The sequence below is a fragment of the Lolium rigidum genome, chromosome 1 (assembly GCF_022539505.1).
Source record: "Lolium rigidum isolate FL_2022 chromosome 1, APGP_CSIRO_Lrig_0.1, whole genome shotgun sequence".
In the NCBI taxonomy this organism is placed as follows: domain Eukaryota; kingdom Viridiplantae; phylum Streptophyta; class Magnoliopsida; order Poales; family Poaceae; genus Lolium; species Lolium rigidum.
Window position 1 is genome coordinate 204,440,049 of NC_061508.1, and position 72,089 is coordinate 204,512,137.

At 43.8% G+C, this 72,089-nt stretch overlaps 2 protein-coding genes across 2 annotated transcripts; both read right to left on the reverse strand.

Annotated features, from left to right (window-relative positions):
* Positions 1-652: 652 nt before the first annotated feature.
* LOC124688359 (S-adenosyl-L-methionine-dependent tRNA 4-demethylwyosine synthase-like) lies at positions 653-5,169 on the reverse strand. The gene is made up of 8 exons (XM_047222050.1): positions 4,264-5,169; positions 3,500-3,615; positions 3,156-3,331; positions 2,562-2,752; positions 2,376-2,462; positions 2,120-2,277; positions 1,810-2,020; positions 653-1,086 (listed from the first exon to the last, which is right to left on the reverse strand). The coding sequence occupies exons 1-8, from the start codon at positions 5,167-5,169 to the stop codon at positions 937-939; spliced, it is 1,995 nt and encodes a 664-aa protein (XP_047078006.1). The 3' UTR covers positions 653-936.
* A 3,985-nt stretch (positions 5,170-9,154) lies between these two features.
* Positions 9,155-18,369, reverse strand: LOC124688370 (probable methyltransferase PMT28). Its single transcript, XM_047222060.1, has 9 exons — positions 17,545-18,369; positions 17,310-17,459; positions 16,435-16,705; positions 16,294-16,339; positions 10,836-10,882; positions 10,510-10,684; positions 10,151-10,396; positions 9,886-10,080; positions 9,155-9,789 (listed from the first exon to the last, which is right to left on the reverse strand). The coding sequence occupies exons 1-9, from the start codon at positions 18,019-18,021 to the stop codon at positions 9,591-9,593; spliced, it is 1,806 nt and encodes a 601-aa protein (XP_047078016.1). The 5' UTR covers positions 18,022-18,369; the 3' UTR covers positions 9,155-9,590.
* Between the last annotated feature and the right edge of the window lie 53,720 nt (positions 18,370-72,089).

Genomic DNA, 72,089 nt, shown 5'->3' on the forward strand with positions numbered 1-72,089 from the left:
CAGGAAAGGAAAATCTATGTCCAGCCATCTAAAACCTTTAGCTAGGAGGACTTGGATGGGATTAATCCCCCTCAATCCACTTCAATCCCTAACAAACCGAACAAGTCGTACCAAGAAAAATCAGGGGTCAAAAGAACGTTGTAAACACTGTACGTATTGTCGTATTGAGACAAACTGATGGCACAGGACTACAGGAGCCCACTCTCTCACTATTCTTGATTCCAAAAAAATTGGCTCCTGCAATGTGGTAGGTAGTTAGTCCCTGAAAGCAGCTGTCCCGTGGCTCACAGATAAGATTGGTAAAGGTTAGCCTTTGAGTGCTGGCTCCTTTCCTCTTGAAGCGAGCTTGATCAGGATCAAAGCCACCTTCGTCAGCGCCATAGACTGCCCAAGAAGGTGTCATAGCCATGTAATCTCTGCTCTTGAAAGGCTTTCCAGACATCACCTACGTTGGTGACTAAATTGTCAATTTATATGTTTTTTTTTTTCGAAATGGGGAATACCCTGGCAGCCTGGCCTCTGCATCAATAGATGAATACAGCCATTTATTAAAAAGTATTAAAAATTCATAATCTACTTTAAAGCTGATTATAAATAATGATACACGACAGAGCAAACCATGTGTGCATGTCAGTTATACTGGACACCAAAATTCTCAAAATTCTGATTGACTTGATAGGAATTATCACTGATACAAAGTATACATTCGCCGCACTGGATAGGATAATGAAAACATCACTATACCAGATAGTTTTCAGGGGTCAAAAGAACAGAGGTACATGTTGCATACACTCTAGGTACTGAGACAAACAAATAGCACACGAGCCCCACTCTCTCACAATTCTTGATTCCGGAATTTTCACTCCTGGAATGTGGTGCATATGTTAGTCTGTGAAAGCAGCAGTCCCACGGTTTGGTGACAAGATTGGTCAAAGATTAGCCTTTGAGTGCTGCAGCTCCATGGCGCCTTTCCTTCTTGAAGCGAGCTTGATCTGGGTCGAAGCCGCCCTCCTCTGCGCCGTAGACAGCCCATGAAGGTGTCATAGCCATGTAATCGCTGCTCTTAAAAGGCTTTCCAGACATCACCTACATTGGTGAATAAATTGTCAATCTAGATGTGCAAACTATCTTCTTATCTGTGTGACTGACATCTTAGTCTCCATCTACTAGTTAAGCCTTGGTATAAACAATGATCTATGGGAGTGCCTTGTAATCACAGTTTCTCCCTCCCTTCCAACGGCCGCAAATGTATATAGTAAAGGACGACAATGCACAATGCACAAATATGGAACCCAAAACAGTATCATTTTGAACATCGGTTCATAACTTCATATGCACCTACTGCTAGTTTGAGTACTTGTGCAACATTAAATTTCCCAAAGCAACATAGTACTAACATGTTAGAAACTTAGGATATGTACACACACAAAAGTTTGTGCAAAAATATGGTCATATTTGTGCACACATTTTGCATGTTTGAAAAGTGCCCAACAGTATTTTTTTTGCACAATTTGTTATGTACACATATTCTATAATCTAGTGCTGTAATTTTGTATTTTTTTACTGCATTAGTGCATTGTATAAATATAAATAAACTTGCATGTGAACATAGGCTCATATATACAAGACGATTTCATGTGGCAGCCTGCCAATGGATGTAGAATATTACTACCTGTGCTCCATAATATAAGCCGTTTTAGTAAACTATTTTAGTTTGCTAGAACAGTTTATATTATGTAACAGAGTGATACTTCTTTACCAAAGCAAATACTCAGCCCCAGTATTAATTATTGCTAAAAGAAAGCTCACCAGTTCATTGAATCGGTCATAATCTATCCAGGTATGCCATTTTCCATTGATCTTAAACTTATCCACCTTTGCAAGTAGCACACAGCATGAATGCACATGCTCACAGGCTAATTCATATACGCCACCACTTTTGGTTGCCAACACCTCAGAGAATTCTTTTACATCAGCATGCCAGGGGACATTTTCCATTGTCAACTTTGAAGTTGCTGACCTGTATGCATTACCAGAAAATATCAAATGGGAAACTCATCAACCTGAAAAGCTAAGACAGAATCATCAGGTGACCGTTCTTTTCTTCAAATTCACTTACGAGCCACAGTATGTTACACCCTTGATTTCAATGAAATCAGGTTGCCCAAGTTCTAGTAAGTTTGCGTACGCATCTATCTCTTCCACATTCCAGCCTTTGACCAATGTCAGTCTGTACACTGTCCTTTGATCTTTGTCATGCAGGGACTTGAGAGAATCCTAATGCAGTATCAAAGTAAATAAAATAAACCGATATAGTTAGTATTTGTAAACCATAATTTCATGATGTGCATCTGTAAATATTTTTGCAAACCTACCAGAAAACGCTCCCAGAAGTCCGAGAAGAGTGGCCTGTCAACAGCCTTCAGGCTTTCTTTTGTAGCTGCATCCACACTGACATATAGCTGCAACCATAGAGGCATTATAATCATCTGTATAATGTGTTGTTTGGGCATCAAAATGCCACGGTCTGGGTCTTAATTTGAATCTATTACGAATATGACCTGGGTGATTGGTTTCAGCGCCTTGATCTTATCAGGAAATTGAGCATTTGTAACCAGAAACGTAGAAATGTGTCTGCGATGTAGGTCATCAACGAGAGCATTTATCTCTGGGTACATAATAGGTTCACCAACAAGAGATAATGCACAATGTCTAGGAGATAGGCCCTCTGCTAGTCGTTCTGGTTTTACTCCTGAAAGAAAGAGAGCATGAAACAGCATAATTAAAGATGGCAGTGTACTGCTTGATGATACACATATTATGGTACTAACAAATATTCCAGAAACTCTCTATTATGTAATCAACAGCTTTACAGGGTATTTTATGAGGTTCCATTAATCATGTAGAGCCTAGGTTCTTAGCACTGCAAGCCGAACACATCAAGTAAACAGATTAAAAGTTCACATTTGGACCCTGGCATATTTTAATGGAACACTAACACTTCCACCATGGTTACTGCTGGTGTATGCATGGAGACCTTCTAAATGCTGCATCCATTTAGGTAAGTTACAGGTGTTTTGTCATGGATCTACCTTTTGCTTGGCCACTAAAACATGCAGTACGACTTTAATAGGACTTAGTAGAATAATGGATACCTGGCACGCCTTTCATTTGCTTAACCATCTTCCTGTGTTCATCAATTGCAGTATTAACAATGTCAAGAGGATCGTCCATCTTCCACTTCCAACTCTTGCCAACAGGATTCGTGTGATGCCTCCAACAGAACACACACTTATTTGCACAAGCCAAACTAGGAGTTGCCTCCATACATCTACCAAATTGAGCATATAATCAGGAAAACAAACACTCAAGGAAGCAAACCACATAACAACATGTTCTACGGGGCTATGCCATGAGACAGATCCGTGTCATAGAACATTTATGAACTAAGTCCAGCATCCCATATACTACCATGTTACACTGGCAGAAGAAAAATCACCTGTGGCTTTCTATGCCATAAAATGAGTGCTTGTAACACCCTCCACGACCTCGGAGCTGTGACTTTGTCCATCTACAGATCTTCACTCCACTATGAGAACCAACAATTTTGTATCCCTGAAAAAACACAAGGATTGGTTTATAGGGCACTATATAACAATATGTAGAATTAAAATAGACACGGACAAAACACGTACACTACAGACAAGAACTATAAGTTGCTAACCCCATCTATACAGATAATGTGTCTACCTCACAGGCAAGGACCACAGAGATCTGGGTACAAAATACACAGCCCTAGTGTTAACCAACATCAGTTTGGCACTAGTAAATATTGTCTTAGATCCTAATTAGAAGTTTCACAAACATGCTTGGTTGATTACTTGGCACTTGCTTCAACGATCTCACTCTATCATAGCAAATCGCCAAGCTAAGTATTCTACATGAAGCATTAGTTCCACTAGCACGGCATACATTAGTTTCAACAAATTTATTGAAGGAAACTACTTAATTGCTGCCTAGCTAATAAATGGTCTCCGCCCACACAAATCTTCAAGTTTTGCTCTAATTCCCTATCACTGATGTTATGTAATGTACGGACAGATCAAAGATAACAGAATGTGAAATACTCTATTTTAACTATGCATAAGCCAACTTGCTATCATCATCTGACTATTCAAAGATATAGGTTGATGTGCTTTTATATAACCAATCAAGAGCATCATCATGCATAATAAAATGTAACGAGAAGAACTTGATGCTCACTTGCTTCTCCAAGCTGGCCCTGATGATCGGCGTGACCATCGCCCTGGCACCATTCTGCCCTCCATTCGTCAAGCCACCACCCACCTTCCCATTCTGCTTCTTTGCTGTTGCCTTGCCCGCAATGTCTTCCATGTCAACCTCCCCAGCAGCCACCTCCTCCTCCTCCTCCTCCTCGTCATCCTCATCATCATAATCGGACTCCACACCATCTAACTCTTCAAATCCATTGGCCTCCCCATTGACCCCATCTTCATCCTCCTCATCCTCCCCTTTCACCACCCTCAGCACCCTCCCGCACCACTCCTCGAACACACCGTCGAGGTCCCCGCCATCGACGTCGCCCTCCCCGACGGGCACCACCTCGACGGCTCCCAGCGCGCGCAGCCACCGCGAGAAGCTCCTGGCGGCGGCGTTGAAGGTCTCGCCGTAGGCCCTGGACCCGACGCCGAAGACGGCGAAGCGGAGGTCGGAGAGGAGCAGCGCCCCGGCGCGGAAGTCGGCGGTGGTCTCCGCGAGCCAGCGCGCGAGGAAGGCGGCGCCGGGCGGGGCCGCCCCGCCGTCGTGCGTGGGGAGGACGAGGAGCAGGAGCGGGACGGAGGGGAGGTCGTCCGGGTCGAAGGCCGCGGCGTCGGTGGGCCGCGCGGGTGCCCCGGCGTCCGTGAGGCGGAGGGAGAGCCGCGCCGCCAGGTCCTTGGAGGTGCCGGTGACCGAGGCGTAGAGGAGGGTCGGGGTGGGGGTGGCGGCGGGGGTGGGGGTGGGGGAAGGGGTGGAGGAGGGGATGCGGCGGAGGCGGCGGCGGAGGGTGATGGACTTGTAGAGGAAGAAGAGGGAGGAGGAGGAGAGGACGACGAGGAGGGCGAGGTGGGTGGTGGCGGAGGCGGCGGTGGTCGCCGGGGAGGGAGGCATCGCGGCGGCGCGCGTGAGGGGGGCGTGAACTGGGGTTTGGGGGAGGTTGCCGGTTTTGGCCCCCTTGGGTTTTGTTTGTGCGCCCTTGACACGGGGTTTTTGCTGTTCTTTGCTGAAACTGAAAACGCCGTGCACGCCAAACTTCAGAAACGGAAATTGTTCTTCAGTTCTTTCTATGTACTTCCTCCGGTTCCATTTTGTAAATGGATACATTCAAATCTGCGATAAGAATTATGGAACGGAGGGAGTAAAAGGCAACAACAAAAAAAAGCGTCACAACTTTCAGGTTTGTTCAGGACAAAAGTTTGTTCGCAATCCAAGAACACTTGAGGGCTTGTTCGGCAGGCCAGGTTTCAAGAGTTTTTATAGGCGTAGGGTGAGGCACCAGCGAAATTAACACGACGAAACGCTTCTGCACCGTTCGGTAGTCCGGTTTTTGATGGAGGAAACCTCGTCAATCCCTTGCTGTACATTTAAAATCTCGTCAGTTCCACGGGGATTATAAACACGGCACCTACCTCGCGTTTTTATTTTGGCACGATTAAAGCCTACTCCGCTATGTAACACACTCGAATTCGTGGATGGGCGGGGATAGCTGTTCAGATCCGCTCCCCCGTTTCTATGTTGTCAGCAATCCTTACCAGACTTGTATCTCATCTCATCTCAACTACTAATAAAAGAGCGAACAAGAACTTTCCTAGGTACACCCCGCTAATTGTCCACAAACCAAACAACACCGCATGATTAGGCCCACAAGTCTCGATCTAATAGACAGAGGAAAACTTCACCCGTGTGCACTTAGTAAATTGCAATGACTGACCATGCTTCACCAGCAGAGGAAAACTGATCGCACGCGCAGCAGCCCGCGTCCTACTCCCACGTCCTCATCCCGCTAATCACGCAAGTATCAGCGCAAAAACTGATTGTGAAACTGATTAGCGGATCTCCTCGACCCCATCCCAAACACCGACGAGTGCTGCCTTGCCGTCTTCTCCCTCAACGGCGACCGCGCACGCCTACACAACCCCTTCTTCTCCCTAAATGGCGACCTCGCAGGCCTGCACAGCCCCTTCTTCTCCATACACGGCGACCACACAGACCTGCACCACTCCGTCGACTCCCTACACAGCGAACACGCCGCCCTGCACCGCATGTCGACTGGGTAGCCGCCGCTCCTTCATCTACCCACTGACAACAAATTGGATTGGACCGTCGACGCCCCCACCACGGAATCAGCGCCACGCGCTGAAAAGTCTCTGCCATGGCGCCGAAAATCCGCTCCATGCTGACGCCGCCTCCTGGATTGATGCCACCGTGGCTGCAACTCGACGCCGCCCCGCCTGACTCCTGGCCCGATGCCAGAAACGAGGGACGCCGGGCGCCCTGAATCTCCTCTCAAGATCGCCCCGATTCCGATCCCCACGACAACGTCACGTCTGCCACGCCACCGCCACTTGCACGCGCAGCTGTGAGATCGTGATCGTCCGGGCCCCAAATGCGACGTTTGTTTGATCGATCAGATGGGGCTACTCGTGTAGGTAATTTGAGTCATGTTCGTGTGGCGCATATACATGCAAAGGAGAGGCGGAGCTGCCGCCGGCGAGGCCAACCCGATGGCGGGCGGCATGGTCCTCTTCTATGCGGAGACGCCGACCTCCAAGGTAGGGTGGCGGCGCTCCACAGGCCGCCCGCAGAGGAGAGGCAGAGAAGGGTGGAGCTGCGCCCGGCGCCCCTGATTGATTCAATGTCCGTCCCGTTTGTGAGAAGTGAGAGGAGGAGCAGGTACATGCAGAGGTGGGCAGATGCGGTGTCGGCCACACTCAAAAAATTTCAGGGTTGCAGCAGCTTGGACGAATTAGAGTCTGCATCCATATATATGCAGTGCAATGCAAAAGGTATTTACATTGCAGGAACCTGAACTGCTTCTTCCGTTATTCAGGCTAAAGCTCAAGCTTTGGAGCTACGTGATTTTTAGTTCCTTACAACTGGTTTTGTTCGTGGTTTTTTAACAGGAAAAAGCCTCTTGGAGATATCTCATTTCTTTATGCAAGTGCAGAAAGATTTCAGGTTGTGTTCTCTCCTTTGTTTGAATGATCAGGCTGTGTTCTCTTGTAATGGAAGATTACCAAAAATGGCAGCTCTTATATTTATTACTGTAGAAATAGCCGGACCAGGAAGTAAATTAGCTGTACTTGCGCGTCGACCCTCCTAGCAGCGTATAAATGTTGGGGATGAATCCAACTTCATCGAAACGGAATAGCACAACTACAAGGTGAACTTAACAGACATGATGGTATGACCTTTTTCAATATAAACTTGCCCATAGCTTAGTAGCAATTATTATTTATGTTCCTTTTTTGTGTTGATGATTTTAGTTTTAATCAGTGGATTTTATTAAGGATTACAATAATTTAGTCGTCCCAGGTTTAACTTCCTGGAGTTTGGATCTGTGTGTTCAATATTTCCAACAGACCTTCATCGAATGAATACGAGTTCTCAATTCTTCTTCGACTCAGTCATATATGTCGTCTGTTATTTGCATAAGACCTCATGGAATAGATATGAGTTCTTAACTCTTCTTCCACTCGATCATATATTTCATCTACATGCAATCTGCTGCACAATATCGTTGTTATGAGATGGGTTTATGTCATGATATCATTTGTCCTATTAGATATAGTTTTCATGATGTTTTATCAGAAAATCCAAGCTACCATAATTAAACGTATGCCTTGTGTTAAAGCACATAATATTACAGTTGTAGGTGCATTTTTGTTCTTACATTATTGATCCATTTGATATGAACAGGCAGTGTTCAAGAATTCGGCCGAATCACCGATTAAATGACCAGTTAATCGCTGCTCGGTGGGTCATTGAGTAGCCGATAAATACCGATTACCCCATTAATCAGCTGATTAACTGGCAAATTTGCCGATTAATCGCTATTCAGTGGCCGAGCGAACCGTTACCAGTTAACAAATTCCTGGACAATGTGAACAGGCTTCCATCTTGTAATGTCAAGAAATAATAGTTTTACCAGCTACTACTTCATTCGTTCATGATGAGCATGAAAGATAAGCAGACCAAGTATGCATCCGGGTTTGGGTTAATTTCTGTTCAGAGTGTTCTATACATCTATATACGTTGGAAAACATTTCAGATATCTGGCCAGAAAGAGTTAACTTTTATATTGTAGATAAGTATTCTTCTTCGAGTATGGAATATTTCCTTCATAACTGTTATAACATGGGCTTATATCATGGTATCATGTGTCCTTTTAGATAGATTTTCATGCTTTATTCTATGTTTGGCGTGCTTGCTTCAGTGACAAGTTGAAACTTATACTTTCAATGACTCACTAAATATATTATCATTATATTTAATTTATTGCTTGTGGTGGTCGTTGGCTTTTTTAAGTTTATAGTTTCCAAAGGAATCTTGGTTTAATTAGTTCCTGTGTATATACTTTGGTCATACATGTCATTACCCATAGATTATGCCAAATTTGTACGATTTGGATTTGAATTCTCGCATTGAACAAAGGGAAATAGGTGGTGATGAAAAATTGGGAATGAAGAGGCTAGCCGGGCTTCATGTCATATGCGACCACCGGAAATTTTTGTAATAGAAGATTGTTAAATTTGGGAATTCCTCCAGTGTTGTGCAGCATAATTTAATATTAAATTTACACTCATTTTTCATATTCCTTTTACATTTTTTATCTATAACTATTGCTGCATTTTCTTTTTATGATTGATTATGTGCTGCTGTTTCTATATTTCCTAATTGGAAAGCACAAATCTGTTTTTAATATTTACTATGATTTATTTTGTAGTTTACAGATTTTCATAATTGCAATTTGTATTAGTTGAGACGTGCGTTGCACGTGCAGACTTACTAGTGTACGGAAACAATTCAATCACCCCAAAACACGCTAATCCACCTCCCAGTCACCCAAAACACTACATATAAAACTCTAGAACACACGCCTGCCGAACGAGGCCTGACAGGTATCCAAATACTCAATCTTTACATGTTGTTACATCTTTCAGAAACACCAGACAATTGCTTACATCCTGCATACATTGGTAGTACAATGTTACATCATTTACACATGCCCTAGACTCTACATCCTTTACACGTCTTTACAATGTTCTGAGACAACAAAGTACACCCCTCAGCCCTGTTTACACAGTCCAATACTCAGGTTCTAGGGAGCTCTTTGTCTGAACATAGAACTGGATGCTGCTGAAGACGAACTGGCAGGTGGAACACCAAAAGCCACCTGCCAACAGTCGTGTGCTCAAACTCAGGCAGTAGATGGTCGTGTGAGGCAACGAATGAACAAATCACGTGTCCTTTATCCCATATCAACAACTGTACCACTTCAAAAATTCGTGTGTGTGACCCGACAGATCAGCTCATGGCCGCCACGTTGTTTTCTTCACAGACATGATGCCCTCCTTATCCTTTCTGAAGGTCATCACGATTTCCCAATGCAGCGATTTCAAAATTGCCTCCAGTGGGTCAAGAATCTCGAGCTTTTCCCGGATGATGGCCCAGCCTCCGGGTCTCAGAATCCGGTCCATCTCGACCAAAATCGTGACTGGTTCCTTACATCTACATTGAACAATAACATACCAAATACTATAAGCACACCAAATGTTATTTGAAGTAAAAAAAAATCAAGTAAGGATAATCCACTCAACAACATACCTGTTCTTCAAGCGTGAGAACAAATGGTCAGCGTGGAGAAGATCGTAGGACCGTGGATATGTGCTAAATGGCTCGCACCAATCGTGGTAAACACCAATGAGCCCGCGCTCAAAGATGACAGGTAGGGTGTCTGGAGCATGCACAGGAACGACATTCATGACCCAGACTTTTTCAGATGACAAAGCCGCAGCAAATCTGCAAGGAAACAATCACAGTTAATTCAGATTATATAGTGGGAAATGGAAATTAAGAAAGGAGACTTTACCCTCCGTATACGGCTTTCATATCCAGTACGTTTCGGATATTTGTCCAATTAATACCCAAACCATCCAGATACGATTTCTCAACAACGGCCTTCCAATGGCTATGATCAGCAGCCACCCTTGTTTGCAAGTCCCCAAGCCAATCGGGAAAAGTCTCAAGCCTCTTGGGCCACTCTTCAGGCCAGTCACTACCTCTTTCTTCAATACCAGCAGGAGCTTTGTGCAGGCAATGCTTGATTGGAGTATACCTACGAAAGGAGAGAAAAAAAACAAAGTTTATGTTTTACAAGCCAAACAAACTCTAGTGCACATAATAGAATTAAGGAAACACCGTAGTGATTAGTCCAAGTGTCCTGCGTACCATGCAGTAGCTTTGTTTTGAGCTTCCTTGCAGAACGGTGGATCTTTTTTTGCTCTCAGATCATACTCCTCGTTTGAGGCTGGTCGCTGAAATATCTTTACTCCAAGCTCGCTGACATCATCACTACTGTAAGCTATTGTGTTCCAACATACCGCAGTCATTGAAGCCGATATTCCTGTAAAGTTTGTCAAGATATTGGAAACACAAAGAAAGAAATTTAAATCGTTTGGGTGAAAGATGTGCTATTGTACATGCTTGACCGTTTATAATGGCATTGGCATTTTAGCAATTCCAGCCTTTGCTCCATACATAGTAATGTGGCATACCTTCTTCACTCTCGAGGTCACCATGTCTGCTCGATATAATGAAGTATCTGTTGTTTTAATCATGTTGCTAGTAGAGTAGCAGTAGCAAGTTGCTTAGCCACAAATAAGGCATGCACCTGTACGTGCATCTACTAGTAGTAGTAGTTTGCTTTGTGTGAACAGAATCCTTGTATGACAACTAGGATCAGCAAGTAGGGCAAGTGGGCAAGAGGCAAATCAGAATCTGCAAGGTGATAACCTGCAAGGGATAACTGGCGAAGCTGCAGATGATAAGTTGCAGGAGATAAACCTGCAACTTCCAGGGATAAGTCAGCTGGACTTCTTGTTCAGTGTTCACACATTGGAGAGAAGTAGAGGAGCTCGTCCATGCAGCTCACTAGTAGTATAAATAAGCATCCATTGTATCACTTCAAGACTAAGCAGTAACCAAGTAGTAGAGAGAAAACGCAACAACTTTGAGCTGCTCCAAAATACTTGTGTCATCCAGTTCTATCTTTGAGTTCAGTGTGTGTCCACTATACGTGTGTGAGAAGCACCAGCTCTAAGTAGTAGAGCTGTCAATTGGTATCAGAGCAACCTGGGAGATGTCGGCACCACCACCTCTCCAGCAGCGGCGTGCGTCCGCAACCCCTCCTCCGGCAAACGAGCGACGGCGATCGCCAAGTCGGGGACGGAGCAGGGTGCGACACGGCGGGGGCGAGGTCGTGGTACAGCGGGAGGTGATCCGCGAGATGACTAGCGGCGGAGGCGGCGGTACGAGCCTCGTCTTCCCGATGCTCAAGCGCGGAGACTACACCAACTGGGCCATGGTGATGGAGGTGAACCCGCAAGCGGCATCGCTCCGGGACGCGATCGAGGACGCCGCAGTCTCTCGGCGAGAGGACAAGCAGGCCTTGGCGGCACTGCTCCGCTCCACTCCACCCGAGATGCATCCAATGCTGATCGGAAAGGGAGCGCCAAGGCGGCGTGGGAGGCAATCAAGGTGCAGCACCAGGGCAACGATCGTGTCCGCGATTCACGCATGCGGCGGCTCCGTACTGAATTCGAGACGATCGCCTTCAAGGATGGCGAGCGCATCGACGAGTTCGGATTGCGCATCACGAACCTCGCCGCCACCATGCGCTCCCTCGGGGATACCTGCGATGATGAGAAGATAGTAAGGAAATTCCTCTCTGTCGTCCCTAATCAGTTCGTGCAGATCGCTTTCTCGATGGAGACGATGATGAACCCGGCCACACTCACCGTGGAGGAGGTTGTCGGACACCTTCGGGCCGTCGAGGATCGCCTGAATCCTGAGCAGGGCACCACTGCCTCCGGCAGCAACTTGTTGCTGACAGAGAAGCAGTGGGAGGACAGAAGGAGGAAGCAGCGGGGCGGCGACTCTGGCGGGAACGGTGGCGGTGGACAAAAGGGTGGCAAGCAGCCGCCCAAGTCCTCGCTATCGCAAGGCTCCAGCGGCAACGCTGACCGCGTAAACTGCCACTATTGTGGCAAGAAGGGGCACCGGAAGCGTGATCGCCGCAAGAAGCAGCGGGACGAAGCTGCTGCGGCGGCGCACCCGATCCAGGACGAGAATGGCGGAAAAGCGAGACCCGGAGCTGCACATGGCCACCATCGTCGAAGCTCGCATCTCCCGCACCGCTGGTGCAGCCTCCTCGACATCGACCGATCCACCCGCACCGCCTACGGGGGAGCAGGTGTATCTCAATGAGGAGCGCGCCCGCGTCGTGTTCGGGCGCACGTCGCACGACACCGACGCAGCATGGTACCTCGACACGGGAGCGTCGAACCACATGACCGGCGACGACAGACGTCTTCGCCGAGCCGGACAGGACTCGTCTCCCGCAAGGTGCGCTTCGGCGACGGATCGGTTGTCGACATCCGTGGCCGCGGAACCGTCCTCTTCGTCATCAACAACGAGCGACATCACGAGCTGGCCAGCGTATACTCGGATCCCACGGCTCAAGTCGAACATCGTCGGCATTGGGCAGCTAGACGAGCTCGGGTACCCCACCCATGTCGAGCATGGCTACATGGAGGTCCGCGATCGTGCCAAGGTCCTTATCGCCAAGGTGCCAAGGACGACGAACAGACTCTATGTGGCGCAGCTCCAAATCGTGCAGCCAGTGTGTCTGGCGGCGCACGCCAACGACGACGCGTGGCGCTGGCACTCACGCTTCGTCCATCAGAGCTTCGATAGCCTCGAGAAGATGTCGAGGAAGGGAGTGGTGCGCGGTCTCCCCACCATCAGCCACGCCGAGCAGCTTTGCGAAGCCCGCATCGCGGGAAGCACCGGCGCTCCCCATTTCCCGCAGCAACCAAGTACCGCGCCACGAAGCCTCTTGAGCTTGTGCACGGTGACCTCGCGGTCCAATCTCGCCAGCTACACCGGGAGGGAAGAAGTACTTCCTCTTGCTCGTCGACGACAATAGCCGGTACATGTGGTTGTACCTGCTCAGGTCAAAGGATGAGGCAGCTGCGGCAATTCGGCGTTTCCAGGCTGAGACGGAGAAGGAGACGCAGCGTCCTCTGCGCGTGCTCCGCACTGATCGGGGCGGCGAGTTCACGGCGAACGAGTTCGCCGATTGGTGCGCAGAGCATGGCGTCCAACGTCACCTCACTGCCCCCTATTCTCCACAACAGAATGGGGTAGTGGAACGGCGGAACCAGACGATCATCGGCGCCGTCCGTAGCATGCTCAAGGCGAAATCCGTCCCAGCTAAGTTCTGGGGAGAAGCGGCGGCAACAGCAGTGTTCGTCCTGAACAGATCCTTGACACGGAGCCTGGAAGGGAAGACACCATTTGAAGCCTGGTATGGCGTGAAAACCTAGCGTTCACTTTCTTCGTGTGTTCGGCTGCAAGGCATACGCGAAGGAGACGAAACCAGGCTTGAAGAAGCTCGATGACCGCAGCCGCCCGATGGTGATGCTTGGGTATGAGGAAGGAAGCAAGGCGTATCGCCCGTATGACCCGGAGAAGAAGTGCCTCCATGTCTCCCGTGACGTCATCTTCGACGAGGCCGCGAGCCGGGATTGTGGAGAGCACAATGACGACGCCGCCACTCTCGCTGTGGAGAGTTGGACGATGTCGCAACCAACGGCAAAGCACCGCCGGAGAAACCAGCTGAAGCGGCACCCGCATCAAGCTCTCCTTCGCCGTCACCACAGGCAGCATCGACTCCGACCGGGCCGCCAATGGTGGGTCGGCCCATCTCTCGCGCCATCGGCCGAGCCCGTGCGTTTCGTCTCTCCACCGGGCAGATGGAGGCATCGAGAATCTGGATGCCGGCGTTGACCCAAGCCTCGCTCGCTACCGCAGCATTCGAGACTTCCTCAACCCAGATGAGGAGAATCCAGGGCGAGCGGAGCGCCTCCTCCTCACTCCCACAGGCGAGCCAGCGACGCTCGCCGAGGCCGAAGGAGACGAAGATTGGCGGCTCGCCATGGTCGATGAGCTGCAGTCAATCGAGGAGAACAAGACATGGTCGCTTGCTGATCTGCCGCCAGGTCACAAGCCCATCGGATTGAAGTGGATCTTCAAGCTCAAGCGTGACGCCGATGGTCACGTCCTCAAGCACAAGGCCGGGCTCGTCGCGAAGGGATACGTCCGGCCGGCCAGGGATTGACTTTGATGAAGTCTTTGCCCTCGTTGCGCGACCGGACTCTGTCGAGCTCCCGATCGCCGTCGCTACCCAATTCAAGTGGGAGGTCCACCACATGGACGTGAAGACTGCATTCCTCAACGGTGATTTGGGGGAGGAAGTGTATGTGACTCAGCCGCCAGGATTCGTCGACGGCAACAACTCGAGCAAGGTGATGCGTCTCCACAAGGCACTCTACGGTCTCCGTCAGGCCCGCGCGCATGGAACACCAAGCTCCATGCCGTGCCGGTGTCACTCGGTTTCGTGCGGAGTGCTCGGAGCATGCCGTGTACACCCGTGGAGAGGGTGACTCACGACTTCGCTTGGAGTCTATGTCGACGATCTCGTCGTCACAGGAGGGAGCACCACCGCAATCTCAAGCTTCAAGCGCAGATGTGCAGCCGGCTCAAGATGAGTGACCTGGGCTTGCTCACTCTATACCCGGGCATCGAGGTATGTCGGGCTCCCGGCCACATCACGCTTAGCGCAGCGCCTTCGCAGCGAAGGTGCTCGAAAAGGCGGGCATGGCTGACCGCAACGCAGCTCATGTGCCGATGGAGCCAAGGCTGAAGCTCTCGAAGAGGAGCACGAATCCTCCGGCCGACGTCACGCCGTACCGCGGCATTGTCGGCAGTCTCGCGTTACCTCGTGCACACGAGGCCGGACATCAGCTTCGCTGTTGGCATGGTGAGCCGCTTCATGGAAGCGCCCACCACGGAGCACCTGAGTGCTGTGAAGCACCTGCTCCGCTACATTGCGGGGACGATCAACACCGGCTGTTCGTTCTCCTCCGCGCCAGGAGGTGCACACCTGATCGGCTACAGCGATGCAGATTACGCTGGGGATATCGATGACAGGAAGAGTACCACAGGTACACTCTTCTTCTTCGGAAATTGCCCAGTGTCATGGCAGAGCCAGAAGCAAAGGGTGGTGGCATTGTCATCCTGCGAGTCTGAGTACATCGCAGCTGCGACGACGGCGTGTCAAGGTGTTTGGCTCGGCCGTTTGCTCGGCGACTTGCTGGGATCTGCTCCTCTCGTCGCTAATCTGCTCGTGGACAATAAGTCTGCGATCCAATTGTGCAAGAATCCAGTGTACCATGACCGTAGCAAGCACATCGACACGCGGTACCACTACATCAGGGACTGCATTGAGGATGAAACTGTCACGGTTGAGTACATCGGCACAGAAGACCAACTCGCAGATATTCTGACCAAGGCACTTGGTCGCATTCAGTTTCAGAATCTGCGGGAAAGAATTGGCGTCATCAACCTCTACAGCAACTAGATTAGGGGGAGAATTGTTGTTTTAATCATGTTGCTAGTAGAGTAGCAGTAGCAAGTTGCTTAGCCACAAATAAGGCATGCACCTGTACGTGCATCTACTAGTAGTAGTAGTTTGCTTTGTGTGAACAGAATCCTTGTATGACAACTAGGATCAGCAAGTAGGGCAAGTGGGCAAGAGGCAAATCAGAATCTGCAAGGTGATAACCTGCAAGGGATAACTGGCGAAGCTGCAGATGATAAGTTGCAGGAGATAAACCTGCAACTTCCAGGGATAAGTCAGCTGGACTTCTTGTTCAGTGTTCACACATTGGAGAGAAGTAGAGGAGCTCGTCCATGCAGCTCACTAGTAGTATAAATAAGCATCCATTGTATCACTTCAAGACTAAGCAGTAACCAAGTAGTAGAGAGAAAACGCAACAACTTTGAGCTGCTCCAAAATACTTGTGTCATCCAGTTCTATCTTTGAGTTCAGTGTGTGTCCACTATACGTGTGTGAGAAGCACCAGCTCTAAGTAGTAGAGCTGTCAGTATCCTCCTGGGCGAAGGATCCTATTCATCTCTAGGAGAAGCTTTCCACCTAATACATACAATACATAGTGTTGTTCAAGATGTGAGTACGCAGGATGGTGGAATACTGGGTCTACAGAGAGGAAAGAAGAAGCAGATACATACCATTAGAATGCCACGGTATGTTGCATTCACTGCAGTGGATAACATCAAATGCACCACTAGGAAAGGGTAATCTTCTTGATCCCAGACTACCAATTGTTGCAGGAATGCCACGTTCAAGGGCAACTTGTGCAAGGTCTGTTTGGTCACTTGTAAGGCCTAATGATAGCGTAATCACATCCTTCTCGAGAAGAGCTACTCCAAATCCAGCACTTTTGCATCCAATGTCCAATGCTATGCGAATATTTTTACCCCAGTCAATATCAGGTACCATCTACGTGGCAAACAAAGTATGGTGTAGATTGTGTTAAGCACTAAGTAATAAGAATACATAAAATTTTGTATTTGTATTTCCATTTAAAACTGTTAACAGTGGTCCATCTTAAATTTTAGTCAAAGCCAGATCATTTGTTCCATTCTGTATTGTTGTGTAAGAATTAATTATCCTACCAGGACAATGAGTGCATACTTATGGTAACTGACTTCGCAGTTGATGGAAACATCTAGAAATGACCTTCCAGAAATTAGGAAAAACCCTATTGGTGCATTAAATGAGAGAGAAAATTTAAACCAAAGAGAAGAATTGCAGTTTCAATATATCCACCAACTATGGAGAAAATCATCCGGACAGATCACTAAGATATTAATCGTCTTCCAGCAAAATGTTCAATACTAACAAGTACAGCTGAGTCCATAGATTTCCCAAATATCGGTTCCATATTCAAGTTTTATAATCTCACAATCCCGCTCAAGGATTCATTCAGAATACTTGCTTATAATGCAAGCTAGTGGGTAATGTGCAGAAATTGGTTTGAAAGCATTTCTGCATACAACTGCCTTGCATCAAAAGCAAATGTGAAATACCGATCATTTGTTACCTCGTCGATTGTTTCGATATAATGTTTCGCGCCACCTTTGAACTCCGATTCCTCGGCCGGGAACACCAGGTGTTCACCGGTCCGATTGAGCCAACTGTTGTCCTTAACAAAACTTGACAGCCTAGGATGTCCAACATTCCCATACCAAATCTGCAAGTGTAAGCTCATAACAACATCAGCCACAGTAACAAAAACATCACAAATTCATAATTAACATCTATGCTCAATTCCTCACCTTCTCCTTCCTCTCCGGCCATGGAGCCGGCAGCTTATACTCCTTGGGCAGTGACACCAGGCATGTCACGGGGGACCTCGGGCAGCTCCGCTCGTGGTGCCGCTGGCTCCCATCCCCATCGAAATCGACGCAAGGGGTATAGTGGTGGCCGCTCTTGGCGCTGCAGAGCTTCCAGTGATAATGCGCGGCCGAGCTGAACAGAGGCGGCAGCTTCTTCTTCTTCTTCCTCGAATCCTTGCTCTTGGTCGTCTCCGCGAAATCATCCTCGTCGCCGTCTAGCTCGCTCGAATCGTCGCCCAATTCCAGCTCCGGCGCCTTCCCGTCCTCCTCCTCCTTAGGCGCCTTCCCGTTGCTCTCCACGTTCTCCTCTGGCACGGCAAACTCCGGCTCCTGCTCCTGCTCCTGTTCCTCCCCCGGCTCTGTCTCCCACTCCGACCCCGGCTCTCGCTCCTTCTCATTGGACTCTTGCTCGGGCATCGAATCCGGCTCCGTGCGATTGGCCTTCGCCGCGGCGGCGTCCGGCGAGGGGGTGGCATTGGGGCGGTGGGATCTGGCTGGAGCATGGCGCTTCTTGTGGCCGCGGGGGCCGGGCTTCTTCCTGTGGCCGCCGCTGGTGCTGGTGGCGTTGCGGGAGGTGGGCGGCGGGTCGGCGATGTCGGCGGCGAAGTAGGTGCGCTCGGTGGAGATCTGCTGGGAGGAGGAGGTTGGGGAGAGCGTGGTCCATGTGATGACGAAGGAGAGGCCGAGCGCGATGGCGATCGAGACCTTGGCGGCGAAGCCCAGCGGCGGGCGCCTCCTCCACCAGCTCACGAGGGCGGAGGGGCGCCCGGGAGGGCCCCGGAACACCGTCATTTGGCGGCGGCGCGGCTGTCGGCGGAGTGGAGCTGAGCGGTTGGTGGCGTGGACTGTGGACAGGGAGGGAGAGGAAGAAGATCGAGGAAGAACAAGTTAGTTGGAGCTGTTTCAGTTTTTTTGGTGAGGCATTTTGCTACTTTTTTTTTTGCTTGAACTTGTTCTTAGGCGAGGTTAGTCGGCGGTCAATTTTAATGAGAACTTACCTCAAGCTATCAGCCTCCAATAATGAGTGAGTGAGTGAGTTTAGCAATGCAATCCACTGTTAAAAAATTAATTAAAAATCATGGCACGAAGGGGCACATGTTCTTGCACGAGGAATGTAATTAGTGCCAGAAACAAAATGGGACGATATTTTTGTTTTTGAATGAGTAATTACGAAGTGAAGCAGAGGAGGTGATATGAGACTGCTCATAGTGGGAGTAACATAGGTAGTAACATCACACATCTCAATGCATTTTGGTGACATGGCATACTAATAAATGAAGAAAGAGAGTGAGGTGGTAACTAGCTATGTTATCATAACATCACACATTTCAAGGCAATATGAGTCTACAACATAATTAATGACACATTGCATGACACCACATCTAAGTTACTATACCCACTATGAAGGTAGTAACTTAGACTAGTAACATAACATATGTTACTAATCTAAGTTACTCTCCACTATGAGTAGCCTGATATCTCTCATGTGGTGCACCCGCTGTGTGAGTGAGCTGGACATGTCACCAGCAGGTTGATGAGCGGTCCCTTTGAGGAAGAGTGTTGAGCGAGTAAGTTGACATCAGGCGTTCTTCGGATTGTAGAAATTCCATGTCATAAATGTTTTTAGATTTTTTTCTACAGTGTTGCATGTGGATTCTTTTCGGGGGAAAATGGCCCGTGGATTAGATTCATATGGCTCAATTTTATATGAAGATAGAAAAAAACTTATGAAATTTATATGCCTGTGGACAAAACTTAATGCCGATGGTGCATTCTTGGCGAAGGACGGTTCGGGTGGGTGCGGCGTGGTCATGCGTGATCATGATGGCAGGTTCCTGGCGGGAGCGAGCCATTTTTTCCACCTTGTCTCGGACCCGGAGAGAGCCGAGCTCCTGGCATGCAAGCAAACGCTGGTGATGGCGAGGGCAAAGGGTTTGTTGAAGGTGATCTTGGAGACTGATTGCCTTAGTGATGTGGCAAAGATTGGAGGCAACGACATAGACAGGTCCATCCACGAACCATTAGTCGAGAAAATAAAGTCGATGTTGAAGGATTTCGCCGATCACTCTATTAGGCATGTGCGTCGTACTGGTAACAAAGTCGCGCATCTTTTAGCTCGGTTTGGCTGCGAGAATAAGTGTTGTGAGGTATGGGAGATTGATCCCCCAGACTTTCTTGTAACTGTATTACCACCTGAGTGTGTCGTTTAATATATCGCAGCAGTTTTATCTATTCTACTGTAAACTCATTCTAATACAGTTACGTAGGATCTAGACATGTTTTTAGTATTTCTTAATATTCACCTAAATTACTATTCATATATTTTCCTGTCTTTTCTAAAAAAAAAACCATGGATTGACATGTTAGGTTATTGTATATTTCCTATATATTATTTATCTGTCCAAATATGCCTTTAATCCGCAACATCCAAGAGAAAAAGTGAGAAAAATTAAAAAATAAATGGGACATGAAATATGGGGGAACAGCAAAGCATGTTTAATATTCATGTCTTACACAATCTAAATCTCCACGCTAACAACTGGCCATATACCGAACCGGTATAAGACTTAAATAGATGAGAACACTAAGCATTACAGACGGCTAGGGTTTCCACCCCCTTCTCCGACGACATTGCCAGTCTACCTCGTGCGCCAAGCCTTGGAGGTGGAGCGAACACGTGCCTCTCGTATACGGGAGGGTTATTGTTACTTGTTTTAGTTAATTTATGTGTCTTCGTCGGGTAGTGAGGCGGTGGTGACATTCCGATGTTAGAATAAGGTCATGCCCACCCTATCCCCAATTTGGTGGTGTGCCTAGTGACGATGAAGAACGTGTAGAGTTGTGTGTCCGATGAATCTCTTAGGATTTTAGCGATTTTCGTGTTCGTTGGTGTGTTTTCAGGTCTGGACCACTCCCATATTTGGTGATGGTTGTTGCTCATTGGTCCTCTAGGACCTTACAATGACGATTCAACATATGTCGAACTACAACAAGTTTTGTCAGGCTATGATGAGGAAGGGCGAGGATGACGACATGTCTTCGGCTTGTTTTGGTGCTTGTGTAGTCGTCACTAGGTGGTATAAGAACCTATTTGTGTTTCTATTGTTTTCAGAATCTTCATACTACACTACAAGAAAAGTTGCCATGGCCGACGAAGTTGAAGTCGCGCCGTGGTTGCTGGTGTACCATGGCCGACGATTTTGGGTCTGTCCGTTGTGCATGTCAAAACGTTTTTTTTCTCGTTTTTGAGGCCACCTAGCCCGACGAAAACGGCCAAAACGTTGCGTATGGTGGCCCGGGACGTGGTGTATCTCGAATTCTCGGGTTTGCCTGCCGAGTCAACGCAAATCCGCACCGCCGAGGGATGTAGGGCCCAGATGGCAGCCTCTCTGGCATTGTTTTTTTTGTCGATCGCTCCATCTCGTTCAACGCTCTCCGATCGAGCCGTTTACGATGCAGGATCATGGGTCCCGCATGTCATCCTCTATGAACCAAAATTCTTTCTATTCTTAGATTTTTTTGACCCCCTGATTTCTGGCTACTTCCTTTTTCTTTTGATCCCTTGCCGCCTTGGAAACGTTGAGACCGCTGGCTGCTAATTGGGACCCGCATGTCATCCTCTATGAGCAATCAACTTTCTTTTCTTGGAGTTTTTTTGGCACCTCAAATTTGGTCACTTGCCTTTTTCTTTCGATCCCCGCCGCCTCTCAAACGGTGATACCGCTCGTTGCTAAATGGGACCCGCATGTCATCCTCTATGTACTATAAAACTTTCTTTTCTTGGATTTTTTTGGCACCTTATATTTGGTCACTTACCTTTTTCTTTCGATCCCCTGCCGTCTCTCAAACGGTGAGACCGCTGCTGCTAAATGGGACCCGCATGTCATCCTCTATGTACTATAAAACTTTCTTTTCTATGATTTTTTTTGGAACCTCATATTTGGTCACTTGCCTTTTTCTTTCGATCCCATGCAGCCTCTCAAACGGTGATACCGCTGCTGCTAAATGGGACCCGCATGTCATCCTCTATGTACAATCAAGTTTCTTTTCTTGAATTATTTTTGGCTCCTATATTTGGTCACTTGCCTTTTTCTTTCGATCTCATGCCACGTTGAGGACCCTGCAGGCTCATGGGACCCGCATGTCATCCTCTATGTACTATAAAACTTTCTTTTCTTGGATTTTTTTTTGCACCTCATATTTGGTCACTTGCCTTTTTCTTTCGATCCCCTGCCGCCTTGGGAACGGTGAGACCGCTGCTGCTAATTGGGACCCGCATGTCATCCTCTATGTACAATCAAGTTTCTTTTCTTGAATTATTTTTGGCTCCTGATATTTGGTCACTTGCCTTTTTCTTTCGATCTCATGCCACGTTGAGGACCCCGTGGCTCATGGGACCCGCATGTCATCCTCTATGTACTATAAAACTTTCTTTTCTTGGATTCTTTTTGGCACCTCATATTTGGTCACTTGCCTTTTTCTTTCGATCCCCCGCCGCTTCTCAAACAGGTGATACCACTGCCGCTAATTGGGACCCGCATGTCATCCTCTATGTACAATCAAGTTTCTTTTCTTGAATTATTTTTGGCTCCTCATATTTGGTCACTTGCCTTTTTCTTTCGATCTCATGCCACGTTTGAAACGTTGAGGACCCTCGCTGGCTCATGGGACCCGCATGTCATCCTCTATGTGCTATAAAAGTTTATTTTCTTGGGTTTTTTTTCACCCTCCGATTTTTGGTTATTTCCTTTTTCTTTTGATCCCTCGTCGCCTTGGAAACATTGAGTAAGCTGCTGACTCATGGGACCCGCATGTCATCCTCTATGTACAATCAACTTTCTTTTTCTTTTGATCTCAAGCCGCATTTGAAACGTTGAGACCGCTGGCTGCTAATTGGGACCCGCATGTCATCCTCTATGTACAATAAAGTTTTTTTCTTGGATTATCTTTGGCTCCCGATATTTTGTCACTTGCCTTTTTCTTTCGATCTCATGCCGCCTTTGAAACGTTGAGTAAGCTGCTGGCTCATGGGTCCCGCATGTCATCCTCTACGAACAATAAAAGTTTCCTTTCTTGGAGTTAGTTTTGACCCCTAATTTCTGGCTATTTATTTGCCTTTTTCTTTTGATCTCCTGCCCCCTTTGAAACGATGAGGACGCTGTTGGCAGGACGGTCCCACATGTCATCCTCTGTGAACAATAAAAGTTTCCTTTGATGGATTTATTTTGAACCCCTAATTAATTTCGGGATATTTCCTTTTTTCTTTGATCCCCTGCCGCCTTGGAATCGTTGAGGATGCTACTGCCTCATGGGTCCCGCATGTCATCCTCTCAGAACGGTAAATGTTTCTTTTCTTGGATTTTGTTGACCAAACGATTTTTGACTTATTTTTTCTTTCGATCTCCTGCAGCCTTTAAAACGTTCAGGGCGCTGCTGGCTCACGGGTCCCACATGTCAACCTCTATGAACAATAAACGCTGAGGATGCTGTTGCCTCATGGGTCCCGCATGTCATCCTCTCAGAACGAAAAATGTTTCTTTTCTTGGATTTTTTACCAACAGATTTTTGGTTTATTTTTTCTTTCCATCCCCTGCCGCCTTTAAAACATTGACGCCGCTGCTGGCTCATGGGTCCCCGATGTCAGCCTCCCCGTACAAGAAACATGTGATATCTTGATTATTTTGCAGACAATAAACATTGTATTTCGCTCTGAGCTATTGCAAACGGATAAATTAAATCTTTATTTTTACATAAACAAACTTATATGTTGAATCTCCTTGTTTTGTGTTTTTGCGAAGCATAGGACTTTCCTGTTTTTTTTAGAAAAATCCGAACTTTCCTGTTTTGGAGTGGGCTGAAATTGTACGAGTCAAAAGGCCCAACAGGATAGTTCGAAGGCCCAGATGTCCAGATGCAGCCCAATTGAAATCTTTCTTTTCTTGGATTTTTTCACCCCCGATTTCCGGCTACTTCATTTTTCTTTTGGTCCCGTGCCGTCTTGGAAATGTTGAGACCGCTGCTCGCAAAATGGGACCCGCATGTCATCCTCTATGTACAATAAAATTTCTTTTCTTGGATTATTTTTGGTTCCCGATATTTGGTCACTTGCCTTTTTCTTTCAATCTCATGCCGACTTTGAAACGTTGAGGAAGCTGCTGGCTCATGGGTCCCGCATGTCATCCTCTATGAACAATAAAAGTTTCCTTTGTTGGATTTTTTTTTACCCCTAATTTCTGGCTATTTGCCTTTTTCTTTTGATCCCCTGCCCCCTGATGTCTACGGGTGCTTCTATTCTTGTAGACAGTGTTGGGCCTCCAAGAGCAGAGGTTTGTAGAACAGCAGCAAGTTTCCCTTAAGTGGATCACCCAAGGTTTATCGAACTCAGGGAGGAAGAGGTCAAAGATATCCCTCTCATGCAACCCCGCAACCACAAAGCAAGAAGTCTCTTGTGTCCCCAACACACCTAATAGGTGCACTAGTTCGGCGAAGAGATAGTGAAATACAGGTGGTATGAATAAGTAGTAGCAACGGCACCGTAGAAAGTGCTTTGCCCGGACGATAGAACAAGCAAGTAGTAACGCAAGCGAGTAGTAACGCAAAGAAACAAGAAACAAGCAGCGATAGCGATATTTAGGAACAAGGCCTATGGATTAGACTTTCACTAGTGGACACTCTCAACTTTGATCACATAACGAATAGATAGATGCATACTCTACACTCTTGTTGGATGATGAACACATTGCGTAGGATTACACGAACCCTCAATGCCGGAGTTAACAAGCTCCACAATTCAATGTTCATATTTAAATAACCTTAGAGTGCAAGAAAGATCAACACGACTAAACCAAGTACTAACATAGCATGCACACCGTCACCTTCACGCCACGTAGGAGGAATAGATCATATCAATACTATCATAGCAATAGTTAACTTCACAATCTACAAGAGATCATGATCATAGCATACGCCAAGTACTAACACGGATGCACACACTCGTCACCATTACACCGTGCAGGAGGAATAAAACTACTTTAATAACACATCACTAGAGTAGCACATAGATAAATTGTGATACAAAACACATTGCAATCATAAAGAGATATAAATAAGCACTTCACTACGCCATTCATAACAGTGAGTAAGTATTCTGTGAAATATAGCCTAAGAGACCCACACGGTGCACACACTGTCACCTTTACACACGTGGGACAAGGAGTCTCCGGAGATCACATAAGTAAAACTCAATTGACTAGCATAGTGACATCTAGATTACAAGCATCATCATATGAATCTCAATCATGTAAGGCAGCTCATGAGATTATTGTATTGAAGTACATAGGAGAGAGATGAACCACATAGCTACCGGTACAGCCCCGAGCCTTGATGGAGAACTACTCCCTCCTCATGGGAGCAACAGCGGTGATGAATATGGCGGTGGAGATGGCAGCGGTGTCGATGGAGAAGCCTTCCGGGGGCACTTCCCCGCCTCCGGCAGGGTGCCGGAACAGAGACTCCTGTCCCCCAGATCTTGGCTTCGCGATGGCGGCGGCTCTGGAAGGTTTTCCGTATCGTGGTTTTTCGCCTCAGGGTTTTCTCGACGGAGGCTTTAAATAGGCGGAAGGGCAGCGTCAGAGGGTCGAAGAGGCGGCGGCACCATAGGCTGGCGCGGCCGTGGCCCGGGCCGCGCCACCCTATCATCTGGGGCCCACAGGGCCCCCCTCTGGCGGCTCTCGGGTGTTCTGGATGCTTCCAGTGAAAATAGGAACCTGGGTCTTGATTTCGTCCGATTCCGAGAATATTTCGTTACTAGGATTTCTGAAACCAAAAACAGCAGAAACATAGAATCGGCACTTCGGCATCTTGTTAATAGGTTAGTTCCGGAAAATGCACGAATATGACATAAAGTGTGCATAAAACATGTAGGTATCATCAATAATATGGCATGGAACATAAGAAATTATCGATACGTCGGAGACGTATCAAGCATCCCCAAGCTTAGTTCTGCTCGTCCCGAGCAGGTAAAACGATAACAAAGATAATTTCTGAAGTGACATGTCATCATAACCTTGATCATACTATTTGTAAACATATGTAGTGGATGCAGCGATCAAAACAATGGTTATGACATGAGTAAACAAGTGAATCATAAAGCAAAGACTTTTCATGAATAGTACTTCAAGACAAGTATTAATAAGTCTTGCATAAGAGTTAACTCATAAAGCAATAAATCAAAGTAAAGGCATTGAAGCAACACAAAGGAAGATTAAGTTTCAGCGGTTGCTTTCAACTTGTAACATGTATATCTCATGGATAATTGTCAACATAGAGTAATATAACAAGTGCAATATGCAAATATGTAGAAATCAATGCACAGTTCACACAAGTGTTTGCTTCTTGAGGTGGAGAGAAATAGGTGAACTGACTCAACATAAAAGTAAAAGAAAGGTCCTTCAAAGAGGAAAGCATCGATTGCTATATTTGTGCTAGAGCTTTGGTTTTGAAAACATAAAGAGAGCATAAAAGTAAAATTTTGAGAGGTGTTTGTTGTTGTCAACGAATGGTAGTGGGCACTCTAACTACCTCATCAACAAGACTTTCAAGAGCGGCTCCCATGAAGGACGTTATCTCTACCAGCAAGGTAGATCATCCCTCTTCTCTTTTGTTTACACATGTACTTTAGTTTAGTTTTTCTTTATTTATGGATGACACTCCTCCCAACCTTTTGCTTACACAAGCCATGGCTAACCTGTAACATCCCAAAATTTTCCTAATTTTTGGAATGTAAAAAAAATATAGATTGGTTGAATCGTTAGTCTTGGTTGAAATTTCACAATGAGTTAAAACTTTTTTTTTCGAATTGGAGTTTTCATAAGTTTTTGAGTTTTAAAGTTTTTCAAACCAAAACTGTAATGATATAAGGTTTTGAAACCATAAAGGTATATATTTGAGAAAACAAAAACATTAAACCTTATTTTGAAAATTATTGCCTAAGTAGCCATATAGGTCAAAGTGCATATTTTTTATTATTACTATGTGTTCAGTTTGGAAATTTAATTGGTTAGTTAATTTCCTAAAGAACTATGATTATTTGCAAAATTTTAGAAAATTATTTGGAGCATTAAATCAAAAGTTAAAAAGAAATCAGAAAAGAGGAAAGAGAAAATAAAATCAAAACGTGAGTAGATCAAAGTGGACCGACCCAACCCAACCGGCCAGCCACATCAGCCCTCTATCTTCCTTTCTTTCCCTGAATTACGTCTTGGGCTATTTTTTTTCCCCAGCCCAACATGTCCGATCCAGCCTACCGAAGTTACGCAAGCCGCTCGACTCATCTTCCTCCTCGTTCACGTACCTAAGCTGGAACGTTACAGACAGTCAACAATGGTGGTATCTATTCCCTCCTCCAATCAATTCTATTGTTCATTTTGCTCAGACTTCAACACGAGTAACGTTCAGAATTTAGTGAGCGTTCCGTTCAGGCTTTTAATATCCCATTTAACGGATTTAATTTCCGAAACCGGCGCCGTGAACTAACTGCCGTCCGTTGGCATACACTCTCTAATCTCCCTGCATAGACAATTACGAGACACACCGAGCGTGGCACTATATGCCCTTTGTCCTCCTCCGTCATCTTGCCTCACAAAATTTCTCCAAAGCAGTCCTGCACAACCCATGCTTATTATGCCAAGAACAGCCTCAAACTCGAGTTCGTCGGTAGATGGCGTCTTGGTCGGTGAACACTTAGGCAATTCCTTGCACCAGAAGACATCTCTCGTCAAGGAAAAACTGTAGGACATGGTGCTGCATCATATCATCGATGTTGGTCGTGTTGCCGTTGATCTGCCGGCCACATTGACGGCGTCATTGTTTCCGTCGGATATAATTAAGGGACTGAGGCCCTAGTTCTTCCTTCTTTGTTTTCTCCAGCCTCGTGTCAACCTCCTGATGCTTTCCTTTTGCTCAATTCACAGCCGTAGGATCCTCCGCGATGTCCGACGACATCCACCGAGGCCTTGTTGTACGATGTCGTAGGCAACCATCATAGTAGTGGACGAACTGGAGTAATCTTTGCCCGCTGCTATGACTAGGAGAATCTCCGTGGCGTTCCTCGCCACTGCACGCTCATGACCTCTCCGTCAAATCCCGTCGGTGAGCGTTTTTCCTCTATTCAGCATTTGTATTTCTTGAACTGAATTTGTACATCACACCTGCCATATCATTGTCACTGGACTCCTATTAGACGTTTCAATAGGAGTACATGTTCTCCGTTGAACTTTTCAAAGAGATGTGAAATCACCTAGCTGAACAAGATACAGTTTGTTTTTGTTTGCACGTAAAGCACGCACGCGAGATAGAGATGCAGAGCCAAAACTCTAAGCTATCACGTCCACGTTAATTCAGGTAACTAAAACCTTCTAAAGAAATACACCACGTCTGTACTAGGTCTAGACGCGTATATGCATAGCAGGATACAACTCTTAATAATTTCCTAATATAAATATGCTAATTGATAGGAATCTGCATGCACGTATATGTAGTTAGCCTATTCTTTAGGTTGCTATCTGTTCCCAGTATAGCTAGGCTGCAATCATCCGATCGATATGCTCGTGTAATACTTCACGTTATAACTTTGAAATTCTACAGCGTTATAAATCTACAACTCTGTTTTAGTTAATTCTCGTTGTGTTGGTTTTGTAGTAAAATTATCTATCTACTGATATTACATTTTCGAATTAATAAATTTTCGAATTTGTATGTTGAAATTTGAATTTAAACCTTATTTTAGTCATGTCTTCTTATATACACATCCTTTTAAAATGAATTCCTTTTTGCAAAAACAAGATACTGTGAAACACACTACCTAATACCACATCTGTTTAAACCATTTGAACTCATCCACTTGGAATGACTTCACATTGGACACCAAAAACTATTTATGCCATAGCACACAATCTATCAACCATTTTTTTTTTGATCAATCCCTTGTCCCTATTAGATTTATCGATCATAGACTTCACATATCCTCCCAGATGCACTATCTTTCACAAATCATCTTGACTCCATATAATTCAAATAAATCAAACCCTCAAGGCCATGTCTTATAAATCTAAACCCCATGACCAATGGTTCATTTTGCATACTAAATCAAGATACATATTTTAACCAAGGATATAATAATATCAAATTATTTAATTGGTTATTGTTTGCTTGCTGATTTACTCTTGAGTGGTGTGTTTATTGTGTGTTACTTTATCGTATAGATCGTACGGAGTGCAACCAGTGTGATTGTGAGAAGTGTATGATCATCAACTACCAAAAAGGCAAGTGTCACTCATGTCCTAATGTTTTCTATGCATGTAGTTTTTTTACTTAGTAGATATTGCATGTGTAGGATGTTTTCAAGAATATATATGCTATGCTATGCTAATCCTATAGTCTTAGGATTCCTCTAGTTTCCCTTTATTTGCCATCGTAAGTAGTTTTGCTTAGCCATGCTACTAGATACGTGGTTGGGACATCATGATGAGATGAGATGAAGAAAAATATATTCTTTGTTATAAATGAAAACAACTTGATGAATGAAACAAGTCGGGCGGATTGGTACGAGTGGAGCGTCCGCACGGTGAAAATTGGTGGGGTCCGCCGCCCAGGAACAAAAGAGATTTGACAGGTTTCATGTTTAGTAGCTTCTTGTACAGCCGCATGTCATATGGGCTCTGTCTTGACTAAGTAGGTTGTAGGGACCTGTCCCGACGTGACCAGCAGATGTAGATGTGTAGGTTGGTACGGGTCCGTCCTGAGGGCTCAGGGCCTTACTTCCGAAAATAGTCTCGTCTTAGTTTTCTCCCAACCATTTGAGCAAAATGAGCATCATGGTGGAAAAGGGGCTGACTAAGTCGTGCGGGTAAAGTGTACAAACCTCTACGAGTGTTAAAAACTAAGTACTTAGCTGTGTCCCCGGTTACGGACAACTTTGAGCAATTGGACCTGGAGCTGTTGGAAGATCTCTCTCATCCCAATTTTCATAATAAAACTTGATGGGTAAACTTGGGTAGTAATGTATGAAGCTGGATCGTCTGGTGTCCATCCCTGGTGAGCCAGTGTGATGAGAACTTGGGTTCATGCTCTTATACAATTTGAAATGTTTAAAGCTGGATCGGCCGTATCCTTCCCTGGTGAGCCAGTGTGATGAGAACGTGGGTTCATGCTATTAGACATTTATATTTTCAAAGACAAATGATGTTTACAAAAGATAGGGAAAATGCCCGCTTTTCTGCAAAGAGCCTAAACTCCACCAGCCAAATATACATGTAGGTATTAGGCGCCATTTGTGTCCACTAAATAGTGACATCTTGCCAATACATTCAAAGTATTGACCAAATGTTTTTGGCTGTAACTTTACCTGTTGCAGATATTCGATAGACAAGTGAGTTGCGATGATTAGGGTTACGAGTCTATCCTCAACATGCTCGCCTGTGGCACATGAAGACGAAGGACTCCATGCTATATGTTTGTTCGTTGAAAAACTCTGATGTAATGCTAGCCTTGTGCTATGAAATTTGTAAGTCATTATGTAATTCGATCATACGATGTAATAAAGACCTTTGTTTCTTGGTATTACATCTTAAACTGTGTGTGCTAGCGATTGATCCAGGGACTAGCACAGTAAAGCACAGGGATCGGCACCCTACCGGGTGAGGTCACTACAGATGGTATCAGAGCATTGTGTTGACCGTAGGTTCGTGACCCTAGGTTTGGATTATAAATAGGAAGACCCTAGGATGAAATTTTTGTCTAATCCTATTTCAAAAAAAAAGTGTGCTTTGTGAACTTCTAGTATTCTCACCTACTCCATCTTCAAAATGTTTTCCTCTTACCTTAGATGGCCTACCTTATAAACCCTCAAGGAAGGACTGGTGATGACCATGCCACACAAGCGTGAAGACTGATGATTCACATGATATTCTTCGACTCCACAAGAAGTGTTGCAAGGAAGACCAGTGAAGAACTTGAATAAATTCTTTCATGAAGATCACACAGCACCCAAAGATGCATTGAAGGAGATGAAGAGAAAACTTGAAGCATCCAATATAGAAATATACTAGACCGCCATTAGTTCTCTTTTATCGGACCAACGATATCGTGATAACACATTGATCATATCAAATTGTGGTATGACCATAATAGTTTGTTTGTGTTTGAACCATGTTGCTTGATGCTTGTTATATGTTGTTTGTATGATGAATTGATTTGATATGCTGTGTTTGGGTAGGAACATTCTTTAGAATCTTTCTATCTATTCTCATCTACGCCCCAAACGAAGAAAGTTTTTTTTTGTTGTTGACAAGTTGCCATGAACACAACAATGTTAACAAATCCAACCATGGTGTTCCCAATCAATATGAAGAAGCGTAGAATGTGAGAGATGCAAACCAATAGCTAGGGATCGATAGAAGTTTTCTTCAAAAAAATGAACGGTGGGAATGAACAATAGTTCAATCTCCATGAAAGTTTTTTTTATCAAACATTGAGGTTGACCAAGAGTTAGAATGCGAGATTCAACAAACCATGTGCAGAGTAATGATCTGGGTGCATGATGGATTGATCACCATTCCTACTACTCTTATTATTCGCTCTTGTATTGTTGGCTTTGCGAATCTATAGAGACATACCTATATGAGCGACGACATTCATAAGTTTGAACCCTAGGAAGATAGTTTGGTATCCTCTATAATAATAGAAAAGTGTTGTCAAACCTAGGAATACGGTGAGGATGACCACCAGCTAAATTTTGAAGTGTAGTGGAAGACTTTCGTAGATGCCATCAAGAAGGGTATAGATGTTCAAGGTAGGTGAACAGAAAGACACCTATAGGAGATTAAGTCAGCAACCATAGAAGGTACAAAATAGGACCCAATGCCAAGTCATACTCCACTTGTGCCTAGTTTGAACCAGTTATAAGAATGCCTGCAAAACTTCTTTTAAGGGTGGTAGCCCACCTAGATATCTCAAACCCAAATTCTTTCTAGCCTTTCTCCGAATCTCGGGGACGAGATTCCTTTTAAGGGTGGTAGTATGTAACATCCCAAAATTTTCCTAATTTTTGGAATGTAAAAAAAATATAGATTGGTTGAATCGTTAGTCTTGGTTGAAATTTCACAATGAGTTAAAACTTTTTTTTTCGAATTGGAGTTTTCATAAGTTTTTGAGTTTTAAAGTTTTTCAAACCAAAACTGTAATGATATAAGGTTTTGAAACCATAAAGGTATATATTTGAGAAAACAAAAACATTAAACCTTATTTTGAAAATTATTGCCTAAGTAGCCATATAGGTCAAAGTGCATATTTTTTTATTATTACTATGTGTTCAGTTTGGAAATTTAATTGGTTAGTTAATTTCCTAAAGAACTATGATTATTTGCAAAATTTTAGAAAATTATTTGGAGCATTAAATCAAAAGTTAAAAAGAAATCAGAAAAGAGGAAAGAGAAAATAAAATCAAAACGTGAGTAGATCAAAGTGGACCGACCCAACCCAACCGGCCAGCCACATCAGCCCTCTATCTTCCTTTCTTTCCCTGAATTACGTCTTGGGCTATTTTTTTTCCCCAGCCCAACATGTCCGATCCAGCCTACCGAAGTTACGCAAGCCGCTCGACTCATCTTCCTCCTCGTTCACGTACCTAAGCTGAGTGAAAGATAGCTTGGGTATTCAAAGTGAGATCCTAAATGATTTTTATTTAGGAATGCCCACTTCCGTGGGAAGGTCTCCAACGGCTACTTTTAACTTTCTTTATGGGATGATCTGGAAACGGATTAATGGAGTTACTGATAGACCTATGTCGAGAGCGGGAAAAGAAACATTCTTGAAGGCAGTGATACAGGCTATCCCTACTTACATTATGAGTTGCTTCCAAATCCCTGTGACCAATTGTGATAAAATTCGAGCAGTCATTGCTAACCAATGGTGGGGTGTGGAAGATGGCAAGAAGAAGGTGCACTGGAGGTCATGGGAGTGGCTTTCGTCTCCCAAGGCCCTAGGTGGTATGGGTTTTCGGGATTTGGCGCTATTTAATCAAGCAATGCTGGGTCGTCAAGGGTGGAGGCTGCTAACTGAACCAACATCCCTATGCGCCCGTGTGCTGAAAGGGAGATATTTTCCTCACTCAGATTTTTGGCATGCTCCGAAACCCAGGTCTTCCTCATACACGTGGAGAAGTATCTTATTTGGCAGGGATCTTCTTCTTCGGGGTGTTTTGTGGGGCATTGGAGACGGCAAGTCTGTGAAGATTATTTCAGATCATTGGATCCCTGACCGGCCTCCTTACATGCTAAGGCCACTCAAGCCAATCCCGGATGTTGCCACTGTGAGCTGCTTGATTGATGATGAGACGGGTACATGGATACCTGAGACTATCAATGCATTCTTCGATCGTGAAACAGCTGAGAAGATTCTGCAAATTCAAGTGGATAAACACGGTGGGCATGATTTTGTGTACTGGCCACATACGAAGCATGGTAGCTATACGGTTCGTTCAGCATACAATTTTGCTCGTGCTTCTGATTTTTGTCTGACAAGGAGCTGCCGAGGTAGGGGCATGACCTCGAGTTTCAGTAAAGATCAGAAGTCATGGAAGGCAATTTGGAAGATTAATGCGCCGAACAAAATGAAGATCCATATTTGGAGATTTGCGCATGATTGTCTTCCGAGCGGAGCTCAGATGCGACGACGTCAAATTCCTGCTAATGATACTTGTGTTTTTTGTGGCAGGGAGGAGAACATTGAGCACTCTCTCCTTTTCTGTCAATTTGCGCAGGAAGTTTGGCGGTCGATTAAAGCTGCTTTCAATATCAAGCTTAACAGACATGGATTTGTGTCGACCAAGGAGTGGTTGTTTGATTTCCTTTCAAAAGCTACAGAATTGGAGGCGACAATACTAGCGGTGGTGCTCTGGCATTTATGGGAAACACGGAATGATGTGCGGAATAATCAATCTCAGCCAGACCCGCGGTGCACTACTGCAAGATGCCTCGCATACATTGACATGATTGTCCAGCATTGTTACAAACCTGCCTCGGATCACAGGCGTGAGGCTTCTGTTCCTCGTAAATGGTCTCCGCCGCCGCCGGGTGTCGTCCTCGTCAATGTTGATGCGGCGCTCTTCGACAATCTCCATCGAATGGCCGCTGGGGTGGTGATGCGTGATCACACCGGACAGTGTCTTCTGGCGGCTAGTGAACCCCTTGTTGGCTATTCTTCTCCTGAACTGGCTGAGACACTGGCCCTAAGGCGAGCTGTGTCGTTGGCCCGTGAGGGAGGCTTTCAAGATGTGATCTTCAGCTCGGACTGTTTGTCATTAATCCAACGCCTGAACTCAAAGACCCCTGATCGGTCTCCTATTGGTGTTGTGGTGGCTGACATCAGAGCTCAGGCTGCGGCTTTTTCTTCAGCTAAGTTTCATCATGTACATCGATCTATCAATAGTGCGGCACACATTCTAGCTAGAACATGCGATGTATCTAGCTCTGTTTTTGTTTCTTTTTCTACTCCGGAGTATATCCGGGAGACCTTGTGTATTGATGATAAGTGATCAATAAAGTGCCCGTTACTTTCAAAAAAAAAAAAAAAAAGCTGGAACGTTACAGACAGTCAACAATGGTGGTATCTATTCCCTCCTCCAATCAATTCTATTGTTCATTTTGCTCAGACTTCAACACGAGTAACGTTCAGAATTTAGTGAGCGTTCCGTTCAGGCTTTTAATACTCCCTCCTTCACAGTTTATTAGGCGCGCGCGTACCCCTAGGTCATCAATTTAACCTATATAATTTAAATTATATAATACAAAAATTATATCATTAGAAAATAGAACATCTGAACTTTCTAATGATATAATTTTTATAACATATAACTAATGCTAACTTGATCAAATTTGCAATCTATGGGTACGCGCGTGCCTTATAAACTGTGAAAGAGGGAGTATCCCATTTAACGGATTTAATTTCCGAAACCGGCGCCGTGAACTAACTGCCGTCCGTTGGCATACACTCTCTAATCTCCCTGCATAGACAATTACGAGACACACCGAGCGTGGCACTATATGCCCTTTGTCCTCCTCCGTCATCTTGCCTCACAAAATTTCTCCAAAGCAGTCCTGCACAACCCATGCTTATTATGCCAAGAACAGCCTCAAACTCGAGTTCGTCGGTAGATGGCGTCTTGGTCGGTGAACACTTAGGCAATTCCTTGCACCAGAAGACATCTCTCGTCAAGGAAAAACTGTAGGACATGGTGCTGCATCATATCATCGATGTTGGTCGTGTTGCCGTTGATCTGCCGGCCACATTGACGGCGTCATTGTTTCCGTCGGATATAATTAAGGGACTGAGGCCCTAGTTCTTCCTTCTTTGTTTTCTCCAGCCTCGTGTCAACCTCCTGATGCTTTCCTTTTGCTCAATTCACAGCCGTAGGATCCTCCGCGATGTCCGACGACATCCACCGAGGCCTTGTTGTACGATGTCGTAGGCAACCATCATAGTAGTGGACGAACTGGAGTAATCCTTGCCCGCTGCTATGACTAGGAGAATCTCCGTGGCGTTCCTCGCCACTGCACGCTCATGACCTCTCCGTCAAATCCCGTCGGTGAGCGTTTTTCCTCTATTCAGCATTTGTATTTCTTGAACTGAATTTGTACATCACACCTGCCATATCATTGTCACTGGACTCCTATTAGACGTTTCAATAGGAGTACATGTTCTCCGTTGAACTTTTCAAAGAGATGTGAAATCACCTAGCTGAACAAGATACAGTTTGTTTTTGTTTGCACGTAAAGCACGCACGCGAGATAGAGATGCAGAGCCAAAACTCTAAGCTATCACGTCCACGTTAATTCAGGTAACTAAAACCTTCTAAAGAAATACACCACGTCTGTACTAGGTCTAGACGCGTATATGCATAGCAGGATACAACTCTTAATAATTTCCTAATATAAATATGCTAATTGATAGGAATCTGCATGCACGTATATGTAGTTAGCCTATTCTTTAGGTTGCTATCTGTTCCCAGTATAGCTAGGCTGCAATCATCCGATCGATATGCTCGTGTAATACTTCACGTTATAACTTTGAAATTCTATAGCGTTATAAATCTACAACTCTGTTTTAGTTAATTCTCGTTGTGTTGGTTTTGTAGTAAAATTATCTATCTACTGATATTACATTTTTGAATTAATAAATTTTCGAATTTGTATGTTGAAATTTGAATTTAAACCTTATTTTAGTCATGTCTTCTTATATACACATCCTTTTAAAATGAATTCCTTTTTGCAAAAACAAGATACTGTGAAACACACTACCTAATACCACATCTGTTTAAACCATTTGAACTCATCCACTTGGAATGACTTCACATTGGACACCAAAAACTATTTATGCCATAGCACACAATCTATCAACCATTTTTTTGATCAATCCCTTGTCCCTATTAGATTTATCGATCATAGACTTCACATATCCTCCCGGATGCACTATCTTTCACAAATCATCTTGACTCCATATAATTCAAATAAATCAAACCCTCAAGGCCATGTCTTATAAATCTAAACCCCATGACCAATGGTTCATTTTGCATACTAAATCAAGATACATATTTTAACCAAGGATATAATAATATCAAATTATTTAATTGGTTATTGTTTGCTTGCTGATTTACTCTTGAGTGGTGTGTTTATTGTGTGTTACTTTATCGTATAGATCGTATGCAACCAGTGTGATTGTGAGAAGTGTATGATCATCAACTACCAAAAAGGCAAGTGTCACTCATGTCCTAATGTTTTCTATGCATGTAGTTTTTACTTAGTAGATATTGCATGTGTAGGATGTTTTCAAGAATATATATGCTATGCTATGCTAATCCTATAGTCTTAGGATTCCTCTAGTTTCCCTTTATTTGCCATCGTAAGTAGTTTTGCTTAGCCATGCTACTAGATACGTGGTTGGGACATCATGATGAGATGAGATGAAGAAAAATATATTCTTTGTTATAAATGAAAACAACTTGATGAATGAAACAACTGGGCGGATTGGTACGAGTGGAGCGTCTGCACGGTGAAAATTGGTGGGGTCCGCCGCCCAGGAACAAAAGAGATTTGACAGGTTTCATGTTTAGTAGCTTCTTGTACAGCCGCATGTCATATGGGCTCTGTCTTGACTAAGTAGGTTGTAGGGACCTGTCCCGACATGACCAGCAGATGTAGATGTGTAGGTTGGTACGGGTCCGTCCTGAGGGCTCAGGGCCTTACTTCCGAAAATAGTCTCGTCTTAGTTTTCTCCCAACCATTTGAGCAAAATGAGCATCATGGTGGAAAAGGGGCTGACTAAGTCGTGCGGGTAAAGTGTACAAACCTCTACAGAGTGTTAAAAACTAAGTACTTAGCTGTGTCCCCGGTTACGGACAACTTTGAGCAATTGGACCTGGAGCTGTTGGAAGATCTCTCTCATCCCAATTTTCATAATAAAACTTGATGGGTAAACTTGGGTAGTAATGTATGAAGTCTGGATCGTCCGGTGTCCATCCCTGGTGAGCAGTGTGATGAGAACTTGGGTTCATGCTCTTATACAATTTGAAATGTTTAAAGCTGGATCGGCCGTATCCTTCCCTGGTGAGCCAGTGTGATGAGAACGTGGGTTCATGCTATTAGACATTTATATTTTCAAAGACAAATGATGTTTACAAAAGATAGGGAAAATGCCCGCTTTTCTGCAAAGAGCCTAAACTCCACCAGCCAAATATACATGTAGGTATTAGGCGCCATTTGTGTCCACTAAATAGTGACATCTTGCCAATACATTCAAAGTATTGACCAAATGTTTTTGGCTGTAACTTTACCTCGTTGCGAGATATTCGATAGACAAGTGAGTTGCGATGATTAGGGTTACGAGTCTATCCTCAACATGCTCGTTCGTGGCACATGAAGACGAAGGACTCCATGCTATATGTTTGTTCGTTGAAAAACTCTGATGTAATGCTAGCCTTGTGCTATGAAATTTGTAAGTCATTATGTAATTCGATCATACGATGTAATAAAGATCTTTGTTTCTTGGTATTACATCTTAAACTGTGTGTGCTAGCGATTGATCCAGGGACTAGCACAGTAAAGCACAGGGATCGGCACCCTACCGGGTGAGGTCACTACATAACCGAATCCTCTGGTGCCTTCCAACAATCACATACCATGAAGGAGTGTCTATTTGCAAAATTAAGTTGCTTACTGATGAATCAGAGCAAAACATGTGAAGAGAATTATTAATGCAAGTTAATTAATCGGGCCAGGGACCCCATTGCCGACTCTTTTTGCAAAATTATTGGATAAGCGGATGTGCCACTAGTCCATTGTGAAAGTCTGTCAAAAGTAAATGACAAGATCGAAAGATAAAACACCACATACTTCCTCATGAGCTATAAAACATTGACACAAATAAGAGGTGATAAATTTTGAATTGTTTAAAGGTAGCACTCAAGCAATTTACTTTGGAATGGCGGAGAAATACCATGTAGTAGGTAAGTATGGTGGACACAAATGGCATAGTGGTTGGCTCAAGGATTTTGGATGCATGAGAAGTATTCCCTCTCGATACAAGGTTTAGGCTAGCAAGGTTATTTGAAACAAACACAAGGATGAACCGTGCAGCAAAACTCACATAAAAGACATATTGTAAACATTATAAGACTCTACACCGTCTTCCTTGTTGTTCAAAACTCAATACTAGAAATTATCTAGACTTTAGAGAGACCAAATATGCAAACCAAATTTAGCAAGCTCTAGGTATTTCTTCATTAATGGGTGCAAAGTATATGATGCAAGAGCTTAAACATGAGCACAACAATTGCCAAGTATCAAATTATCCAAGACATTTTAGCAATTTACTACATGTATCATTTTCCAATTCCAACCATATAACAAATTAACGAAGAAGAAGCTTCGCCATGAAAATTAAATGCTAAGAACACATGTGTTCATATGAACCAGCGGAGCGTGTCTCTCTCCCACACAAGCATGTATTTATTCAGAGAATGAAAATAACAAAGCGAGAATAAAAGCACACAGACGCTCCAAGTAAAGTACATAAGATGTGACCGAATAAAAATATAGTTTCAAGAGAAGGAACCTGATAATTTGTCGATGAAGAAGGGGATGCCTTGGGCATCCCAAGCTTAGACGCTTGAGTCTTCTTATAATATGCAGGGGTGAACCACCGGGGCATCCCCAAGCTTAGAGCTTTCACTCTCCTTGATCATATTGCATCATACTCCTCTCTTGATCCTTGAAAACTTCCTCCACACCAAACTCGAAACAACTCATTAGAGGGTTAGTGCACAATAAAAATTAACATGTTCAGAGGTGACACAATCATTCTTAACACTTCTGGACATTGCATAAAGCTACTGGACATTAATGGATCAAAGAAATTCATCCAACATAGCAAAAGGGGCAATGCGAAATAAAAGGCAGAATCTGTCAAAACAGAACAGTCCGTAAAGATGGATTTTATTAGGGCACCAGACTTGCTCAAATGAAAATGCCCAAATTTAATGAAAGTTGCGTACATATCCGAGGATCATGCACGTAAATTGGCTTAATTTTCTGAGCTACCTACAGGGAGGTAGACCCAGATTCGTGACAGCAAAGAAATCTGGAACTGCGCAGTAATCCAAATCTAGTACTTACTTTACTATCAAAGACTTTACTTGGCACAACAAAACTCAAAACTAAGATAAGGAGAGGTTGCTACAGTAGTAAACAACTTCCAAGACACAAATATAAAACAAAGTACTGTAGCAAAATAACACATGGGTTATCTCCCAAGAAGTTCTTTCTTTATAGCCGTTAAGATGGGCTCAACAGCTTTAATGATGCACTCGCAAAAGATAGTATGTGAAGCAAAAGAGAGCATCAAGAGGCAAATTCAAAACACATTTAAGTCTAACATGCTTCCTATGCATAGGAATCTTGTAAATAAACAAGTTCATGAGGAGCAAAGTAACAAGCATAGGAAGATAAAACAAGTGTAGCTTCAAAATTTCAGCACATAGAGAGGCATTTTAGTAACATGAAAATTTCTACAACCGTATTTTCCTCTCTCATAATAACTTTCAGTAGCAACATGAGCAAACTCAACAATATAAATATCACATAAAGCATTCTTATCATGAGTCTCATGCATAAAATTATTACTACTCCCAACATAAGCATAATCAGTTTTATTAGTTGTAGTGGGAGCAAATTCAACAAAGTAGCTATCATTATTATTCTCATCAAGTGTAGGAGGCATAGTATCATCAAAGAAAGTTTTCTCCTCAATGCTTGGGGGACTAAAAATATCATGCTCATCAAAGCCAGCTTCCCCAAGCTTAGAATTTTCCATATCATTAGCAACAATGGTGTTCAAAGCGTTCATACTAATATTACTATCAGCATGCAAATAAGATTCCATAGGTTTTTTAATTTTCGCATCAAACCATCCATGTCTTAAATCAGGAAATAGAATAAGAAGCTCATTGTTGTCCATTATGCCAAACTAGTGTAAACAAGAAACAAAAAGATGCAATTGCAGGATCTAAAGGAAATAGCTTCGAGCACAAACACAATGGCGCCGTAAAAGTACTCGTTACACTGGAACCGGAGTATGAGTGCATTTTTACCTTTCCTCCCCGCAACGCGCGCTGTAAAAGTGCTTGATGTCTACGGGAGCTTCTATTCTTGTAGACGGTGTTGGGCCTCCAAGAGCAGAGGTTTGTAGAACAGCGAGCAAGTTTCCCTTAAGTGGATCACCCAAGGTTTATCGAACTCAGGGAGGAAGAGGTCAAAGATATCCCTCTCATGCAACCCCGCAACCACAAAGCAAGAAGTCTCTTGTGTCCCCAACACACCTAATAGGTGCACTAGTTCGGCGAAGAGATAGTGAAATACAGGTGGTATGAATGAAGTATGAGCAACGACACCGGAACGTGCTAGTTGATGGTGGTAATATGGTAGCAGTAGTAACGCAGCAGTAGTAACGCGAGCAGAGTAACGCAAGAAAACAAGAAACAAGCAGCGATAGCGATATTTAGGAACAAGGCCTAGGGATTAGACTTTCACTAGTGGACACTCTCAACATTGATCACATAACAGAATAGATAAATGCATACTCTACACTCTCTTGTTGGATGATGAACACATTGCGTAGGATTACACGAACCCTCAATGCCGGAGTTAACAAGCTCCACAATTCAATGTTCATATTTAAATAACCTTAGAGTGCAAGAAAGATCAACACGACTAAACCAAGTACTAACACAGCATGCACACTGTCACCTTCACACTATGTAGGAGGAATAGATCATATCAATACTATCATAGCAATAGTTAACTTCACAATCTACAAGAGATCATGATCATAGCATACGCCAAGTACTAACACGGATGCACACACTGTCACCATTACACCGTGCGGGAGGAATAAAACTACTTTAATAACATATCGCTAGAGTAGCACATAGATAAATTGTGATACAAAACACATTGCAATCATAAAGAGATATAAATAAGCACTTCACTACGCCATTCATAACGGTGAGTAAGTATTCCGTGAAATATAGCCTAAGAGACCCACACGGTGCACACACTGTCACCTTTACACACGTGGGACAAGGAGTCTCCGGAGATCACATAAGTAAAACTCACTTGACTAGCACAATGACATCTAGATTACAAGCATCATCATATGAATCTCAATCATGTAAGGCAGCTCATGAGATTATTGTATTGAAGTACATAGGAGAGAGATGAACCACATAGCTACCAGTACATGCCCCGAGCCTCGATGGAGAACTACTCCCTCCTCATGGGAGCAGCAGCGGTGATGAAGATGGCGGTGGAGATGGCAGCGGTGTCGATGGAGAAGCCTTCCGGGGGCACTTCCCCGCTCCGGCAGGGTGCCGGAACAGAGACTCCTGTCCCCCAGATCTTGGCTTCGCGATGGCGGCGGCTCTGGAAGGTTTCTGTGGTTTCGTCCTTCGTATCAGGGTTTTCTCGACGGAGGCTTTAAATAGGCGGAAGGGCAGCGTCAGAGGGTCGAAGAGGCGGCGGCACCATAGGCTGGCGCGGCCAGGGCCCAGGCCGCGCCACCCTATCATCCGGGGCCCACGGGGCCCCTCCGGCGGCTCTCGGGTGTTCCGGATGCTTCCGGTGAAAATAGGAACCCGGGTCTTGATTTCGTCCGATTCCGAGAATATTTCGTTACTAGGATTTCTGAAACCAAAAACAGCAGAAAACAGCAACTGGCACTTCGGCATCTTGTGAATAGGTTAGTTCCAGAAAATGCACGAATATGACATAAAGTGTGCATAAAACATGTAGATAACATCAATAATGTGGCATGGAACATAAGAAATTATCGATACGTCGGAGACGTATCAGCATCCCCAAGCTTAGTTCTGCTCGTCCCGAGCGAGGTAAAACGATAACAAAGATAATTTCGAAGTGACATGCCATCATAACCTTGATCATATTGTAAACATATGTAATGAATGCAGCGATCAAAACAATGGTAATGACATGAGTAAACAAGCTGAATCATAAAGCAAAGACTTTTCATGAATAGTACTTCAAGACAAGCATCAATAAGTCTTGCATAAGAGTTAACTCATAAAGCAATAATTCAAAGTAAAGGTATTGAAGCAACACAAAGGAAGATTAAGTTTCGGTGGTTGCTTTCAACTTGTAACATGTATATCTCATGGATAATTGTCAACATAGAGTAATATAACAAGTACAATATGCAAGTATGTAGGAATCAATGCACAGTTCACACAAGTGTTTGCTTCTTGAGGTGGAGAGAGATAGGTGAACTGACTCAACATAAAAGTAAAAAGAAAGGTCCTTCAAAGAGGAAAGCATCGATTGCTATATTTGTGCTAGAGCTTTTATTTTGAAAACATGAAACAATTTTGTCAACGGTAGTAATAAAGCATATGTGTTATGTAAATTATATCTTACAAGTTGCAAGCCTCATGCATAGTATACTAATAGTGCCCGCACCTTGTCCTAATTAGCTTGGACTACCGGATCTTTGCAATGCACATGTTTTAACCAAGTGTCACAATGGGGTACCTCCATGCCGCTCGTACAAAGGTCTAAGGAGAAAGCTCGCATTTTGGATTTCTCGCTTTTGATTATTCTCAACTTAGACATCCATACCGGGACAACATGGACAACAGATAATGGACTCCTCTTTAATGCATAAGCATGTAGCAACAATTATTATTCTCATATGAGATTGAGGATATATGTCCAAAACTGAAACTTCCACCATGAATCATGGCTTTAGTTAGCGGTCCAATGTTCTTCTCTAACAATATGCATGCTCCAACCATTAAGGTGGTAGATCTCTCTTACTTCAGACAAGACGGACATGCATAGCAACTCACATGATATTCAACAAAGAATAGTTGATGGCGTCCCAGAAACATGGTTATCGCACAACAAGCAAATTAATAAGAGATAAAGTGCATAAGTACATATTCAATACCACAATAGTTTTTAAGCTATTTGTCCCATGAGCTATATATTGCAAAGGTGAATGATGGAATTTTAAAGGTAGCACTCAAGCAATTTACTTTGGAATGGCGGATAAATACCATGTAGTAGGTAGGTATGGTGGACACAAATGGCATAGTGGTTGGCTCAAGTATTTGGGATGCATGAGAAGTATTCCCTCTCGATACAAGGTTTTAGGATAGCAAGGTTATTTTAAACAAACACAAGGATGAACGGTGCAGCAAAACTCACATAAAAGACATATTATAAACATTATAAGACTCTACACCGTCTTCCTTGTTGTTCAAAACTCAATACTAGAAATTATCTAGATTCTAGAGAAACCAAATATGCAAACCAAATTAGCAAGCTCTAAGTGTTTCTTCATTAATGGGTGCAAAGTATATGATGCAAGAGCTTAAACATGAGCACAACAATTGCCAAGTATCAAATTATCCAAGACATTTTAGAATTACTACATGTAGTATTTTCCAATTCCAACCATATAACAATTTAACGAAGAAGAAACTTCGCCATGAATACTATGAGTAGAGCCTAAGGACATACTTGTCCATATGCTACAGCGGAGCGTGTCTCTCTCCCACAAAGTGAATGCTAGGATCCATTTTATTCAAACAAAACAAAAAAACAAAAACAAACCGACGCTCCAAGCAAAGTGCATAAGATGTGACGGAATAAAAATATAGTTTCGAGGGAGGAACCTGATAATGTTGTCGATGAAGAAGGGGATGCCTTGGGCATCCCCAAGCTTAGACGCTTGAGTCTTCTTAGAATATGAAGGGGTGAACCACCGGGGCATCCCCAAGCTTAGAGCTTTCACTCTCCTTGATCATAGTATATCATCCTCCTCTCTTGATCCTTGAAAACTTCCTCCACACCAAACTCGAAAAACTCATTAGAGGGTTAGTGCATAATAAAAATTCACATGTTCAGAGGTGACACAATCATTCTTAACACTTCTGGACATTGCATAAAGCTACTGGACATTAATGGATCAAAGAAATTCATCCAACATAGCAAAAGAGGCAATGCGAAATAAAAGACAGAATCTGTCAAAACAGAACAGTCCGTAAATATGGATTTTATTAGGCCACCAGACTTGCTCAAATGAAAATGCCCAAATTGAATGAAAGTTGCGTACATATCTGAGGATCACTCACGTAAATTGTCATAATTTTCTGAGTTACCTACAGAGAATTAGACCCAGATTCGTGACAGCAAGAAATCTGTTTTTGCGCAGTAATCCAAATCTAGTATTCACTTTACTATCAAAGACTTTACTTGGCACAACAAAACACAAAACTAAGATAAGGAGAGGTTGCTACGGTAGTAAACAACTTCCAAGACACAAATATAAAACAAAGTACTGTAGCAAAATAACACATGGGTTATCTCCCAAGAAGTTCTTTCTTTATAGCCGTTAAGATGGGCTCCAGCAGTTTTAATGATGCTCACATGAAAAATAGAGTATGAAGCAAAAGAGAGCATCAAGAAGCAAATTCAAAACAAATTTAAGTCTAACATGCTTCCTATGCATAGGAATCTTGTAAATAAACAAGTTCATGAAGAGCAAAGTGACAAGCATAGGAAGATAAAACAAGTGTAGCTTCAAAAATTTCAGCACATAGAGAGGTATTTTAGTAACATGAAAATTTCTACAACCATATTTTCCTCTCTCATAATAACTTTCAGTAGCAACATGAGCAAACTCAACAATATAACTATCACATAAAGCATTCTTATCATGAGTCTCATGCATAATTATTACTCTCCACATAGGCATAATCAATTTTATTGGTAATAGTGGGAGCAAATTCAACAAAGTAGCTATCATTATTATTCTCATCATCAAATATAGGAGGTAAAGTATCATCAAAGAAAATTTTCTCCTCAATGCTTGGGGGACTAAAAAGATCATGAAAACCAGCTTCCCCAAGCTTAGAACTTTCTATATCATTATCAACAATGGTGTTCAAAGCGTTCATACTAATATTACTACCGAGCATGCAAATAAGATTTCATAGGTTTTTTAATTTTCGCATCAAACAATCCATGTTTTAAATCAGGAAATAGAATAAGAAGCTCATTGTTGTCCATTATGCCAAACTAGTGTAAACAAGAAACAAAAAGATGCAATTGCAGGATCTAAAGGAAATAGCTTCGAGCACAAACACAATGGCGCCGAGAAAAGTACTGTTACACTGGAACCGGAGTATGAGTGCCTTTTTACCTTTCCTCCCGAGCAACGGCGCCGGAAAAGTGCTTGATGTCTACGGGAGCTTCTATTCTTGTAGACGGTGTTGGGCCTCCAAGAGCGAGAGGTTTGTAGAACAGCGAGCAAGTTTCCCTTAAGTGGATCACCCAAGGTTTATCGAACTCGGGGAGGAAGAGGTCAAAGATATCCCTCTCATGCAACCCTGCAACCACAAAGCAAGAAGTCTCTTGTGTCCCCAACACACCTAATAGGTGCACTAGTTCGGCGAAGAGATAGTGAAATACAGGTGGTATGAATGAATATGAGCAGTAGTAACGGCGTGTAGTTGATGGTGGTAATATGGTAGCGATAGTAACGCAGCAGTAGTAACGCGATAAAACAGTAAACAAGCAGCGATAGCGATATTTAGGAACAAGGCCTAGGGATTAGACTTTCACTAGTGGACACTCTCAACATTGATCACATAACAGAATAGATAAATGCATACTCTACACTCTCTTGTTGGATGATGAACACATTGCGTAGGATTACACGAACCCTCAATGCCGGAGTTAACAAGCTCCACAATTCAATGTTCATATTTAAATAACCTTAGAGTGCAAGAAAGATCAACACGACTAAACCAAGTACTAACACAGCATGCACACTGTCACCTTCACACTATGTAGGAGGAATAGATCATATCAATACTATCATAGCAATAGTTAACTTCACAATCTACAAGAGATCATGATCATAGCATACGCCAAGTACTAACACGGATGCACACACTGTCACCATTACACCGTGTAGGAGGAATAAAACTACTTTAATAACATTGCTAGAGTAGCACATAGATAAATTGTGATACAAAACACATTGCAATCATAAAGAGATATAAATAAGCACTTCACTACGCCATTCATAACGATGAGTAAGTATTCTGTGAAATATAGCCTAAGAGACCCACACGGTGCACACACTCGTCACCTTTACACACGTGGGACAAGGAGTCTCCGGAGATCACATAAGTAAAACTCACTTGACTAGCACAATGACATCTAGATTACAAGCATCATCATATGAATCTCAATCATGTAAGGCAGCTCATGAGATTATTGTATTGAAGTACATAGGAGAGAGATGAACCACATAGCTACCGGTACAGCCCCGAGCCTCGATGGAGAACTACTCCCTCCTCATGGGAGCAGACAGCGGTGATGAAGATGGCGGTGGAGATGGCAGCGGTGTCGATGGAGAAGCCTTCCGGGGGCACTTCCCCGCTCCGGCAGGGTGCCGGAACAGAGACTCCTGTCCCCCAGATCTTGGCTTCGCGATGGCGGCGGCTCTGGAAGGTTTCTGTGGGTTTCGTCCTCCCTATCAGGGTTTTCTCGACGGAGGCTTTAAATAGGCGGAAGGGCAGCGTCAGAGGGTCGAAGAGGCGGCGGCACCATAGGCTGGCGCGGCCAGGGCCCAGGCCGCGCCACCCTATCATCTGGGGCCCACAGGGCCCCCCCCAGCGGCTCTCGGGTGTTCCGGATGCTTCCGGTGAAAATAGGAACCTGGGTCTTGATTTCGTCCGATTCGATAATATTTCGTTACTAGGATTTCGAAACCAAAAACAGCGGAAAACGAGAGCTGGCACTTCGGCATCTTGTTAATAGGTTAGTTCCAGAAAATGCACGAATATGACATAAAGTGTGCATAAAACATGTAGATAACATCAATAATGTGGCATGGAACATAAGAAATTATCGATACGTCGGAGACGTATCAGTGGCGCAGAAGCTCGACCTCGAGCTCGTGCGTGCGGAGTGGAGTGGGGAGTGGGGACTGGATAGGGACAGTCCCCCCTCCCCAGTCCACATTTAATAGGACTCGGGCACCGCCAGGTGGGCCGGACACTCGGACCAGGCGGACGCGCGAGGACGCCGCGTGCCATCCGCGGTCACGCAAATCTGGCCCAGATTTGGGTTGGGTTTGGATCATCCCGGACCCGCGGCCATCCGCATTTAGGATGCGTGGCCGCGTTTTTCTCCGCTATGACCCATCCGAAAGTGCGGGTGCGAGATGGGTAGCCACGTTGGAGATGGCCTGATGGAGGCGTCTTACTCTGGAATGTTCACATGAGGCCATCTCCAACAAGCGACACATTTCGGATGACCAAATTGTCCGCATGTGTCTGTTTGCGTTGGCCCGCGGACGCCGAAATTGTGCTAGGCGTAAATTATCCGTTTGCGTCGGGGGTTGCCCCCCGACGCATTTCAGTCCGGCGAGTGAAGACATTTCTATTCCTCTAGATGAGAGCTCCGGCAGCAATCATCGCACTCGCCTAGTATATTCGAGATCATGCAACATCATTGAAAATATCTGAGAGGAATAGATATCTATTCCTCTAGAGTGGCGCTTGATATCATAGATTTTTATGGTACACACGATTGAGATATTCACATTTCTAGGTAGAATCGATATTTTAAAATTAATGCAACATGTTCAAACAAACTAAACATACAAACTTCGAAAATATATGTTAAACTTTTAAACTAGCTAGTTTTTCTTTGAACGCCCCGCCTATCCTCACGGAGGCGCTTCCTGCTCGTCACCTCCTGGGAAGAGGTATTGGCGGTCGACGCGTCCAACGAGTTTGAGTCCCCCTTCGACGAGTGGTCATTGGAGTCTTCGTCGTCGTCCATGAACGGATGATGCGCATGTGCCTGCACTCCCGCTCGGGCCCTTGCCTCCTTCTTTGTCGCCGCTGCCTGCTCGGCCGCCTCCTCCGCCTCCAGCTGTGTCCACCTTACATCTTCATCTTCTTCCTTTCCCTCCTCCTCATACTGCCCGTCATCGGTGTTGTGGGTATACTTCATGGGTGTACCATCGACGGTGGCTAGATCCGACAAGCCCGGGTGGTCCATAGACGGTGATGGTGGCGTATGGCCCATCGGGCGGCCCAGTTGTTGTACATCAAGATGGATGAAGTCCAACCCAGGAACAAGGAGCCAGATCCACCGACCTACCCCTGCAGTCGAATTCGGCCAGGCCCATCAGGGGTAGCCGGATCCAGTACGGCGTATAAGGAAAGGCGGATCCTTGACATGCACGGCAATGTAATATTCCGTAGTTAGGCAACTTGTATTCCCACAAGGACTGTCCGTGTAAACCCTAGATCCTGACGCCTCTATAAGCCGGATCCCGGGAGCCTTAGAGGCACAACCACAAATCATTGTAATAACGCGAAAGCGCCTTGATAATTCAAGACAAGCAGCAGTAGGCCCTGTCATCGTGCATGTGTTTTGAAACTGGGTAAATCGCGTACCACCGTCCCGAGGACTCTCCGCCCGATGGCCCCTACTTCTTATCCCCTCGTGAGGATCCCTCCTCCGAGGTACCGTCGAATAGGAAACGATAGTTGGCGCCCACTGATGACCCACAAGTATAGGGGATCGCAACAGTCTTCGCGGGAAGTAAAACCCAATTTATTGATTCGACACAAGGGGAGACAAAGAATACTTGAAAGCCTTAACAACGGAGTTGTCAATTCAGCTGCACCTGGAAACAGACTTGCTCGCAAGAGTTTATCAGTAGTAACAGTTTTATAGCAGTAGCAGTAGCGAAATAACAGCAGCAGAGTAACAAAGGCAGCAGCAGTGATTATAGTAAACAGCAGAGTTAAAATACTGTAGGCACAGGGACGGATGAACGGGCGTTGCATGGATGAGAGAAACTCATGTAACAGTCAAAGCAGGGGCATTTGCAGATAATAATAAAACGGTATCCAAGTACTAATCAATCAATAGGCATGTGTTCCATATATAGTCGTACGTGCTCGCAATGAGAAACTTGCACAACATCTTTTGTCCTACCAGCCGGTGGCGCCGGGCCTCTAGGGAAACTACTTGGATATTAAGGTACTCCTTTTAATAGAGTACCGGAGCAAAGCATTAACACTCCGTGAACACATGTGATCCTCACATCACTACCATTCCCTCCGGTTGTCCCGATTTCGTCACTTCGGGGCCATTGGTTCCGGACAGCGACATGTGTATACAACTTGCAGGTAAGATCATAAACAACGAATATCTTTATGAATCAATAACATGTTCAGATCTGAGATCATGGCACTCGGGCCCTAGTGACAAGCATTAAGCATAACAAGTTGCAACAATATCATAAAAGTAACATCTACAGATACTAGGCACTATGCCCTAACAATCTTATGACTATTACATGACCAATCTCATCCAATCCCTACCATCCCCTTCAGCCTACAGCGGGGGAATTACTCACACATGGATGGGGGAAACATGGCTGGTCGATGGAGAGGCGTCGGTGGTGATGATGGCGATGATCTCCTCCAATTCCCCGTCCCGGCGGAGTGCCAGAACGGAGACTTCTGGTTCCCGAGACGGAGTTTCGCGATGTGGCGGCGTTCTGGAGGGTTTCTGGCGACTTCGACTTCCCTCCCGTGCGTTTTTAGGTCGAAGGCAATAAGTAGTCCGAAGGAGGGCGTCGGGGGCCAGCCGAGGCCGCCACACACTAGGGCCGCGCGGGCCCCTCCTGGGCCGCGCCGGCCTAGTGTGTGGGGCCCTCGTGCCCCCACCGGCTTGCCCTTACGGCTCCGTCGCATTCTGGGAAAATAGGACCTTTCGTATAAATTCCGAGGATTTTCCTGAAAGTTGGATTTCTGCACAAAAACAAGACACCAGAGCAATTCTGCTGAAAACAGTGTTAGTCTGTGTTAGTTGTATCCAAAATACACAAATTAGAGACAAAACAATAGCAAAAGTGTTCGGGAAAGTAGATACGTTTTGGACGTATCACCCACCTTGGGGCTAGCGACGTCTGGAGGCCGGAACCGGGAGGGTTCCGCCATGGGAAGCTTCAACGACTCCATCGTTGTGGGGCGTGTCCTTTATGCCGAGAACTTTCCGATCGTCCCTCAGGACGAGTGCTGGATTCCGGCTAAGACCGACCCCGTCAAGCTCTCCATAGTCCCAATCGGCGGCATTCACATCTTCATCGGCGAGACCGTCGATTCCGACGGAAACGCCCTGGTAAGTAACGCTGACGCGACCGCCGCTGAGCAGGACGCAGTCGCAAAGATCCGATCTGAGTCGTAGGAACTTCCTAAGGAAGATTTCTCCTTAGATCTGAAAATTTCAAAGCCCACCCAATCCGCCCCTGAGTAGGAAATTACGGTGGAAGACCAATGCAGATCCGCCTGGGTCTCCCAGGTGTTAGAGAAGCAAAGGTGCCACTTCGTGCACTTCCTCGCACATACCACAAGAACCGCCCCTCCTCAGGATGGAGCAGGATCCATGTAGGTTGAGGTTGCTGGAGACAACAATGTTCCGGATCAGCAAGAGGGTGCCGGAGATAAAGAAGAATCTATACTCGAGAATCTAAGCCCATTATCTGACGATGCGTCTTCCATGGACACGGAGGAGTACAACCGTGCTATGAAAGAGTTGGAGAATGAGGAGAAAGCTGAGGCAGAATCCACTCCGCCAAAACACGTCCTTGCGACCGTAACTGGTCTGGTGCAAGGAGCTGACGCAGACGCAACTCCGCCCAACGCCGGAATTTTGGGCCCGTCGAATCCGGATGCTCTGCGTCGAGATCTCTCTTGCATCGTTTCTGAGCATGGAGAGGGATGTGGCCTTGACTTCGGAGAAGAGATGTCCATAGAAGATCTCGCTAGGGCAGCAGGCTGGGGTGCCATTGCGCACTTGGAAATCCTAACCAAGCCAATAACTCCGGAAGAAGCCGCAGATCCGGAAGCTTTGGAAGCCAAAAGGAAAGAACTGCTAGCTACCGCTGAAAAGTTTGCCAGTACCGCAGTACTAATGCTCGAGGAAAGGCAGGACGCGGAGGAGCTGATGGAACTAGTCGGGGAGAACGAGCGCAGAACCACAGAGTACCTGCAGAAGGCCAGAGCGCTCAGGGATCAGTGTGAAATGATAGTCAGTGATGCCAACAGGGAAGCAGAAAGGATCCGCCAAGAAGCCATTCACCCCTGGAGGATCAATTTTGATAGCCCCACCAATCATCAGCCGCTCACAACTCCAAAGGATAACATGAAGAAGGCTGCAGAGCTTCTGGCCAAAAACGATGAAGAAATCAACATCGACCACCTCCGCACACTCGTCGCTTCATCAATAAAGCAACAGAGTAAGGCAGATATTTCGCGCAGGATGGAATCCAACCCGAATCTATGTGTATCCACCGCGCAGAAGAACGCCTCAGGAAGGAAACATCGTGACGAGCAATCGCGCACCGGATCTACGGAGCGCAGGAGAAGAACCAGGGAACATCCAGATCCAATCCCCATACCCTCGGAAACTCCTTTGGCGGATAAGAACAAGGGAAAGGATCCGATGTATGTTGGCAGGGACAAGTACCAGAACCCGTCACCTCCGCCCCGGAACCTTTGTCCTCCTCCGCCACCTCGTCAATGGAGTCCAGCTGGAAACGTCGGACCCCATGGGCCTGGTGGAATTAACATCCGCGACAACGTTGTTCCTCCAAGGAATCGAAACAAGGAGCGCATGCCTGATCCCCGTAGGAGCCGGAACGAAGAACGTGAGCCTAAGCCCCGCAGAAGCCAAAATGAGGGAGGCAGTCGCCATCATGGCAAAGGCAGCTACCGCAGCCGGAGCCAGCATCCTGAAGGACGCGGAGAATCCGACAGCGAAAGCAAAAGGTCTCATCGGCCCCCTCGCAGGTCTCCATCCCCACCACCCAGTGGAGGAGGTGGAGGCACAGGCCGGAGATCTCGCTCCCGCTCAAAATCTCCCACCCGACACGGCTCACGCGACGCACAGGAACGCCTCAACGAGTACAGAACTGGGTACATAGGCCCAAAATGCATTGCAAGAAGGATCCGAGAGGAACCAACGCCAAAAGGCTTGAACCTCAAGCTACCCGGATATCTGAAGCACTATGATGGCAATGAAAGGCCCGATACCTGGATCGATGAATTCTTCAATGCAGTCAGCTTTGCCGGAGGGACCTGATACGTCTCAAACGTATCTATAATTTCTTATGTTCCATGCTACTTTTATGATGATACTCACATGTTTTATACAGATTATATGTCATATTTATGCATTTTCCGGCACTAACCTATTGACGAGATGCCGAAGAGCCGATTCGTTGTTTTCTGCTGTTTTTGGTTTCGGAAATCCTACAAAGAAAATATTCTCGGAATTGGACGAAATCAACGCCCAGGGTCTTATTTTTCCACGAAGATTCCAGAAGATCGAGGGATAAACGAAGTGGGGCCACGAGGCGGCGACACAATAGGGCGGCGCGGCCCAGGCCCTGGCCGCACGGCCCTAGCGTGTGGGGCCCCCGTGACTCCTCCGACTCCGCCCTTCCGCCTACTTAAAGCCTTCGTCGCGAAACCCCCAGTACCGAGAGCCACGATACGGAAAACCTTCCAGAGACGCCGCCGCCGCCAATTGATACGTCTCCGACGTATCGATAATTTCTTATGTTCCATGCCACATTATTGATGATATCTACATGTTTTGTACACATTATATGTCATATTTATGCATTTTCTGGAACTAACTTATTAACAAGATGCCGAAGTGCCGGTTCCGTTTTTCGCTGTTTTTGGTTTCGAAATCCTAGTAACGAAATATTCTCGGAATCGGACGAAATCAAGACCCGGGTTCCTATTTTCACCGGAAGCATCCAGAACACCCGAGAGCCGCGCGGAGGGGCCCTGTGGGCCCCAGATGATAGGGTGGCGTGGCCTGGGCCCTGGCCGCGCCAGCCTATGGTGCCGCCGCCTCTTCGACCCTCTGACGCTGCCCTTCCGCCTATTTAAAGCCTCCGTCGAGAAAACCCTGAAACGAAGGACGAAACCCAGAGAAACCTTCCAGAGCCGCCGCCATCGCGAAGCCAAGATCTGGGGGACAGGAGTGTCTGTTCCGGCACCCTGCCGGAGCAGGGAAGTGCCCCCGGAAGGCTTCTCCATTGACACCGCTGCCATCTCCACCGCCATCTTCATCACCGCTGCTGCTCCCATGAGTAGGGAGTAATTCTCCATCGAGGCTCGGGGCTGTACCGGTAGCTATGTGGTTCATCTCTCTCCTATGTACTTCAATACAATAATCTCATGAGCTGCCTTACATGATTGAGATTCATATGATGATGCTTGTAATCTAGATGTCATTGTGCTAGTCAAGTGAGTTTTACTTATGTGATCTCCGGAGACTCCTTGTCCCACGTGTGTAAAGGTGACAAGTGTGTGCACCGTGTGGGTCTCTTAGGCTATATTTCACAGAATACTTACTCACTATTATGAATGGCGTAGTGAAGTGCTTATTTATATCTCTTTATGATTGCAATGTGTTTTGTATCACAATTTATCTATGTGCTACTCTAGCAATGTTATTAAAGTAGTTTTATTCCTCCTGCACGGTGTAATGGTGACAGTGTGTGCATCCGTGTTAGTACTTGGCGTATGCTATGATCATGATCTCTTGTAGATTGTGAAGTTAACTATTGCTATGATAGTATTGATATGATCTATTCCTCCTACATAGTGTGAAGGTGACGAGTGTGCATGCTTGTGTTAGTACTTGGTTTAGTCGTGTTGATCTTTCTTGCACTCTAAGGTTATTTAAATATGAACATTGAATTGTGGAGCTTGTTAACTCCGGCATTGAGGGTTCGTGTAATCCTACGCAATGTGTTCATCATCCAACAAAAGAGTGTAGAGTATGCATTTATCTATTCCGTTATGTGATCAATGTTGAGAGTGTCCACTAGTGAAAGTCTAATCCCTAGGCCTTGTTCCTAAATATCGCTATCGCTGCTTGTTTACTCGTTTTACTGCGTTACTACCGCTGCGTTACTACTCGCTTGTTTACTCGTCCTGGGCAAAGTACTTTTCCGGTGCCGTTGCTACTACTTATTCATACCACCTGTATTTCACTATCTCTTCGCCGAACTAGTGCACCTATTAGGTGTGTTGGGGACACAAGAGACTTCTTGCTTTGTGGTTGCGGGGTTGCATGAGAGGGATATCTTTGACCTCTTCCTCCCTGAGTTCGATAAACCTTGGGTATCCACTTAAGGGAAACTTGCTGCTGTTCTACAAACCTCTGCTCTTGGAGGTCCAACACTGTCTACAAGAATAGAAGCTCCCGTAGACATCACCAATCCCATCTCGGGGGATTCAGGAGATCGCCTCCGGCACCCTGCCGGAGAGGGGAATCATCTCCCGGAGGTCTCTTCATCGCCATGATCGCCTCCGGATCGATGTGTGAGTAGTCCACCCCTGGACTATGGGTCCATAGCGAGTAGCTAGATGGTTGTCTTCTCCTCATTGTGCTATCATGTTAGATCTTGTGAGCTGCCTATCATGATCAAGATCATCTATTTGTAATGCTACATGTTGTGTTTGTTGGGATCCGATGAATATTGAATACTATATCAAGTTGATTATCAATCTGTCATATATGTTGTTTATGTTCTTGCATGCTCTCCGTTGCTAGTAGAGGATCTGGCCAAGTTGATACTTGTAACTCCAAGAGGGAGTATTTATGCTCGATAGTGGGTTCATGCCTCCATTGAATCGCGGGACGAGTGACGGAAAGTTCTAAGGTTGTGGATGTGCTTGTTGCTACTAGGGATAAAACATCAATGCTTTGTCTAAGGATATTTGTGTTGATTACATTACGCACCATACTTAATGCAATTGTCTGTTGTTTGCAACTTAATACTGGAAGGGGTTCGGATGATAACCTGAAGGTGGACTTTTTAGGCATAGATGCATGCTGGATAGCGGTCTATGTACTTTGTCGTAATGTCCGGATTAAATCTCATAGTACTCATCATGATATATGTATGTGCATTGTTATGCCTTCTTTATTTGTCAATTGCCCAACTGTAATTTGTTCACCCAACATGTTATTTATCTTATGGGAGAGACACCACTAGTGAACTGTGGACCCCGGTCCATTCTTTACATCTGAAATACAATCTACTGCAATTGTTCTTTACTGTTCTTCGCAAACAAACATCATCATCCACACTATACATCTAATCCTTTGTTTACAACAAGCCGGTGAGATTGTGTAATATCCCAGGTAATGGGGTTACAAAAATAGAGGAAACAGATGTGTGCATTGCATTCATGCATAGAAAATTTGGGGAATTTTCGCGCTTTAAAGTAAAACAGTCACAGTAACTGAAGTTTCACTTGACCTTGGTGGAATTGAAGTAACTCATCAAGTCAAGCGCTATAAACCTCAATGTGACTTTGTTTAAAACCTTGTTTTGGGTAGAGATGATTTGATCTAATGGGTTAGATCAAATGGAACTAAAACCAACACAACAACAACACTTTATTCAATGATCAATTGCTTGATCTTATGAAAGCTCATAACATGGTATTCTTTACCATAACATCTAAACAACTATTCAATTGGAAATCAAGTAACAATAAATGGAGAAACCATTCTTCACTTATATTTTCCATGTCTTTAACAAATAAATATTCCTACCATGAACCTCATGGAATTCATTGAACTAAACTTTGGAATTTAACACCAACATAAGCTTATCATTAAACCCTAGAGATGGGAGAGGCCTATAACCATAAAATAGATAATAATCAAACTCTAAGTTAGTAATACTTAAAAGATAAGAAACTACACTTGAGGTATAATTGAATTCACTTTAAAACTTATTACCAAATATGGTAAAACCCAAGGACCTAACCGCATAAAAGCCACACATTCTAATTTTATTCATAACTTATTAAATATGTGCAATATCACAAAACTAAATTCGTTTACATTACGAATTATAGTTCAAACTATTTGAATAAAATAAAATATGAGTACTTTGAAACTCATATGATCATGCCTTGGTGAAATCAACAATCACCATTCAAAATTGGGGTATAATCCTTGTCTTTGACATTCTGATCCCAATTATAATATAAATACAATTACATATGATATAGTGACTCACCCACAAGCATAAAATCATTCACAAGATATTTAGTAACAAAGGCCACTTGGCTATCCAAAAATAAATCACATGAGAGGATAATACCCATGCCACATAGGATGAAAATATCTACATACCTTGAATCCTAAGCAATGCCACCTCATGCTTAAAGGATTGCTATGGATAAGAGCATGACAACCAAGCACCTTACTCATCAAAGTAAAACAAGAGTCACCCACCTATGTGTCATGATATTAGAGCATGCCCAAGCCTATAAAAGGAACCCTCTACCTCATTCATCTCATCATCTTGCACCATGATGCAAGAAGACCAACACATTGAGCCACTCCATAAAATTAGTTAGGATCAAGATGAAGCAGCTAGGAGGTGGAGGCATGCCACAAGATGCAGGTTTATCGGAATTCCTGAAGAACAAGCTACGAGAAGATAGCAAGGTAGAATTCTTAGGAAGACCACATATTTAGATAATCACATCATCATTCCTTGAGTAGAACCCTAGATTATAATCCAAGTTCTTGTGGAGTGAGAGGGGTAATTGGTATAACCATATCTAAATATTTCTAGTAATAACTTAGGAAGCCAAACCTTGATCATTATAAATTGTGTAGTGATCATAAAACCTAAGAACTTGAAGTAGAGGATATAAGCACATACGAAAAGCTTAGAGTTAAAGCCTATAATTTATATGGTAAGAAACCATTCATTATTATAACCAAAGTTAACTATAAAAAGAAATATAGCTACTTTAGTTACTTGAACAATAGATTAAGGATATAATAGAAATCCATTGGTATAAGATAAAACCAATTCTCAAGTTCTTAGCAATTAAAGGAGAACAGAAACAATTAAGCAACTAACCATATTACCTTGGTTAGGGGAGATTAAACCCTAGCAAACACAATATGGTGTTATCTCAATTCTGCAACCCAGAAGTATATCTCAAACCTAGTTGTGGATCACTTGGGTGATCACAACTAAAAACCTAAGCCACAATTAAATTCCAAACCATGTGCCATTAGGTGAATATGATTATAACCCTAGAATTGCTCACTAGTTAAAGATTATGCCTAAACATGGAACTTAAGGATAACCTAGTGCTAAACTATGTGATTAAACCATGGTGGTGATTAAACACTTATCTTTATAACCAAGACCAAACCATGATGGGAGTAGTATCTACTCCAGGTATTTTAAGGTAACACTAAACTACAATATTAATACCAAACTTGGGAGGAGTTCAAGCAGAGTTTCCAACTCATCAGCACATAGTTATGCATATAAAACAATAGTCAAGTGACAACATTCTTAAGAGAGGTCAAGCCCTTAGAGATATTTTAGCACATCAAATTCATGCCATATGGATACTTAATTCAAAGTCAAATAATAATTAATAGATCCAACCCTAATGATAACTTTTAAAATCCTTGGGGTAGAAATATTCAACTCTAATAATTCCAAACAGATTGCTTCATAAGAAAAACATGAAATTAAAAGAGAATATAAACTCATGCCCAAATGGATAATTAATTCAAGTATCAACAATGATTATTAAATCAATGTTTTAGTACCATAATAAATTTGTTCATTTATAATATAACTCTTTTAAGTGCACTGGAGTGCATCTTACTTGAATTCAAATTATAAAGTTCACCAAAATATTTGAATTCAAAAAAGTACTTACATTAACAATATAGAAAAGAGAAATACAAAATAGAAAATAATTAAAACATGAATTATAAACGAATTCAAAACCAGGAATAAAACAGAAATTGAATAAAAGAAAAGGAGAGAAAGAGGCTTACCAGCTTACACGGCCACGCAGAAGCCCGACAACGGCCCGTGAAGCGGCCCGGCACCCCAGCCCACTACTTGGCACTGGCCCAACTTACCCCTTCACGATATTTTCACGCGAGGAGAGGCCATCGTCTTCGTTCATCCCGGCAAGCAGCTCGGTGGCAGCTCCTCCGCCACCGACCGCGCCAAGATGCTCGCCGCCGCTCTCTGGAGCCTATAAGTACCCCTCTCGCTGCCGTCCACAACCCTAGTCTCCAATTCCCCATCTCTCTGCTCAATTCTCCCCAGATGGAAACCCTAGCTACGCCGGCCATCTCGACTCGCCGCCGATTGAGCCCGTCTCAAGCCCAACGGTGAGGTCCTGGAGGTGCGCCTCGTCTTCTACTTCCTCTGGGTGGAAGATAGCTTCCTGGGATGGCTTGAGTTGGGCGAATTTGGTGATTTTCTTCCGCAGCTCATCGCCGGTATCGGCGAGGTTGAGCTCGTCTCCGCCCACAATCGACGCCGTCGACCATCTAGGAAGAATCAGGGTGAGATTCCGCGTCTCTAGCATCTCCTATTGCATCAAATGGCCACCCGTAGCTCCGTCGTGTCGATCACCGCCGTGCCCCGCCGCGAGACATAGCTCGCCGGAGCAACTCCGGCGACCTTTCCGTGGGGGCGCCGCCACCTATTGGTTCACCGCGTCGCCCCAGTTCCTCTAGACACGAGCAGAGCCCCGCGGGAGCCCTCCCGTACCGACGCCGCCGTCGACTGGCCGTCGGCCAGGAACTCCACTGGCCACGTCCACGATTTGGACCTGGTCCACGCTCACGTGGCAGTCCACGTGGACCACTGGCCCACTGGCCAGTCTCTGCGTGTAGGTTAGCCCGAGTGTGTCTAGCATTTCCATTTTCATTTAAATTCAATTCCATAATTGCTGCAACTTTGTAAATCCATATAAAATTCATACTAACTCAGAAAAATTAAAATAAGATATTAAAATTCCTAGAAAAGAAAACTCTATCTAATAAAAATATAAAAGGAAATTCTTATTTTTAATAAAAATTTACTTATTTAATACTTGTTAATTAAGCCTTTACTTTTAATTCCAAATTCAATTAAAATTCAATAATTAGTAAAAATCTTATAAAATAGATAAAAACCAGTAAGTAAATAAGGAAAACATTAAAATTAGTTTTCCGTTTCTATTAACTTATTAAATCCTTATTAGGAGGATTTAAAACCGTGATTAATAAATACCTTAATTATTAATTGTTTAAAAATAATAAAATGCCAAATCCAATATCAAATTTTAATTCAAAGTTATTAATAACTTCAAACTTAAAGTGAAGTTATTAATTCAAGAACTTTAGGGTATTTAGAAAACCCTAATTTCATAAGTAATAGAACCAGGAACCCATAATTTCATGTGGGACCCTAAAACCCTAATACCATTAGGCAACCCTAACTCCACTATTTTCTTGTGAACCCTAAATTGTTCCCAAACCTAAAAACCCAAGTAACATGTGATCATGTTACTTCATTAGTAATCAGAGATTAATATCTAGCAACTAAATACTAGTTCAAATCCACATAAAATATGGGAACCCTAGCACTACTAATTAGCATCCTATGTGTTCATCTTCATCAGACCTAGATAATTAAGTAGGGTTAACCAAGTGTAAACCCTAGATCCTAGTACCAAAGCCATCATCCTTATTCATTCCTATCTAGCATCACACTATTGTGATGAACCCTAATAGCAATCATACCTATTATTTTGCACTACATGCCCATGTTCCACTAAACCCTACTTGTATTGGATACTTATGAGCCATCCTATTTAGGAACCAACCTTTCTTTACTTAGGGAACTAAATAGCAAACCTAAACAAACCCAACCTAATTATTATACTTCTTATTACTTAAGAAGTATGTTCTTCAAAAGTTATTCTTTTGAAGTAAATAAAGAATCATCATCAACCCTGCTTATAAGGACCTATAAACCCTAGCCAACTATCACCAACAAGGTATGCCACTTTGATAGCAACTATTGGTAATTAAAATATTTAAGCTTAATTCAACAATACAAGCCTAGTAGCTGATGAATCCAACTAGGTTGTGATCCATCTAATACTTACTCCAACAACTACATGAAACCATAGTCAACCATAGAACCCCCCAACTTAATTATCATACTTGTCCTTTATTAAAGAATATGTTCTTCAAAAGTTATTCTTTTTAAGTATATAATAATCAATCATTAACCATGACATATAGTGCTAAAACCAACCACTAGTCATTACATGTTAGGATTTTACCAAATGTTATCGTTGTGTGTTATTAATGCTATTATTATGATATATTGCACCACATGTTTAGGATACCATGTAACCACACCTGAATAAGAACCTTGTATGAGAATCATTCTAAAAGTGCAACACACCCGAAACTAATCATTACCACTCACTAATCCTAAATCATCGGGGTTAGGTCACGCTTAGAGCGATTGCATCTCATACTTATGCATTATTGCATCCTTGCCAATATTTTAAACATCGTCCTTACCGGACGATGATGCTATTTCAGAATTTGGAGTTATTGCGTATCGAAGACCTTGCACGCATAATCTTGCGAGTCAAGAAAGGCAAGTTCATCACTTGCTCATGTCATTTGAGTATTTCTATCAAATTACTTGCAAAGTATTATGGTTATCACTATTGCATAAAAACCAAAACCACTACTTTCATAACTATGAATATGACTATGTGGTGGGCAATGGAACCATGGATTGTGTTGATATGGTGGAGGTTCCATTGCACGGGTTTATATCCATCTAGGATTAAACAACAAATGTCGCCGAGTGATTCTTGTGCCGTAATACCCGTGTTAACCATAAGATCCGGAGTGGGACGGAGTAGTCAAAAGTGTTTCCACCTCTCGTTCATCAACGGATGCGCTTACCGTAGCGGTTGTATCTTGCGGAGCAACTTGAGGGTGGGGAACCCATTCTAAGTCCTCACGGTTATGCTTGTGCATACCGTAGCGGTTGCGGCTTGCGGAACAACTTGAGGGTGGGGATCCCATTCTAATTCCCCACGGTAATGTGGTCTATGATGGGTTGCGGCTACCGGCGAAGGAGTTTGGTTCGATCCCGGATCGTCGTCGTGGTCGGGGTCCACCCTGAAATTACGGGAATAATGGGACCGGCGAGGACCCAGGGTCGGGGTATGCAACAAAGGGTGGGTGTTCGAGGTAGCGGAGGAACATGATTGGCTAGACCTTATACCGGGCCTCACACCAAAGGAAGTGTGGACGGGAACATATGCCCTGTTGGCACCAAGGTTAAGATCTCTTATGGGTAAAGCAACACACCTCTGCAGAGTGTAATGAACCGTGCCTGTCACTCCCTGTTCCGGGATATGGAACTGCGAACGCTGCCGGAAAGGAACTCCATGAAGTTCTAGTAAACCGGTGAAGGCTGACGGACATAGTTCTTCTGAATAAAAGCAACCTTTTGAAGAAATGATTATGAAAACCTGTATTGGTATTAGACTTTACGGTCTAATGTCGTAGCTAGTGCATTAAACACCTCTTTCCTATAATGAACTTGTTGAGTACGCTCGTACTCATCCCACTCTTAAATCCCCTGCTTAGATATGGAGGCATCGAAGGAGTATCTACAGTGCAACTCGAAGGCCGAGGAGTCAACAACTACTTCAAGAGACAAGACCCTGTCAGAGGAGTCAGATACCACATACATCAAGGTAAAAACCTAGTTTAGCCATAGAAGGGAACTAGTTTCCTAAATCTAGCTCCTACTTAGCTAGAATCTATTCTTAGCCTCTTTAGCTAGTTAAATACTCTACAAATAGAGTTCGTGATAAGACTAGTCTACGAGTCGTTCTTCTGGAGTTTATTTGCAGATTTACCTCATTGTATAGTAGGAGGTCTGTGCTGATCTTATGTAACGAGCTTGTATGTAATTCTATAGACATGCCTTGGACCCGCATATGTTTCGTTGAACCACTACGAGCGATATAATACTAGTGGAACGGTGTTTCATTGGTGTTATATCGGACGTGCATACTACACCATGCGGTGGTATGCCGGGTCACCACGAGTTGGTATCGGAGCAAATGCTTTGACCTTAGGATTAAAACCCTTTAAAGGAGACCTATAGGATTGGTAGTGTCTATAGGAAGTTGTCTTAGGTGAACCAAATCTTTTTATGACTTGAGATGGATATTCACTTGAGAATAATCCTGACACACTTGAGTCAACATTTCTTACCTATATTTCCTAAGTAACGTTAGCTAGCTAATCTCAAAATATGTAGGATACTCTTAAGACCCTAAAATAATTATGAGTAGACCACAGTTGGTATACAATATATGGTAGTCCAAAGAGAGGATACAACCATAAGGAAGATATCCTATTGGAAGATGTGTACCAACATATGTTATGATTAAGTAAAAGTTATCCAGATCTGTAATAGGAGTAATATCAAGTGATGAAGATAATAATGATATCCTAATAGAAAATGTAGACCCAGATAAGTAATGAGTAAGTAAAATTATCTAGACATGTGAAACAACTCATAGTAAGTGAAAAATATAAATTATATAAGGTAGTATAGACCATGATGAGTCAATCATGGGAAGTAAGGAAGAGAGATAGGAATAAAATATGTCTACTTACATGGTAGAGTAGCTAATCATATAGGATTCACCTGAGAATCATTATGTGATGAACTAGAGCATCATAAATATTTAGGAGAAGTATAATAAGAAGTCAGGTGATCACCAATAGAGCAAAACAATAGTGCAAGAATTGTGTTCCAAAAATATGGGAAGTGTGCCAAGCACATCATGACCATAGGTTTATGAGAGAAACACTTGAAAGGATAGAAGCTATATTCCAATAGATATGTGTTCAGAGTAACCATATTAGAACTAGAGGTATCATACAAAATAGTCCTCAATAGCACTTACATATGGAATAATACTAAGTTAAGTAGTACTTCCAAAGAAAACTAGGTTAACCTTAACCATCCCAAACCACTTTGTTTCAAGTTTATCTCATTGCAAATGTGCAATTAAGGTAAAGGTTGAGACAAATAGTAGAATTCCCTATATTCGTGCTAAGTATCACGATATAAACCTATATTATGTGGTGTTCTATACTACACATCAGAACCTGATGTTTAGAGATGTCTTACTCAAATATTATATTCAGGCTTATGATGATGTGTATTATAAGCACAAAGCTGAATCTTCTTGGATTGTTATTGGATTTTCACTGATTGACTAGATCCATACATGAAGTTCGACTTTGATATGCAAATGCATGTTGCAATATCAAGTCCTTACTTGGTGCTATAGATCTAGAGGGTAATGGTATTCGTGTGAGGAAGTGATGAATTCTGTATATTTTGAAGACAAGATGAAGGTTCATCAGATAAAGGAAACAAAGTTGTGGGAAGCAACCACAATACTCTGAAGGAAGTGCCAATCAACATTCATGCTTTACCTCAACAGAGGAGTACTTTAGTACATGAGAAGCATGAAGGTGAGAAATATAATGATTATGGTGAAGCTGAAGCAGATCCATAGTCAGCATGGAAGAGGGAATGCATGGGAAATCACTTAGGATACTATATTCATAGTGTCAGCTAGTGGTTTTCTTGCAACAATAAACCCTCGAAGAAAGGAAGATGACATATGAAATCATAGCAGACATAAGAAGACCATAGTCGATATCAGAAGACCACAATTGGTATAGTATAAATACTGCGAGATAGAGTAGAAGATGTCTCGTCCAATTGATCAAGACCTATAATAGAGTACATTTTTAAATATCAAATAGCCACAGTTGGTATAATAACCACAGCCAGCTGGTATCAGTTGGTATTACAAATAGTCCACGATTTAATTAGTTGTAACAAAAGTTTGTGAACAAATAAAAATCTTGTCAGCCAAATAACTAGATCTATAAACATTTAGTCGAAGGATTCACATTGGATGTCCACAATTGAGTGGATACACCACAAAGTTTCTTCGCAAAACCTTAGAGGAATATAAATTATAAACAAGACCTATACCAATATTCTAATCATAAGTCCAACAGTGGGAAGAAAAGGAGTTGAAGACCATAAGAAAACTCTAAGGGGTAGAGTAAAGATTGAGTTGGATGTACAATAACTCAATACTTTGAGCAAGATAGATGAAGAAGGTCTAAACTGAGAGGAAGTTCGATCTTATTTTCATAAGATTATCGAACACTACTTTCAGAGGATGTCAGACCAGAAGCCGAGGTTTATACCTCGAGGAAGTAAGAAGATGAATATAACTTGAGAAAATGAGTAGTACCTACTCAGAAGTTCGAAAGCTCAAGTAAGTCGAACATAAAGAAGTTGGACGAAGAAAATACCATAGACCAAATACAGCGCAAGAAGGCCAAAGACTGAAGTAGATTGACCATACCAGAACTAAAGTCTAATTGAAAGATTCCTTTCATGGAACCTAAAGAATCCAAAATAGTTATAAGCAGCAACTATAAACCATGATTGGATGGACTAAATGAGTCTAATCCATTCCTAGGGAAATAAACCATCACGACCATTCCTATGATAAGTACCTTACTATGTACCATTATTGCAGTTTTGGCAGTAAGGAAAAACAAAGACCTATTTACCAATTAGGAGTATGTTATCAAATTAATCCTCAGTTAAGACTAGCAGCACCAGAAGAAATCCCAATCATTGAATCTGCAATGAGAAAGGAAACAGGATTATAATATTGAAAGAAATCATGGAATTGAAATAAGAAACCATGACTCGGAGACAGACACTCATGGATTCCAGGAAGAATCTGGACAAGGGGTATATTCAATGATATCCAGTGAGATCCATACGGAGTTCGAGAAAAGACGTAGTCTGCACAAGTCAGATCCACACTTCGGAAACGTGAGAGAGTTCAAACTTCGAGGACGAAGTTTAGTTTAAGGGGTAGAGACTGTAATATCCCAGGTAATGGGGTTACAAAAATAGAGGAAACAGATGTGTGCATTGCATTCATGCATAGAAAATGCAGGGAATTTTCGCGCTTTAAAGTAAAACAGATCCACGATGGCGAAGTTTCACTTGACCTTGGTGGAATTGAAGTAGCTCATCAAGTCAAGCGCTATAAACCTCAATGTGACTTTGTTTAAAACCTTGTTTTGGGTAGAGATGATTTGATCTAATGGGTTAGATCAAATGGAACTAAAACCAACACAACAACAACACTTTATTCATTGATCAATTGCTTGATCTTATGAAAGCTCATAACATGGTATTCTTTACCATAACATCTAAACAACTATTCAATTGGAAATCAAGTAACAATAAATGGAGAAACCATTCTTCACTTATATTTTCCATGTCTTTAACAAATAAATATTCCTACCATGAACCTCATGGAATTCATTGAACTAAACTTTGGAATTTAACACCAACATAAGCTTATCATTAAATCCTAGAGATGGGAGAGGCCTATAACCATAAAATAGATAATAATCAAACTCTAAGTTAGTAATACTTAAAAGATAAGAAACTACACTTGAGGTATAATTGAATTCACTTTAAAACTTATTACCAAATATGGTAAAACCCAAGGACCTAACTGCATAAAAGCCACACATTCTAATTTTATTCATAACTTATTAAATATGTGCAATATCACAAAACTAAATTCGTTTACATTACGAATTATAGTTCAAACTATTTGAATAAAATAAAATATGAGTACTTTGAAACTCATATGATCATGCCTTGGTGAAATCAACAATCACCATTCAAAATTGGGGTATAATCCTTGTCTTTGACATTCTGATCCCAATTATAATATAAATACAATTACATATGATATAGTGACTCACCCACAAGCATAAAATCATTCACAAGATATTTAGTAACAAAAGCCACTTGGCTATCCAAAAATAAATCACATGAGAGGATAATACCCATGCCACATAGGATGAAAATATCTACATACCTTGAATCCTAAGCAATGCCACCTCATGCTTAAAGGATTGCTATGGATAAGAGCATGACAACCAAGCACCTTACTCATCAAAGTAAAACAAGAGTCACCCACCTATGTGTCATGATATTAGAGCATGCCCAAGCCTATAAAAGGAACCCTCTACCTCATTCATCTCATCATCTTGCACCATGATGCAAGAAGACCAACACATTGAGCCACTCCATAAAATTAGTTAGGATCAAGATGAAGCAGCTAGGAGGTGGAGGCATGCCACAAGATGCGGGTTTATCGGAATTCCTGAAGAACAAGCTACGGAAGATAGCAAGGTAGAATTCTTAGGAAGACCACATATTTAGATAATCACATCATCATTCCTTGAGTAGAACCCTAGATTATAATCCAAGTTCTTGTGGAGTGAGAGGGGTAATTGGTATAACCATATCTAAATATTTCTAGTAATAACTTAGGAAGCCAAACCTTGATCATTATAAATTGTGTAGTGATCATAAAACCTAAGAACTTGAAGTAGAGGATATAAGCACATACGAAAAGCTTAGAGTTAAAGCCTATAATTTATATGGTAAGAAACCATTCATTATTATAACCAAAGTTAACTATAAAAAGAAATATAGCTACTTTAGTTACTTGAACAATAGATTAAGGATATAATAGAAATCCATTGGTATAAGATAAAATCAATTCTCAAGTTCTTAGCAATTAAAGGAGAACAGAAACAATTAAGCAACTAACCATATTACCTTGGTTAGGGGAGATTAAACCCTAGCAAACACAATATGGTGTTATCTCAATTCTGCAACCCAGAAGTATATCTCAAACCTAGTTGTGGATCACTTGGGTGATCACAACTAAAAACCTAAGCCACAATTAAATTCCAAACCATGTGCCATTAGGTGAATATGATTATAACCCTAGAATTGCTCACTAGTTAAAGATTATGCCTAAACATGGAACTTAAGGATAACCTAGTGCTAAACTATGTGATTAAACCATGGTGGTGATTAAACACTTATCTTTATAACCAAGACCAAACCATGATGGGAGTAGTATCTACTCCAGGTATTTTAAGGTAACACTAAACTACAATATTAATACCAAACTTGGGAGGAGTTCAAGCGAGTTTCCAACTCATCAGCACATAGTTATGCATATAAAACAATAGTCAAGTGACAACATTCTTAAGAGAGGTCAAGCCCTTAGAGATATTTTAGCACATCAAATTCATGCCATATGGATACTTAATTCAAAGTCAAATAATAATTAATAGATCCAACCCTAATGATAACTTTTAAAATCCTTGGGGTAGAAATATTCAACTCTAATAATTCCAAACAGATTGCTTCATAAGAAAAACATGAAATTAAAAGAGAATATAAACTCATGCCCAAATGGATAATTAATTCAAGTATCAACAATGATTATTAAATCAATGTTTTAGTACCATAATAAATTTGTTCATTTATAATATAACTCTTTTAAGTGCCTGGAGTGCATCTTACTTGAATTCAAATTATAAAGTTCACCAAAATATTTGAATTCAAAACAGTACTTACATTAACAATATAGAAAAGAGAAATACAAAATAGAAAATAATTAAAACATGAATTATAAACAGAATTCAAAACCAGGAATAAAACAGAAATTGAATAAAAGAAAAGGAGAGAAAGAGGCTTACCAGCTTACCTGGCCACGCAGAAGCCCAGCAACAGCCCGTGAAGTAGCCCAGCACCCCAGCCCACTACTTGGCCTGGCCCAACTTACCCCTTCACGATATTTTCACGCGAGGAGAGGCCATCGTCTTCGTTCATCCCGGCAAGCAGCTCGGTGGCAGCTCCTCCGCCACCGACCGCGCCAAGATGCTCGCCGCCGCTCTCTGGAGCCTATAAGTACCCCTCTCGTCGCCTTCCACAACCCTAGTCTCCAATTCCCCATCTCTCTGCTCAATTCTCCCCAGATCGAAACCCTAGCTACGCCGGCCATCTCGACTCGCCGCCGATTGAGCCCGTCTCAAGCCCAACGGTGAGGTCCTGGAGGTGCGCCTCGTCTTCTACTTCCTCCGGGTGGAAGATAGCTTCCCGGGATGGCTTGAGTTGGGCGAATTTGGTGATTTTCTTCCGCAGCTCATCGCCGGTATCGGCGAGGTTGAGCTCGTCTCCGCCCACAATCGACGCCGTCGACCATCTAGGAAGAATCAGGGTGAGATTCCGCGTCTCTAGCATCTCCTATTGCATCAAATGGCCACCCGTAGCTCCGTCGTGTCGATCACCGCCGTGCCCCGCCGCAGACATAGCTCGCCGGAGCAACTCCGGCGACCTTTCCGTGGGGGCGCCGCCACCTATTGGTTCACCGCGTCGCCCCAGTTCCTCTAGACACGAGCAGAGCCCCGCGGGAGCCCTCCCGTACCGACGCCGCCGTCGGCGGCCGTCGGCCGGGAACTCCACCGGCCACGTCCACGATTTGGACCTGGTCCACGCTCACGTGGCGGTCCACGTGGACCACCGGCCCACCGGCCGATCTCTGCGTGTAGGTTAGCCCGAGTGTGTCTAGCATTTCCATTTTCATTTAAATTCAATTCCATAATTGCTTGCAACTTTGTAAATCCATATAAAATTCATACTAACTCAGAAAAATTAAAATAAGATATTAAAATTCCTAGAAAAGAAAACTCTATCTAATAAAAATATAAAAGGAAATTCTTATTTTTAATAAAAATTTACTTATTTAATACTTGTTAATTAAGCCTTTACTTTTAATTCCAAATTCAATTAAAATTCAATAATTAGTAAAAATCTTATAAAATAGATAAAAACCAGTAAGTAAATAAGGAAAACATTAAAATTAGTTTTCCTTTTCTATTAACTTATTAAATCCTTATTAGGAGGATTTAAAACCGTGATTAATAAATACCTTAATTATTAATTGTTTAAAAATAATAAAATGCCAAATCCAATATCAAATTTTAATTCAAAGTTATTAATAACTTCAAACTTAAAGTGAAGTTATTAATTCAAGAACTTTAGGGTATTTAGAAAACCCTAATTTCATAAGTAATAGAACCAGGAACCCATAATTTCATGTGGGACCCTAAAACCCTAATACCATTAGGCAACCCTAACTCCACTATTTTCTTGTGAACCCTAAATTGTTCCCAAACCTAAAAACCCAAGTAACATGTGATCATGTTACTTCATTAGTAGTCAGAGATTAATATCTAGCAACTAAATACTAGTTCAAATCCACATAAAATATGGGAACCCTAGCACTACTAATTAGCATCCTATGTGTTCATCTTCATCAGACCTAGATAATTAAGTAGGGTTAACCAAGTGTAAACACTAGATCCTAGTTGTTGACGTCAGAAACCCCCTGGCGGGCAGAGACGGGCAACACGGTAGAGCCGGGAACAACTAGGGCTGCGGCTGGCCCCAGTCCCTCAGAGCGACGGCCCGCAAAGCCTCCTGGTCGCACGCGCCGATGTTTATCACAAGGGCGTGCCACCCGACCTATACCGGGTCGGGAAGGTGTGGATGATGCCTCGCTTAGTTTCTGCCGAGGGCACACACGTAAACGTTAAATACGAGCCTCGATCGGCTCTCGGGTTATCTCGTGAATCGGCTCAAGACGGGGTGTCCGAATATATGGTGGTCTCGCTTGATCAAGGTAAAGCTAATGAGATCTACGACGATCTAGGGTTTTCACCGCATAATCGGATCGTCCTACTCCGGGTTGGGCCTCGCGGCCACGCACGGTGATCGTAAGCCGATCCTAAACAAGGCCTAAAAACCAACACGAGGTTGATCCTCGGAACATCCCGCTTAGGGCCAACGAACGACACCCTACGTGCCGCTGGATCCTCCCCCCTTTGTAAGGCCTAACTATTGCCAGATATTAAACTAATCCTTGTAGAACAAGGAGCAATCGTAACGGATCAGATCTACTAAACTATGATCAAGCGGGGTGCCGCCCCTACACCTAAGATAGGTGTAAGGGCGGCTAGACATGCAAGGGTTGCACTACGACAGCATGTAATATGAAGAACAATGCTAACCCTAACAAGTCTAAGATAACTACGTTGCTCGCCATCAAAAAGGCTTCGATACGAGCAACGCATGAACAACGTAGGCAGGCTTGTGCTGCCTAGATCGCAAGATGCGATCTAGGCAGCATGATGCTTACCGGTAGAAACCCTCGAGACGAAGGAGTTGGCGATGCGCCGAGATTTGTTTGTGGTTGAACGTTGGTTGTTGTTTATTCCATAAACCCTAGATACATATTTATAGTCCAGCGGACTTTCTAATGTGGGCGTGCACCAAACCGTGCACGAGATAAACTCTAACTTCTAATCTAAGATGCGATCTAATATGTTACAGATACACGGGCAATTAAGCCCAACTTGGTATAAAAGGCCGATTCACATATTCCTCCTATATATATATTCTCCGAGTCCATCTTGGTCGCGGCCCACCTCTGACTTGGTCAAATTCTGGTGATAACACATGCCCCCCTGGTTTTGGAAATGACATTTCCAAAATCATTACGCTTTCTTTCGTCGGGTCATATCGTGGCGAGCGAGAACCGCCGCAGAATCTTCCATCATTACGCCTCGCCTCCCGGGCTTCTCGTATGAATTGTCAATTTCGGCCTCACGTCCTCGAGAACCGTCATGGCATTAAATCTCCACTACACTCTCTTTATTTATCTGTGCCAAACGGTTCGCCACTCCATCGCCTTGCTCTGCTCTGTTCACCAAACCAAAAAACCCTTCTCTCCTGCAGCCATGTCTTCCTCTTCCTCCTCCGCTTCAGGCACCTCTCTCCAACCGTTGCCGAAGAACAAAGAAGAGGACGATCTCCGCTCCGGGGCGCACCCCATCTCCTCTGACAAGGAGAAGAAGGGAGGAGAAGCGGAGAGGACCAAGGCCTCCCCCTCCGCCAGGCTCCCGCCGAAGAAGCGCTCCCGCATGTGGGCGGACAGCGAGGATGACGATGATGACGAGGAAGAAGAAGATGAGGAGGAGGAAGATGATTCCTCCGCCTCCATTGGGTATCCTCCAACGAAGCGCTTCCGCGGGCTGGGCGGATAGCGAGGACGATGATGATGACGAGGAGGAGGAGGAGGCTCCAGCCGACTCGCTGGGGCAGCAGCGGCGAGGAGCTTCCGGGAGCGAGCGCCGACGACCTCGACGACGGCGGCGATGAGGACAGCGACGACTAGTAGAGTAGGACTAGCAGTAGCAGTGCACTAGGCACTAGATCCCTCTTTTGAGAGCCATCGGCTCTTCTTGTAAAGCTGCTCCTTCGAATTAATGAGAATTGTTCTTCCAATCTCTCCTTTCATTAATCCAACTTCCATCCTCCCGCTTGCCACACCAAGACCGATAGTAACGAATCGGGCTATTATTGTTTTTCTCGACCGTGGCGTTTTGCAGTCCCGCAGCCGATGACCATCCATCGGCTAATTTGAGAAACCCAGTCTCTTCCTTTTCTTGCAGCACCAGCACGGTCCAAACCTCGTACCAGACGACGGCTTTTCCTTCCCAGTTCTTCCTGAGAAGATCATGATGCAGTGACAGCCGAGGTAACTCCAATCGGCTCTTAAAAACAAGGCACCTACCAGGCCCATTGCCCCCCCCCGAGTCTTAGCCAAGGCAAAACAGAGCTGTATGGACCTGGGATCAAAGCAGAGAGCCTTCAAGGTGAGCTGCCCCCCGAGTTTCTTCAGTTCTTGTCGGCTAGATCGGCTCCTTTCCTTTGGTGGATCTAATGTAATCCATCCTTGACCTGATCTGCACGCCCAGGCTGCTCTTGGCCTTTGCCCTTGAAGAGAGGATCCGAGCTCTTAAACTACTCCATTGAGGAGTTCTTCCGTGCTCCATTGA

Coding starts and splice junctions, on each gene's coding strand:
- LOC124688359 (XM_047222050.1), bottom strand. CDS start 5,169: ATGCCTCCCTCCCCGGCGACCACCGCCGCCTCCGCCACCACCCACCTC. Junction 3,616..4,263: donor GGGCCAGCTTGGAGAAGCAA/GTGAGCATCAAG, acceptor GTGTTTTTTCAG/GGATACAAAATTGTTGGTTC. Junction 2,278..2,375: donor ACTTCTGGGAGCGTTTTCTG/GTAGGTTTGCAA, acceptor ATACTGCATTAG/GATTCTCTCAAGTCCCTGCA.
- LOC124688370 (XM_047222060.1), bottom strand. CDS start 18,021: ATGCCCGAGCAAGAGTCCAATGAGAAGGAGCGAGAGCCGGGGTCGGAG. Junction 17,460..17,544: donor GGCCGGAGAGGAAGGAGAAG/GTGAGGAATTGA, acceptor TTACACTTGCAG/ATTTGGTATGGGAATGTTGG. Junction 10,397..10,509: donor CAAAACAAAGCTACTGCATG/GTACGCAGGACA, acceptor CTCCTTTCGTAG/GTATACTCCAATCAAGCATT.